The sequence below is a fragment of the Podarcis filfolensis genome (assembly GCF_964270895.1).
Source record: "Podarcis filfolensis genome assembly, chromosome: 7".
Taxonomy (NCBI): Eukaryota; Metazoa; Chordata; class Lepidosauria; order Squamata; family Lacertidae; genus Podarcis; species Podarcis filfolensis.
Window position 1 is genome coordinate 51,512,636 of NC_139603.1, and position 72,089 is coordinate 51,584,724.

The window sequence follows — 72,089 nt, forward strand, 5'->3', positions numbered from 1 at the left end:
CTATTGCATGGCCAATTAAAAGCACTCTGTTGGCCTTGTTTCATTATCTTGCTATTCTTCAAGCCCCTTTTCCATTGACCCTATTATTCAGTGCTGTGTTTTGAGAGGGCCCTGGGCAAGAAATTCTCACTGCCACCAGCTTTCAAGGAGCCAACACTGAAATCAAAGAATCATAGAATTGTAGAGTTGGAAGAGATCACCAGGGTCATCTAGTCCAACCCCCTGCAGTGCAGGAATCTTTTGTCCAATGTGGGGCTCAAACCCACGACCCTGAGATTAAGACAGTCATGCTCTGCTGACTGAGGTATCCCTGTGGCATAAAAACCTGGGAGCTCTTACTCTGTATTTTTTTCTGTTACTCAGTCAAATTTCAGTAAGGCCTGGAGTTTTAGTTTTAATTTTAAATTGACATGGAATATCAGATGGAAATGAGGTTTTGCTTTATGTCTGTTGATTGCCATGTGTGATGCCAGAATGGAATTTTGCCCAGGTGAGACAACTAGATCATTTGCTTCCTGTGCTGGTCCTGGGGGCTAACCGAGAGGCGAGGTCCGAGTCCAGTCCGAGGTCGAGGGTGCAGTATGGAGACAGTCCGTCAAAGCTGAAGCTGGGTCCAAGGCAGGGAGTCGGGTGAGTTTAGGAGCTCCGACAGAGAGGCAGGACAGGGTGCAGGCAGGAACAGGCTACCAACGATGTTGCTCCCACAACTTGGGACTGGGGCTGGCTGGCTTTTATCTGCTCCGAGGCATAGGGCGGCCTCGGTCCACAGGTGACTTGCCTCTCCTGGCCTGGAGGCGAGCACTCCTCCTGCAGGAACTTAGTTCCCTCCACCTCTCTGCCCTGAGTCTCTGCAGCTCAGGAGAGGCTGGAGAGTTACCAGACCCAGAGGCAACCTCAGCTTCCTCTGATGGGGCTGAGGGTGGAGCACCTGCAGGCAATGGGTCCTCCATCCCCTCAGGAGCCAGAGCAAACTCAGCTGGTGCCTGCACCTGAGGATCCAGCACAGGCGAGGACCCTTCAGGCTCATGCCCCAGCCCTGGCTCAGCTGTTTCTGGAGGCGGGGACTCCTGTGCAGGCTGGGATTCCTCAGGTTCAGCCTCTGAATCCGATTCCCAGGCCATCACACTTCCCCTTTAGCATAAAAACAGACATTGCTTGAATCTCTAGAAGGGGTGGGGAACATGTGGTATTCCAGATGTTGTTGGACTCCAACTCCCATCATCCCCAGCCAGCTTGTCTACTAGTTGGGGATGGTGGGAATTGTTGCAACTTCTGGAGAGACACAAGTTCCCCACCACTGACACTGGTACAAGTTAACATGGGTGTTCTGTACCAAATTTGCCTTATTAGTTGGGCTTTGTGATACTACTGTACTCTGGATTTTGTGGAGTTAACTTGGGAAGCAGGGGCTGATGTTTTGAGGAACCCCCTTTTTGGCAGGGAATCAGGCAGAATGTTCTCCAGTCCAACAATTCTAAAACTGTGCATCACAGTTTATGTATAATTATTAAAAGAGCTGCTGTGGAAGAGGGGCGTACATTTCAACAGCAAGTAAAATAAGTTAAGGGAAAAGACAGGAAAGGCTAAATGTGAATGCCCCTCAGTTAAATTAACATCAACAGCCAAACAGGCAACATGCTATAACAGGCTAAGAAATGTGGACTTTTTTTTACTCATTGTCTGAGAACCTCAAGAGACACACACATTGCCATTCTTATTTTTTTTAAAAAAAAGTCTGATCAGTGCTTTTGTTATTTTACCTACCAATCCAGTTTGGGGAGTGAGCCAGTGTCTTTCCATGAAATGAGAAAACAAGGATATTTCTGCCAAGTATGTTAATTTGTGCAGAGTTTGGTTATTGAGCAATACTTGTTGTAACAAAGAGCAGTCGCTTGACGGCTTCTGTGCCATAAGGACAGTTAAGATTTTCAAGATGCCTTTCCAGTGATTGGGATGATCATGCTGTTTTGAATTTCTTTCTTACACTGTTTTGATTGTCCTGTGTGTGGGAGGTGAGAATTACTAGAGTAAATCCCTGCACCACAGTTCCCTACAGGCAAATCAAGCCCATAAAATGCCACCTTGGATGGAAGGGACAAAAGTATATTAGATGTCCATGGGTATCAGCCATTCAGTAAAATCCTAGTTTTGTTTTATTAAATGTTTTGGTGAGAGATATTTTAATGAAAGGCAAGACATGCTGAATTTAAACTTTTGGTTTCAAAAATCTACTGCAAGGACTTAAGATTTGGAATTGACCAAATCTGTTACCACTTCATCAAATCCATCTTTAGCTATGCTAAAATGTGGCCTTCAAGAAATGGAAGTAGGCATATCAGCAAGTGTAGCCAAGAGGAACATCTGGTGGAACATCTGAGAGCAGGGCCTGCAGATCTCTTTCTTCCCATGCAGAATATTAAAAGGAAGTTTGTGTAATCAGAGTCAGTTTTACAATGAAGCAAAATGAAGCAGTTTTTTTCAAACAGCAGAATCCAGAAGCAATGCCAGTTTCCTGTATCTAGGCCCTGGTCCTGAGCAAACGGGCACCATTTTGACTGTGTGTTTAGGTGCAAAAGGGTCTAAGGCTAGCACTGAAAGTCAAAGGGCAAGTATCAAAGCAAGATGCTGAGATCTACTTTTAGAGGCAATTAAGAATATTAAGAGCTTTTGTTGGAGATTTTTCATTTGATGACAACTTAGTGTTAGCAACACAGAAAAGGTAAAGGTAAAGGGACCCGTCTTTATTTCTATATGCTTACAGCTTGGGTTCTGTCCAACTCTACTTTGCCTCTTTCCATTCACTATTGGGAAATGTAAAACATGCTATAATTTATTTTCTTTATGACAGAAGTAGGTAAAATTTGCAGACATAGTACCTCTCCAGAGTGGATAAAGCTTGCCAGATCATAGCTAAATCTGTTCAGGACCTTCTGAGTGGGGCACTTTTAAAATATGAGTGTTGGTGGCGGGTTTTTTTTTGTTTTTTAGAAAAAGAAACATCTATAACTTCTTAATTGTTGAGCAGAATTGGATGAAATTTTCAGGCAACGTTGATCCTTCTGAAGGCTCTGCCAAATGTCAGAAGCATAGATGCAATGGTTTCCCAGAAGGGCAGCTGTGTGTGTGTGTGTGTGTGTGTGTGTGTACTGTATGTGTGTGTATGTATGTATGTATGTATGTATGTATCTCATCAGACCATAATCCCTATGTGCTGCATTGCTAGTTCAGGATTTGGGATTTGTCAAAATTCAATGTACAATCCTAGTAAACTGCTTTGTTCCTTTGGCATGCACATCTAGAACATAGTACCATGGTATAACACAATTAATTTGTGCAACCTATGGGTTGATGATAAATATAGCTGATTCCATTCAGGTGAGTTGTAGCAATTCTGATATTAGAGCAGGTCTGCAGCTCTTCCTTATTGGCCTATTCTTCCTCTCTCCAAGGAACTCAGGATGGCGTACACTGTTTTTGATACCTCTTTATTCTCACAACAATTTGTTGATTTTTAAAATAGTGGTTTTTAATTGTTTTTACTGGTAATTTTATTGTTTTATTCTCTTTGTAAACCATGTTGAGGTTGTGTTTTTTTAAATATATAAACAAGCAGTGTATAAATTTTATGAAATAAACACATCAACAGGATCTCCATATGTAATTGCATATGATTAATTGCCCAACTCCTGTTTGAAAGCCTTTTGAAGGATGATATAACTACCTAATTAAAATGAAGCAAGCTGTGCTACGGCCACTGCTAATGGTGAGCTCCACTCATGAGAACCTTTTGAATAATTTCTCTCTCTGGAGAAATTTGGCAAAATGGTGCCTCTAATTTCTCTGCTTACAAATGGCATAGCAAATTTCATTTCCATTTATAAATTGCTTCCTACGAAACTTTTCAAAGTGATTAAGCAATTTAAAACATCAACAAAAAGGACACATATAAACATTTTCATATATATAAACAATTTCAAATCCAATACAGATACAGACTGATAAAAACCTCCACTTGTAAGGCTTGTTGGTGGCTCGCAGTTGCTTAGGTTACTCAGACAAATGTCTGCTATCAGCCTATGTATTTGACTGAGTAGTGGCTGAACTAAAAGGAGCAGAAACAGAGAACAAGGTAAGAAATGTACTATCTCCCATATTAATTTGTCATAAAGTTGCAGCTGCAATTTGCATGCATACACCCATTGATTTCAAGAGTAATTTTCCATGTCTTCTCCTGAGTGCAACATTTCATCCTGTGTGGCTAGACATCTCCTTTGCAGAAGCATTATATCAATTAATAGTTTATCTGGTTAAAGCAGCAACATAGCTTAACCATCAGCCAACCATCTGCGATTGTCTTTTGAAGTTTAAGAAAAAAACAGTTTGCAAAGAACAGGTGAAGCATGGGATTCAGTGGAAAGCCATGCCTATTCTTCAAGTCCCCATATAGGCAGCCAAACAGGATTAAGTCATTCAATATAAAACTAAATGCATTTATAGGATTTCCAAACTCTGTACCCACAGAGTCTGGGATTTTGCCAGTAAATGGGTGTCCTGATTCCCTCCCTGACCTGATTAAACTGATTACACAGCATTTCCCTTTAATACTCTGCATGTGAACAAAGAGATATGCAAACCCTAGTGTCAGATGTTCCACATTAAACAGAACCATGCATTTTAAGAACCCTGGATTAATTCATGAAAGGTGCAGCTCTCTGGCTCCCTTAAGAATTTGTATCTGAAAACTCAGTGTTTTTCTGCAGACTCAAAGAAGATGCTAGCGGAGAAGCAGGAAAGCTGGGAACCTCACTACCATTAGCCCCAATATGCCATGCTCTTGTAAAACAAGCTGCCACTCACTTCAGCACCTCGCAAACTGTGAGCACAAAATGTATACTTAGGACTAGAAGAACACACATCCCAGATTGGTTGCACCATTGACCTTTATTCTTTCCCCTGAACTGTAATTTGTGACTTTGTGAATAACAGGTTTTAAATGTGAGAATTGTTCAAACATCTGTCATTAATATTTACGACTTGCAGGCTCAGCCAAAGAAGTTGCGAATGACTTCAGATAAAGATGTAAAGTTCAGCCCCTCTTTCCTGCTTCTTTCTCCTCCTTGCCCTCTTGGCTGCCTGGAGAACAGTCCCCATGTTTCCCTATCTCCTCCACCTCCTGCCCAGCAGGACACCAGCTATCTTGTCCTGGGCCATGAATAACCTAAGAGAGCTGCTGCATTATAAGGGAGCCTCATATGTTCCAGTCCTTTCATGTGGATGAATTAGGTCAGCTTCATAAATGCAGCTCTCTATATGGATGGTTTGAGTAGGAGTAATTTGGCAAACCTGGATGGTTTCATTCTTTTCCCACAGAAGTATAGGTAGTATCTCAAGTATAGGAAGTGTTATTAGATTTGGTGATCTTAGAGGTAAAAGCAGAGGCATACCTAACGGATGGTTCAACAGCAAAATAAAACACACTTTTTACAGAATCAGAAAACTAGTTAGCTATTGTGAGGGGCAGGGAAGAGAAAGCGACATGTGCAGTAAAAAAAAAATCTTGCAATGTAGCTCACCACACTTTGGTCTTTTCTATATAACATGACACCACTGTATCCCATTTCTCTCTGAGCAGAACTGCAGCATCCAAGCCACTGTGATGAAACCTTGGTTGATGCTCTGCATTACTGAATTGTTCCATTTAGTAATGGAAGTGGGAAGGAAACACATCCTTAAGTACTTTTTGAAATGTACCTAAAGCTTAATGTGCTAATTTGCTAGTGTTGTTGTTGTTGTTATTTAAATTAGTATACTGCTCTTCATATGATGATCACAGACTGGTTCACAATGAGAACGCAAATTATATAATAAAACAATAGCAAAAACAGACCAATAACCCCACTCCCACAAACACATTTCAAAGGCCATAAAATGTTCAGGAGAAATGGAAGACAAATGTTTTGTTTTTTTTAAAGAAGATATTTATTAAGATTTTCCATTTTATACAAACCAAAAAGAAAAAGAAAAAAGAGAAGAAAAATTAAAAAGAAAAAATATTAAAAACACATAAATTTCATATCATATTTTCCAATAACATATTTCCCTGACCTCCTCATACCTCCCCTTCTTGTATTCCAGTTCAAATTGTTCATCCAGCAAATCCTTATCTCATAGCATTACAGCTATAAACCTTATTTTCAATCCATCTTCTTAAATTATTGTAACTTATACTTTTACTTATGTACAGAAAAGAACTATTTTTTCATATTCTTATATACCATTACAGCTGATAACCCCTTAATTCCAATCCAACATCACTCAGTATTCCTTAATATTACAATATTTTTGCAAATAGTCTTTGAATTTCTTCCATTCTTCCTCTGCCGATTCTTCTCCCTGGTCGCGGATTCTGCCAGTCAGTTCTGCCAGTCCCATAAAGTCAATCAATTTCGTCTGCCATTCTTCCAAGGAAGACAAATGTTTTCAACTGGTACCTAAAGATATGTAATGAAGGTGCCAGGCGAGCCTCCCTGGGGAACGCATTCCACAAACAGGGAGCCATCACAGAAAAGTCCTGTTCTCGTGTTGCCACCCTCTAGGCCTCTAGTGGAGGAGGCACATGAACAAGGGCCTCAGATGATGATAACAGCATGCAGGTTGGTTCATATGTGGAAAGGCAGTCCTTGAGGTGACTATGTTTTATATTTAAATATTTTCTTCCACTTTGGATCATAAAAGCCTGGAAGTCCATACATAGGACCATGTGCCTGCACATGAACATGAATACATAGATAAATAACAGGAACTACAAATATATGGAAAGCTAATGAAATGCGGGCAACGAGGTGCACTTACACATTTTCCAAAGCTGTTACATGTGAACTTAGACTAAGTAAGTTACATTTAATTACCATAGAAACCATCTGGGATAGTTACGTAGTCAGGACTTAATGGCCATTGATGTTAATGGAAGGTAAGTTCAAATAACATAAGTTTGGATCCAATCCAGTATGCTGTCCTTTTCTCCTCTTTAGCTCTACTCTCGACACAAAGGTCTCGGAATGAAAATAAAAACAATGCAACATTTCAAACCTGTACTTAGAGCAATTGTCTACGCCCTTTGTCAAGACATTTTGGGATGTAAAACTCTCCATGTCTTACTAGCTCTCCTCGGTGTTTCTGTTCATTAAATAAGACAAAGAACACAGCATGAATTGCTTGGGATAATCAGTAACATAGACTTAAGGACATCAATCTGCAGTGCTCTAGGAGAGCAGACTGTGCCCACAAATGAGTTTTAGAGGAAGTCTTTTCAGTCTGTCAATGGGAGCTGCTTCATATTGTCTTTATGGAAGGTCACATTGCTGGTCAGCCTCCCTCTGTGCTGAAGAAATTCCTCTACAGATCCTCTGAACAGTCCTCACATGATATATCAGGCCCTGGTGTGAGGGGTCAGGGCATTTACAAGATCTCCTGTGGTTTCAGAGAGGTGACCAGAATACAGATTCTTGGCCCTCTGGGCTGAAAAAAGAAAGGCAATGATTCTGAGGAGAATACAAACCAGAAAGCATATCTAATTGATTGAGAGGGCTTTGACTGCTCTGTGTAAACAGTGTTTTCCACAATGTAGATCTTTTACTAATTAAGCATCTTGAGGAATGAGTTAATCAACAAACAAGTGCCAAGAGCCATCAATGTTCAACGATCAATAAAAGCTGCAGATACCAAAAACCGCAGAGAAGTCTGAGATGGGTGAACTTTGGGTTCAGATTGTCAAAATAAAGGATCTAAAGCTGGCTTCCAAAGTCCACATTTAGCTGCAAAAATTAATGGCCTGGTTTTCTAAAGCATCTTACATCGTGAAACTATTGCCTGAGAACTACTGGATGCTAAATGTATGAAACATGAGATTGCTTGCCAAGTGCCTAAGTTAGGAATTCTAAGACTGTGGCTACAGAACATTGGATGTTCAGTCAGAATCAACAACACTGGGAGCTGAAGACCAACCTCTTAGCTGAATATTTTTAAGGGTGCGTTTGGAGTACCCTCCCCATTGTACATTAATATTTGCAGTCTTGTGTAGGATGGATTCAAATGCATGATGGATTCAAATCTTTACTGTGAAGAAGATTTTGATGCCAATTATTAAATAGATTTTCTATTCCATAATTTATTCAAGGAGTTCAGTATAGTGTATGTAGTTCTCCCTTCTCTCATTTTATCCTCACAACCCATGAGTTAGATTAGGCAGAGAGAGTGACTGATCCATGGCCAACCAGTGAGCTTCGAGGCAGAGTGGGGAATTGAACCTCCAGTCCAACTGTCTACTCATTATACTACACTGGCTCTTATTTCTGATTATCCTGGCAGATAGTCCAAATCCACATGTATTGCACTGCTTGGTGACTACTTGCTATCTAAATCACCCTAAACCATGCATCTGTAAAATCTAGTGCAGTATTGTCTACTTTGACTGGTAGTGACTCTCCATGGTTTCAGGCAAGATTCCCGCCCCCAGCCCTACCTGGAGATGCTGCCAGGGATTGAGACCTGGGACCTTCTGCATGCAAAGCCAATGTTCTGCCACTGGGCTATGGCCCTTCCCTCAAGCTTTTGCTCAAATGCTGGAAGGTACAGCAAACTCAGGTAAAACAGCAGGCTGGTTTGAAGCTTCACAAGGCATTGCATCTTAAAGAGATGAGAAGGCAAGGCTATCAGGAGCATAGGAAGAGTGACACAAGATGACTTGGTACTACAATGGTTCTTCCAACACAGTGCAGCTACCAACATAACCTTCAGTTCAGACTGCATGGACTGTATGCATACAACTGTCCAGATGTCTAGTGTAGATTGCCTGAGTCTACATCAGCAACATGTCTGATGTGTAAACAACCTAGTATGGAGTAAAAATGCAGCCTCAGCTCTAGGGAGTTAAAAAATCAGCATCCTCTTTCCTTTTTTTCAAATTTCCATTTATAGCTTTATAATGAACTCTGAGGTTTGAACAATGTGCTTTAACTGCAACTTGAATCTTGATTAATAACGTATTTCCTTGTCATGAAGAAATTCTCAGTGTTGATAAATTGGCTCAAATAATTTGTTTCCTTAACAGGGCTGATGTTGATGAGTTCACAATACTTTTACTTATTTTATTTATTTAATTAATTCTAAAAAACACTTACAGGGAAGCAGCTTTATAAATTGCACACCAGTAAATATAACCATCTAAGTCTGGCACATCATCAAGAGCCTATATTTTTAACTTCTTTTCGTAACATCAACAAAGAGCAAGACTGCAGAAGCTGGATGTTTTGTAACTCTGCTGTACTACCTAATAGTGTTGATGCAGTTTTTGTGCCACTTAGCTTTGCAGGTGTCAAGAGCATACCACTAATTGGACACTGGACAACGATTGGGAATGGTCTGGTTTTTATACGATGAACAGTCACTGACAGATTTTATGTTTAGGTCATTGAAATGCACTAACATCAGCAACAAAGGACAACAAAATTGAAGGGTCTCCTTGGATTCCTCCAAACAACCTGCTTATTGAGCTCTCACCCTGATCTGCTTACACAAAACTTGTATGGAGGTTAGCCTATGCCTCGTCTTTCTTGAACATTTGTTCCAATTTGTTTGTGGGGATGGCCTAACCTGGTGCCTGGACAATGAGAATTCATCCTGATTTGCTTGTGTGGTAGTTATACATCTTCCTGTTAATAATTTGTTCATTCCATACTTCTCAGTGCATTTCTCCTACACTTTTTTCCATTTTGGAAAAAAGTGAATTTGTTGCACCACGGCAGCAGAGCATATTAATTCATTTCAATTGCCAAACCTATCTTTCTTGTATGTGCCTGAATCCCTCCAGAAAAATACTGACAGTCCGGAGGTGACCTATTGGTCTTTGTAGAATCTTATCAGGAATATATAAGAGGCTGGATCAAACTGACTATTGTACTATAAAGCATGCTGTTGCTTTTTCTTGTGGTCTGGTACATGAAGGATATCCAGTGTCATACTTCCATGAGGCCTGCACTGTGGATTCTTTTTCCTGTTTAAATTATTTACTCAGGTGTGAGTATGTGTAAGAGAGCAGCGGGCATGGGGTGCACTAATTCCTCCCTTTGTATTAAACATATCCTAGAACCGTGACTTTGAACGATTTGTTTTGTTTAAAAATTGCCTATTTCAATTGTCAATACTGGGCAATATCATCTCAGCAAATTTGATTTACATTTGCAGAGTATAAAATCTGTGATCAGAAAACAGAACCAAATGTCCCTTAATTATGTCAGAAACCATGTTAATGAGTTCACTTTCCTAAAAGCATCATTTTACTGTGTAGGGAGGCAGCAAGGGGCCAGAAATAAAAGTGCATCTTACCGTATACTAAAAAAAATAACCTAGATACTTTGTCAGTCTCCAAAGTGACAGCAGATAAATGTCATGAGAAGAGAAATAGATTTGTGAACAGATCCAGAAATAAAGAGTTGAGACACAAGTGATGGGTTGAATTAGAGCCACAGTTTATTTATAGTATCTGCAAATGAGAAGAGTAGGAACCTAACAATTTCAACCTTGGGCGAGCCGAACCCTGCCCATTCCAAGAGGCAAAAAGCCTGGGCCCTACTTTATGGTGAATAGGGAGGCCTACCTGCCCCAACCAATCCTGGACCACACAACCTTGGGCAGGTGCAGCAGCTGAGCCTCAGGAACATTTCACATCCATGCTATGGACACCACAACCCTAAACAGCTGACCTCTGGAAACATTGTTAACTAAGGACGCTGACTTGTTACGTGATCTCCACCTTAACCTTACTTGCACCTTCGTGCCAACAATGTGACATATTTAACCATGCAACCAAATCAATCCATTTTACAGCACTGACTTCTAAACACCAATATTTCCCAAATTCAGTACAGAGCAGGTGAATAAAAGTACTTCAGAGCAGGCAAAAACATTCCTATTCAACCCCAACATGGCTGGTGATCCTATAGGGAAACAGAGGGCTGGCAAGAAGGGTGAGAAAATAAAGCCAAGGTATGTAAAGTCTGTGACCATACCAATGTGTGCGCACTGCATCCTGGGTCCACCACAGCAAGGTTCCCAAATGCAGGATGGCTGGTGTGAGCAGACATAAAGGATTAGGTTAGAATGATCACATTATAACTCGCGCAAATGACCACATTATCATTAGTACAAAGCACCTTGTTCCTGCCACTTTACTCCCACCATGTAAACGAAATGTGTTTCTATATATATATCTTATTATACACACCAAAACGCAAATGGTTTGGAGCCATTGCTTGCTCTCCCCTCTCTTTTTCACGATTTTACATTCTACAATGTAATGACTAATTGGCTGAGTTTCCCAAGCTATTTTATGTTTCTCTTGCTCTGGTTACAAGTCGTACTAAACCAGCGTCTCCACAGGGACCTATAGACGGCCAACAATTCCAAACGCTATATAGCATTCCCCTTTGCTTCTAATGCGTAAAACATTTACGAGTAATTTTGCAAATGCATTAAGGAGGACCACCTCCCCAGGAGCCCTCCCCGTCTTCTGTCGGGCACTAACCCCTCACCTCTCACACACTGCCGGCGACCCAGTCCTTCCTGCCTGCTCCTCTCCCTGCCGCCCCCCCCCCCGCTCCTTCACCAGTTAGCAGCACAACTTTCTGTTTGTGCCAGTGGGGCGGCCTGGCGAGACCACAATTGCTCTACTCCACAGATTGACGAGCCCTCAGATGCCGATTTACTGTACATGGCAGCCACTCTGGAGCCGAGGCACATCTGGAGTGGAGTAAGCTTACCGAGAAACAGGGGCCAGCTTTAACTGGAGCCAGTGGAACTGAGAGCAGCCGATGAAAGGCAGCTTTCCCGCCTTCCCCTTCCCCTCAGTCCCTGGGTAGATTTCCTAATGTAAACAGAGTCGATGGGGGGAAGAACACAGTAACTCTTTGCAGAATGTTTGTTGTTTAATGTGCTTTATCTACTTGAGGTCAAAATAGTGCCTTAGAAAAACAGAAGCTTTGCTTTTCACCTAAATAGCTAAAAGCCTGCGTATTACTATAGTGGTTTCTTTCTTTCTTTCTTTCTTTCTTTCTTTCTTTCTTTCTTTCTTTCTTTCTTTCTTTCCAAGAGGCTGGAGTGGGAAAAAGTGGCACTTTTGTGTTTATTTGTTCCTTTTTATTATCATTTTTATTATTATCATTCATTATCCCGAATCAAATGAAAAACAAACGGTTTGTCTCTGCTAAAGTTCTCAGTGCCTCTTTTTAATGTATAGGAAGATGCTTTAACCCACAAGAAGGGTACATATGTGTTTATTGTATGTACCATTTAAACAGTAAAAATCTAAAAGAACAAAAAGATCCGCCAAACTCATCTGTTCTGATTTAAAAAAAATAAATCCCTCCAACCCTCCATTTATATTATCTGAAAACAGAATAAAAAGGTTATAGATGGAAGCTTTGTTTTACTGAACGGCAAATAACTTGTGCATCCTGGTGCCAACTGGAACTCGGGGGATTCTTAATTTCTTTTCTACATCCAGAGGATATGGTTGTTTTAATCTGTATGGACCGATTTCCTAACTGAATCTTTGAGTTATTTATTTGCTAACAATATATGAGGTTTTTAATAGCAGAACAAGAAGTTTGCATGGAATGAGAAGCTGACATCTTATTTCATAGTTAATTAAAGGGGAAGGCATATAAATGAAACAGAGGAGCTGTGAGTTGAAGGGAGAAATTGTGATAGGGGTTTCATATTACACTTCATAATCACTAAAATGAAATGGGTCGAATTTTTAAAACACTCAGCGGGCCTTTCAATTTTAATCCTACTGTATTAAAGATAATGATACAACATAAGTTTAGTCGGAACATGATTAGGCTGGTGTTGAGAGCTGGAGGATATGGCATATTGACTGCAGGATGGAGCCCCACACAACAAATCTTGAGACCCACACAGGCATTCAGGAATCTTGTTTTTCCAATGTACCTGTTTCCTTTGCTCGCCTTTCAAATCCCATCTAAGGTTTCTCAAATGCAAAAGGATGCATTAAAAGTGTTATTTGGACCACAACTTGCTAAAGGTTTCTGAGCATTGCCGCCTGACTCTGGTGAAATGTCATTTTAAATCAGCAATCCTGTCTATACCCACTTACCAAGAAGTAGGCCTCAGTGAATTCACTGGGGCTTTTTCTGATTAGACGTGAACAGGATTCTGCTGTTAGTTTGCACACTGCTTTTTTGTACTCAGCATCACTTAATAGGTAAACTAAAAAAAGAGGAAGGGTTTGCATAAAAAGAACTCTATAGAAATTTTGTCTTTAAAAATAATGAATATAAACAACATAATTGAACCCCTTTTGAAAAAGGAATGCTTAAATAAAAGAAGACACTTCTAATTAATTTTTAATTAAATGATTTAATTTAATTGTATTAAATTAACAGTGATTCATTTATGTTGAACAGTGTCTCAGTATTGTGACAGGAGTCTCTGCAAGCAAGCTTCCATTTCCTATTGGATGCCTGGAAGAAGGGGATCAGCAACTCGGTTGTCTGGCTTCATGGAGTACAAGAGAGTTCCTGCTCCTCCATTCCTTCTAGGAACCTCTTCCCTAGTGGGTAGATGAGAACTTATCATAGAGGCCCTTGCACTATTGCAGGGGGTCTAAGAGACAAGGCTCATTGGGAGGGGCATTCAGAGGCCTTCAATCAGCAACTGTCTCAGGATTCTTGAAATGAGTGTTGCTATTCCACCTCTTACAGCTCTCAAACTGGGAGGTGGACATTTATCGCAGAGCTGAACTACAGATAACCACTCGTGACTTGGTGGGAGGACCATCTCGCAGTAAGTGGAGCAGTAGTTAGACTCTTGCACTTAGAAGAGCTGGTGGGGCTAACAGGGATGTGAGGAAAACATTGTTTTGTCCTCATCAAGAAAAGTACACTTGTTCCAGAGGGTCCTGCAATGCTGCGTGGAGGACACTGATGTGTAAAATGCTGAGTGTGGGTGTCTGAAGAGAAACATCTACATGCAACCAGGACCCCTATTTGCTCAGGCATCTTGATTGTGAGGAGCAGCAAAGTCTCCTCTTCAGAGGTCCATGATCACCACATGGATGTCGGGGTGGGGCTAAAGTGGTCATATGATGGCAAGGGCAGGGCCAGCAGCACAGCCTTGCTCCTTGGTCTACACATGAGTGCCTCCTACATGAAAAAGATGTGAATAAGACTTGTGTATATGAATTAATATGATGGGTGTGTGGCCTTTTAGCCCACATGGTTTAAGCACCTCTGTCTCTGAGGTACCTTCTCTTTTCAACAGCTGAAGACTTGTTCAGTTTGTGAGCACTTGTTCTAGCTCTTCTAGTCTCCGCATTTGTATTGTTTGTTGAATCTTGCTCAATGTTCCACAGCGTAACCATTTTATTGGATAGAACGATATACAGCACCCTAGTAGCATGCTAGAAAAGCGTTGCTGGTGCCCCGTTTCTCCACGGGCCAAACCAGAAGTGGCAACATTTACACAGTCATCTATTGTGTGATTTTCAAAGAGAAAGTAGCACCTGTGGATTAGGTCCCTGGGCCTCCTATTTGCCTTGTGACAAAAGGGTTAATGGGTGCTACCAGGGTCCCCTGCACCTGTTATTTACTCTAAGAAAATAATGGTATCCCATCTAGTCTGGCCCCTAGTTGGAGGGAGGTAAACGGTGGCTAGGTTTTTCTTAAAGGAGAGGTATGCAGTTAATTCACTATCCCTAGATACAAAACACAAGGCACTAACACAAATATTCTTATGAACCTGAAAAGGCTGCATACAGACCTGTGCTTGTATGCCCACTGAATAAACAGTATACAGCAGCGCAGACAGCTTTGACAGTACCAAACACCTTTTTGTGTGTTGAGTGTGTGCGCGCGCGCCCGCTGGATTTAAACTACCCGAAATGGGATTGGCTCTGTCAAAGCAGACAATGCCAAAAAAAGTAAAAGAATGCTTCGGTAAAATATTCACCCCTGCCAGATATCTACCTTCTACTGCATACAGAGCCAAAAAGAAAGAAAAGCTGAGCAGCAAGAAGATGAACGAGAAAAATGCTACAGATAAAAGCACAGATAATTAGGAAATATGTTAGATTTCCTGTTAGAGTCTGTAAAATTATTTAGAGCTAATCTGTGTATGTACCATTCAAACTGGCTGTTCATATGACAAGATGCTTTGAATGGATCATAGGATGAGATAATTACCTTAAAGGACAATGATATACTATATTTGCTTAAAAAATGGATTAGATAAGCATCTAAGCCTAATGATTTATCAGAACACATTCCTCTCTGGGAGTATCTTTAAAATTGTCATCAGTACTTTCCAGCCAATATGCTTTTCTAAGCAGAATGGTACCTCTGAAGCAACAACAACAAAAAAGTAATTATTTGACTCCTAATTTACATGTGGGATTACTTGAAGATTTACACAACTGAAACAACATAGTATGGATTGATTTACAGATGTAATTTTCCTTTCCTTTCTTTTTCTTGATAGGTTTTCTACTTTAGCCCACACAATCTTGGGGGTTTGAATATAGAGTAAGAATGCATTTTCCTCATAAATTGCAGACTATTTATTTCTGTGCAGTTAGATTAATAACATATATCCAAACTTAAACAGTAGGTTTATGCAAAACCACGCTTTAGCCACAAATTCTTGCCTTACCTGATTTCCCCCTCTCCAAATGGATTATACTTGCAGAAAATCTGGAAAAAAGCCATTTGCAGCCCCCTTTCCTTGAATAGGTATGCAACTCGAAATTGATATAATGCATGTAACATAAAATACCAAACAGGAAAACGGTAAGACAAGAATAGTAGAGAAACAGGCAATAGTGATTATTCCATAAAGACTTATATTAATAGAAGTGCAGGACTTCTGAAAAGGTTGTGTCAGCCGTTCAAGAACAGATATATAATTCCTCTTCCAGACACATGATATGGAAGTACTATGACATCGCAGACACCATGGAGCCATTGATTTGGAAACATATGAAACTACTATCAGAATTTGGTTTAAGACCTCCAGTCAGTTAAATGTTTAAACATGGGTTTCAGAGTGTACAAAAACGGGAAGCATTTGCATAAATTTTGTGGCTTACAGCCATGCAAATTGACTTTGCTGAAGGTAAGTCTCCAGTCCTGAAATGAGCCAATTTATTTTGGATTGAAAAACCTTATTTAGTTGCATGGTACAGGTGTTTATAAACTTTATAAACATAGTTATTATTTGGAAGAGATTCTGTACCATAAAGGTACACGTTCCTTTTTAACCAGGCCTTTGGTTGATTTGATTGATATCCTATGCCCTTTTAAAATGTGTTTTTTGCGGGGAGGGGGTGTCATTGGGTTGTTGCTTTTATTTTGATTATGTATTTTGTGGTTTTACGTTTTGATTTTATACTGTGAACCGCCCTGAGTCCTGCAGGTATAGGACGGTATATAAATTCAACCAACCAACCAACAAATAAATAAATAAATCACACCAGAATTGTGATGAAATGGTTGTGTGAACGTGTGCAGATATATTATAACTGCTCTGCATACAAATTCAGGTGCTTGAGAAGATTAAGAAATTGTGAAGATGGGCATATTTGAAGGACAAATGCATCCTATAAAAACTTGAAACAAATAATTTCTGCTTTAGAAAAAAACCTACATGTTCACTAGCCCAATTATGACCACCTGAGATTTTTGATGCAGCTATCAGGAATGGTGCTTACTTCTGAGTAGACATTCATAGGATTGAGCTGTAAGTCTCCATAACTATCATTGTTGGTGTTTTTTTTTTTGCCTGTTTAGCAGCAGAGTAATTGAATTACAGCTTGTCAACTGTAAACAGTATTTCGAAACAAAACAAAACAGACAGGGTAATATTTCTCCAACCAAAATATGTACTTATTGCATAAATTTTCAGACTATAATTCCGTTCCAAATATAAATATCCTAAAATAAACCACGGTACATTTTAGAATAAGCATGAACTAAAACAAAGAAATTGAGAGAACCACTAGAAGAAGAACAAAAACATAGGGAAAGGAAACCACAAAAATGGGGGGGGGGGAGAGAATTGGAATTGCAGGCATTAAGTAATATGCTGAGTAAGCAAAGAATGCTGTAAAGTACAACTAGGTGAGGAGAACGGAAGAAAAATACCACAAGTTTACTGTCGAATCAGAAAGTAATAAATCCCTTTAGCTGAGGCAGATTCTGTTTCCTTATTCCAGTGGATTCAGATGTGGAATTGTAAAGTGTGGTGTTATGATGCAACAGGAGTTTGATTTCTGGAAATACTGTAACTAGAGGTGGTGAGGTTGGAACTCTTATCGCTATATAAGGAAAGATCATCTGGATGAAAACCTCAGACACATTTGACCAGCGGCTGAAATGTGGACATTTTCTATGTTGTTGCGGTCAAAACCCATACATTTCAAATCCTCAGCTTAATATGGCTCTCTTTTTTTTACCATTTAGAGTTAAGATATCAGCCTCTTGCTACCACATTACTACAAAGAAAACCTAGCAGTGGCTTCTACTGAACTCTATAAATACTTGTAATATCTCCCCATTGATCTTGCTTGCAGAAATAGCTTTAATGGAAGAAATGGAACTCTATTAATACAGAGACTGATTTTAAATGAGAGTTTCTTTGATTTCAAGATGCCTCAGCCTTCTGCAGGTCTGCACCAAGACACCTATCAACACAAGCTCGGCTATTCATATTGTAGAGGGATATGAATAATAGGTTAAACACGCCACAACTTTATTGAGGGAACATGAAAGGCATGTATCAGTTAAGATAAGGAGACGGTTCTCGCCCCTTCTGAAGAGTTGCCTAGGAGGACTAGCATGGATGGATAGCCAACTCACTGTCTCCCTTGCGTCACTGAGCAGAACTCTGAGCTTCACTGATGAGCTGTAACCAGAGGCATAGCATGGGGGGCTTTCTATATTGTTGAGACTATATTGCATGGGACCCCCTACCGAAGATGCATACAAGGGGGCATGAAGATTGTCACTCATAATAGCTTATTTGCACCTGGAAAACTCGAGTCCCTGATATGGCACATTTGCTTATTGTGGCCTTGCACAGAAGCAAGTGAAGCCAGAAAGAATCAGGCAGGATACTAACAAATAGACCCCCCCAAGGGAATTGAAAAGGTCTAGACTTCAGTTTGCAGTGAAGCTCCTTGTCCCATGCATATATGGCTGATTTCTTCATTTACTAGGTATCCCTTTGTTTCTTTTTAAAAGTAAAGTTTGGATTTCAGCAGAAACAATGCTGTACTCTTATCATTTTGTGAATGTTGAAATACCATAACTGTGGGAAATCAATTCAAGAATGCACAACACAACCAAATGCAAATAATTACAAAGAAGCCTGTTTCTCTTTTTTGAGTGAAAGACTTTGCAGTACAGAACATTGACATAGAACGAGTTTTGCTTTCTAGTCGGTATTCAGAAACCATGATAACAGTGAGAACCAAGCAACATGTAGCTCCAATCTGGTAGTCTGTGGTTGGAAAAAAATATCACAGGTTATTGCACTGCATGATGTCTGTGGAACACAGAGAGTAATAATAATAGAATCAGAGAATTAGCGAATTGGAAGGGAACAAAAATGTCATCTAATTCAGCCCCCTGCAACGCAGGAATCATGTATAGTAACATTTTAAAAATGGCATTAAGAAATAAAAGTTATCAAATGACAATAATGTGGCGAAATTGAGAAATTCCTAGGTAGTATAATAAACCCTAGTGTTCTTACCACAGGGATGTGTAGCCTTTGCTATATCCTAGGAACAAAGCCTCAACCAATCCAATTGTGAAGTTAAGGTTTATATTTGCAAGAAGATTTGCAGTATCTATGCTTCAACTTCTTTATCATCAACTTTGTACAGCAATGGTTTTGAATGAGTGTAATAAATAATGTACTGTCGTTGACTTTGGGTTGTTACCACAGACAGTTTACTTGGCTTTTTCAGCATTTGGAAATGGTATTTCTCACCTCCTCCACACAAGTCTTTTCACCCTCCTGCCAAGATTTTGAAAGGGAAAAATAACTCCATTTTGGTTTGAGGTGTTTCAGAAGTTATTTGAGGAGAAGCATAGCTGGCTACTTGCAGGAACATTAGAAGTCAGCTATGTAGTTCATTTCTAAACACATTTTGGGATGAATTTGTACAAACCCTGGGAAAGGGATGCTATCAAAAATGGACACATTTTGAACTGTCTCCCCCCCCCCCGACTAACAATAACAGCAGCATTCCCAGGTGTCTTTGCAGCATATTAAATAAATATTTAGTGGATGGAAAAGAAACAAACATGTCAAGCAGACAGATGGATTACGAATCTATATGTTTAATGGTTTGGTTTCTTTTAACATTTAGTTTAGAAATCAAGTTGCCATTCATGTACTTCTAACATAGATACAGAATTACAGTGAATAGTCGATGTGCTTCATTGTTACTAGGGTGAAATTTAGCAGTTCTCTATTAGCTTTTAGATGATAGCTTGACAGGCAAAGGCTTGATGCTTTCGTATTATAGCTCTTTAGTCTGGAATTGTCATCTATTATTCACTCTTTTTAAATGAAGAATCCAGATGACACTATTCTAGTGTTTTTTTTGGAATATTTTTTTCAGGCTAGTTTTTTAAAATAATTGTTCACTTGCAATGCAATTGCAACGCCAGACTGCCCAGTGTGGATTGTAAAAGTACTATTTAAAGTTTTCAGGGCTACTGTACCATTAATTAGTAGCTTCCTCCTTGTGGCATATGTTTCAAACTGCTCCTGTTCAGCAAGAGAAAATAAGTGAAATGCTCCCAGTTTGAGTAAAACAGTACAGAGGCGGTCTTTCTCCAGTTTAGTAAAGTGAATTGCAGTGCACCACTGGTACACACAGGACTATAGGAAATGTCTGCAATTAGAAATTAGGAAATGGACGTAACATTCTCTCCCTGTCTGAACTTCTTTAAAGCTTGCAATGCTGGATTAGGATTTTTGCCACGGTAGCAGTGAAGGAGGAAGTTGCTTCAGTTACTTGAAGAGATTTATTTTTCTGTTTGTGTGGGACACCATCCCATTACGTTTTATGGTCTGAAAGTGGCACCATTTGTTGGGCTGCAATATGGTGCATAAAAAAAGCACATATTTATGTGGCTACACAGTCTGAAACAATAATGGGGTACAGAAAACATTTTTTAAATATATATTGCTTTAAAATCCATCTTATCTAACAACAGCTGGGAAACTAAAGAGTGGACTGTGGGGTCCTTGGTGGACAAAAAAAGAACTCATGCACCTGAGGTATGCAGTAAAAATAATGTTTTATACACACACACACACACACACACACACACACACACACACTTGTATGCCAGTTCTCATTTACTTTACCTTTAAGAGCCACCCCACCACCATTTTTGCAAAGCTGAGCAGGCAACTCTAATGAACAGCAGCAATAAGTAGCCTGTGGCAGTAAAATAAGGCAGACTTCACCCCATGCCCTTCTCTTTTCTTGAGATGAGGAAGTCACTTGTTTGCCTCTGGTGCGTTCCATCCCTTCCCTGGGCTGAAATATATTTGGGTCTGCTGGTGAGCCTGGTAATAACTGTGGTGGCTGCTGAATGGGGTGGGGTGGGGGGAGCAGGGAAGCAAAGGGAGTAAAATAAGTGTCAAGGAATTCATTGTCTGTCCTCCACCTGTTGTTATTCTGGTCCCAATCAACCTGCTAGCCAGGCTGGAGCCAGTGGCCATCTGGAAACACTGCTCTGTTTATAAACTTGGCATGAAGCAGCACTCCCGGGCCCTGACCTCCCACACAAATCTGGAAACAATTAGAGCAAGATGATAGGCAGGCAAGGAGAGCGAGAGTGAGAGCAGGACGGAGAGGAGACTGCAGGGGAGAGAAGAACAGAGAGTTCCTTTGCTCTTCGACTAAGAGGGGATTGTGGATCCCCTTCTGATCGAAAAATATATTCCTATCGTTCCTGCCCAAAGGTTACCCCATGATTTAAGGATAATGATGGCTCTTCTGCTGCTTTAATCTGGCTTTTCCAAATTGCCTCTTCTATTTATTAAGTTTCAAAATTTTCACCCGTACAACGAAGGAACGGAGAGAAGTAAGTTCAAACCGCAACCGCAACTCAAGGCAATCTTTCTGAAAACCAGATCATATGATACAGTTCCTACTCATTTTTACCAGCAGTAAAATCTGCCACCCAGAGAGCTCATATTTGTGCGCTTTCCATGGGGGGGGGGGATGGCTTCCTTATCCTGCCTTCTAATAAAATATGGGACACTTTGGGGGGTTCTCTTCATCACCAAGCCCTCCTGGCAGTGATTCCCTTGAAAACGTTTGTTGTGTTTGCTCCAATAAAGCCAGGCCTTCATGCATGCACCTAGTTCAGGTTCTGCCTAATGAAGAATTAGCCAGGCAGGTAGCTTGCCAAACATGAATCTGATTAAGTGGAGACTCAGAGAGAAGGAAGCTTTAAAAAGAACAAATCAGGCACTTCCCTTTCTAGAATAAATTGTACAAGCAACCTTGTTCTTCCTAGGTCTGAGTAATTTTACCATGGCAAGTACAGATGCCAGCATGTTGCTTCATTTCTCACAGTTTGTCCATTTAGTGGAAAAAAAGGCTGCCAGATGAGGCGATCTTACAGTAACTCCTGTATGAGTAAAGGGAAGTTAAGCAGAGCTCTTGCTTCTCTATCAGAACTTAAGGCAGTCTTTCTCAACTTAGGGTGCCCAGATGTGGTAGGACTACAACTCCCACCATCCTTAGCTAGCAGGACCAGTTGTTTGGGGTGATGAGAGTTGTAGTCCAACAACATTTGAAGACCCAAGGTTGAGAAAGGCTGACTTAAGAGTTCTTTTTCTGCTATAGTCTCTGGGGGGCTATACCACTTGCTTTTTCTGAATTTGAGGTTTTGCCCTCAGTTGCAAACAAGTAGTTTGGATTCACACTTGGATTCACACTGATATGAAATGTAGTAAACAGGTTGTTGTTTCATGTAGTTTTGTTTTAATGTGGGGTTAACCGTTAAATCAGTTTTGCTACTGGTAGTTGACATGGAAATTGTGATAATATGCACAGTATCACATAGCTTACATAAAACTTGTTATTTATAAAGTATGAGTACGAAATAGGGTGGACTCTCAAAAGCATTTTGCTATGCACTGAAATGCATTTTGCTGTTTAGAAAATATGCTAGGTTGCAACTCTTCTGTTTCTATCCCATCGTATGGGTATTATTCTTATGGAATTCCTATCTGATATTTGAAATGGTGTTGCTGTGTTGGTCCAAGAGAACACAACAGGCAGACTAAGTGAGGCTTGTCTTACTGACTGAACCCTTTGGGAGAGAAAGTGTGGATTTCAAAAACATGTGCTCCCTGCCCCCTTCAATACGAAGGGGCTTGAAAGGAGTGCAAATGGGAGAAGAGTTTAATTTGGCTTCTTTGAAGTAGCTTTATGACTAAACGTTTCTGTGGGAATGCAAGTTTCACAGAGCCTTGGCACTGGGGTGGATTTTGCCCATAAGAAAGAGGATATGAGGGAGCTTGATAACTGAGAACTGGATCCTGTGAAGTGCTGAGCACAATATTTCAATCGTGAAAGCCCATAATTTTAAGGAATGTGTGTAGTGCTCAGTGGGACGACTTCCAAGGTGCCAGTTAATCATGTGCTCTGTTGGCGCAGATTCCTTTACAGAATAAAGTTTCAACTGCAGGGACCTCTGTTGTGGGCAAATAAAAAAATAGAAGGCTCCATTGCTGTTGATCTGCTAGCCCTACCAATAGTTTGATATCTATAGAGTCTCCCTCCATTAGTAGAAATATGTTTCGTCAGTTCTCACTGGTGGTTTTGTTTTTTGGTTTGCCTGAAAAAGTATCATGTCAGGGTTGTTTGCTAGTGCTATTTGAAAATCTCACCATGGCATCCAACTCGGGACTGCCTGCATTCCCTCCTTCTTCCTCTTCTTCTTCCTCCTCCTCCTCTCTTCCTCCTCTTACAGAGCCTCTGCAATCTAAAAGAGCATAGAATGGAGTGTAGTGCAAAAACAGAGAGGGCTTCTTTAATGCGTGAAATGGCAAAGAGGCAAAAAGCAGTTCATCCACAAGGCTAAAGCAAACATCTTCTTCGTGAAGCTCTGGTTGTTTGGTAGCTGCAATTTTAAAATGATATGAGTAGTAACATTTGTTAAAAAGTGTTCAGTCTGGGAAATTAGTTCTGAAACTCTTACGCAGCATTGTTGAAATTGGATCAAATTGAACTGTAATATATAAAATATTGTGCTTACTTAACCCCTGTAAACTGATTTCATTTGTCTTTGTGAACTTGCTGGGCTATTAAGGACACACATTCCTTCCACAGTTAATAACATTTAATATTTTTCTCTGAATTCATAAATTTAATTAGACTTGGTTAATCAATCTCATATTTTTTAAAAAGTTGAAAGACTTTTGAGAAACCTTTTGATTTAAGAACAAGCAAGTATCAAGTTCATGCATTTCAACTGGTTAATAGTGTGCTTACATTATCTTCTAATGCATAATATAGGCCTGAACTGACTGGCTTCTAATTATACTGCAAAGAGTTTCCAAAGCAAGCCATTTTCATGACTGATAATAAGGCAGCCCAAACCACTCCCTTGGTAATCTCTCACAGTGTCACGGCTGTAAACTATATGGGGACAAGGAATCCCGTTCTCTCCTACCTACCAAGCAAAAGACGCGCCACTTTGTGGTAAAAGTAAACAAGAAGAAACTACTTTTAGGTGTAAAATATGTTGCGTGGAATGCCCAAGCCTTTGACCTTCTAGCTCTAAGGGTTAGGGAAGCATTTCCAGCCTGAGGGAGACATTTCCTCATGGACAACCTTCCAGAGGCAAGTGGTGGGTGGGGACAGAAGCAAGTGGGTGGGACAACAATTGTACCTTTGTATACTGAGCTGCATTCCAGCCACACAGAAGTCAGAGGTTTCCAACCCACTTCCTCCCGATGCTTCATCTAGGCAAGCAAGAGGCATCACCATAGTTAGGGACACATTTCAGCCTGGCTAAAACATTCAAGGAGGGCCTTCAAGAAGAATTGGACCCATTCCTTCCTGGCCACTGCCACATTTCTCCCCCCATATTTATCTCTTACTCTTTGGGATGCTGGATGGAACGATCTGTCAATTTCAGTTTTCTCAGTTTATTTTTCCAATCTTAAACCCAATTTTCCACATTTCTGTAGCAATTTTGTGTGATTTTTTTTTATCTTCATGAAATTTTTTTGGTGTTTTAATTTGAATTTCTGTATTTTTCTGTGTAGTTTTGACTAAGGTACACATTTTTGCAAATAATTTCTCCTAATATAGTGGATTTTTATATGTTATTTTCAAAAATACCTTCATTTTTATGCATATGTTCCCCTAATATATGCATTTTTCTAAACATTGTTTGCTTGGAGAACTGCATTACAAAATTTGCTACTCTGATGGGGGGACAGAAAAGGGGTAATGTCAGTTGCAGCCTTTTAGTTTATTGTGGAGGCACAGTAAGAAATTATTATGATCCTATATTGTGAGTTACCATTACCCCTAGATAACAGGATCTCCCGGTTACAGAATGTGACACTGGTTGAAAATTCAGAAACTACCTATCTACAGGGGACGTGCAGAGCCTAGGGCCTACAGGGGAGCACTGAGCCTAGGGCTTGCCGATCAGAAGGTCGGCGGTTCGAATCCCCGCGATGGGGTGAGCTCCTATTGTTCAGTCCCTGCTCCTGCCAACTTAGCAGTTTGAAAGCACATCAAGTGCAAGTAGATAAATAGGTACTGCTCTGGTGGGAAGGTAAACAGCATTTCTGTGCACTGCTCTGGTTCGTCAGAAGCGGCTTACTCATGCTGGCCACATGACCCGGGAGCTGTCTGTGGACAAATACCGGCTCCCTCAGCCAGTAAAGTGAGATGAGTGCCGCAACCCCAGAGTCATCCGTGACTGGACCTAACTGTCAGGGGTCCCTTTATTTTTACGTTTACCCATCTACAATAAACTAAAATAAGTTTTCAAAAGAGGAAAGCAGCACAATATGAAGATAAAATGCCATGCTTTGGTTTTTTAAAAAATTCCCTAACAATGCTCTTGTTGCTAAAAGGCTTAATATGTACAGATTCGGGCTGGATGTAGGCACCTCAAAGAAGCGTTTCAGTTGAAAGCGTTGTAAATTTAAACAGGGAAAAGAGGTAGAGAAAAACGGGACTCCACATCACCATTTGGTGGCACAATGTTATATCGCACATGCAACGCATATAAATTGCTGTTTCTTTACCAGTCTAGGTGAGTCCTAGTTTGCAATAATAATTCTTAGCAGTTCTTTCCTTCCATTTTTCAGCAATGTAATACGAGGCCAAGGCCGAGAGTTTATGTCAGGATCTGTCCAAAGCACTCCTTGAACGGGCCTGTTAGTTGATATTTTTGAAGTGGCAGAAAGGAAGCACCAGGGCAGTGTCCTTCCTGGCTCTGCCGGGCTTCCTGTACGCTTCCCTGATGGAATGTTAGTCAGAAGCCTTGTTACAATTCAGACTCAGTCTCTCATGCCATCACCCGCCTCCTGGCTTTGATTTTCTGAGCCTGTGTTCTCCGCCGGCACACTGTCTCTACCCTCTGACTAACACATGAGTGTACAGGTGGCAGAGGAAAGGGTGAACAGTGATGGAAATTACCAGTGATTCAGATTTGGAGAATGACATGGTTATTTCCAGCTGGAAATACACCTGCTTAATAATGCTGCAGCAGACATAGTTGTGTAACATGGCCAGATTACCGTCTGCAAGGTTTCTTCGATGTATACCCACCGTGGTTAAAAATCCAGAGGCAACTGCCTTTTCTGGCTTGTTGCCAGAAACATGTATCATATCCTTCATGAAGTCTTCCCAAACTTTGAAATTCCTGTTCCCTTTTGGCAAGGCTTGCCTGTTGTTGGTGTTCCTTTAATCACTGTTTCGTGGAAGGAATAAAGCTGAACCAATTGGGTTTCCCTGTGTGTGCATTTCTATAATATTCGCCAATGAATGGGGCTATTTTTTACCCAGACAATTCCCAATATATGGCAAGGAGGGTTGCTAGGCAAAGAAGCCTACAGCTTATGTAGGGGAGGGGGGATTCAAAATCTGAGAGAGAAAATTGAATGAAGGTAGCAATAGGCATGTATAAAATCAGAAAGTTATTAAGGCTGCAGTGTATACAGCCTTACTTGGGAGTAAGATTAATTGGACTCGGTGAGATTTGCTTCTGAGTAAACATGTATAGGATTCCAAAATCCACAGCTGGGCAACACCTTGACTGAAACGAACAAAAATGTCACAGTTTAGGACTGTGCTGTTAGCACATAAAATTTCTACATTTTTAATATTAGATGTTTTTGTGCATGTAGACTGATAATTCAGTCCGGATAGGGCATTGATAAGTCTCCTGTGGTGAAAGAACTATCTTAATTAAGTTGGATTCTTATTCCTTGTACGTCAGCACCCAACAGCACGGAGGCCTCTTTCTCCGCTTCAAAGGAGCAAGAGGGGGGAATCATGTGAATCCTGCTTCTGTGCTATTGGGTTCTTATTCAGAGGGCGCAGTTTGCACGAGAGATCACCTGAACTGTGGAATGGAGAGGATTAGGCCGGTTCTTCATCACGCTGCCACAGACCAACTATATGAAGTGTGGGTCATATGAATCTCCTAACTATTGGGGGGGTGTATTTGCTATAATGTATAACAGAGGCTTATATTGGAGCTGGAATGCAGTCAGAATAACTGTGACGATGATGGCAACAACAACAATAACAGGTGATAAATTGGCAAGGCTGAGTTAACTGATATCTGTAGGTGAAAAGGAAGCCATTGTCTTTCTACAGGTCCAAATGGATACATTTGAACTTCCAGATGAAGTTCCATTTTTCAGCTTCATGCTGAGGTCTCCCTTTGTTGAAGTATGCTCACCTTCAGATCATTGGCAGAGTGTCCCAGAAGATGGAAAATTATCTTACTAGTTTATGAATATTGCCCTTTCTGATGTCAGATTTGTATAAATTGTTTCTTTTGTATAGAGACCGGGTGTTGCTGGCATATTGTTTTGTATTTATATGGTACATTTTCAAAGTGGCCATACCCACTTTGTACACGTTTGTCTCAGTTCTGCAAGGTCATCCAGTATTACCCTCATGTCATAGATGGGAGGCTAAGAAAAAGTGGCATACTCCAGGTCATGGGTAAATTCCTAGCGGAGGCAAGATTTCAAGTGAGGATTTCCTGGCTTAAAGCCTATTCCCTTATCTACCATGCCAGACTAGCGCTCTTTTCTTTACTAGAGTTGCATTAAGTAATACTGTACAGATTTTACAGTCAGGTTCCCAACTTTTTATTCCAAAACTGATGACCCATGGAATGAGTCAGGGTTGCAGACTCTTGTTAGGCCAGGAGTTGAAGATAACAGCAAATATTTTCTGCTGAATTCCTGGAGATTATGCTGGCTGGCATGGTGGGCTGAGCTTTGGTCCTAACAAGGAAGTACACTAGGAACAATCCCATAGCTGCTGCCGCTATGTTTGGCTGACAGCACCTCTTGTCCTTCACTTCATGGGCTACCAGAAGTTAGCATTTGTAGAAAATGGGTTGAAGCAGGCTAAAAAAAACAACCCCTCTGCAAATGATGGCAGTTACATACAGCCTTTCCTTCCTGCTGAACAGAAGTTTGGACCTAATATATTTCTAATATATTATATACCCTAGGAGACAGCAAAAAATTGGCATTTCTCAAAGCAGGGCTACCCTGGCTTCTATTAATAGTTTATGTTCCATTTTATTCAGCACAGACACAACTTGTATGATACTCAATGTTTTAAAAAGCTTATTCAATTTCATTGCTGGAGTGTGTTTCTATAATCAAGTCACGTGTACCCTAGCATTACAGGGACAACTTCTGCCTGCCATACCCAGTTTTGTGTTCTTGGAATATCTTTCAGGAATGGCTCTATGCAATTGTTTCAGCTTTCATTACACCAATAAAGCATTTTAATGATTTTTGAATATCCACCAAAATTGGTTGGGGTTTAAAAGAAAGTGGAGTCTTGACTCTGAAAAGTATTTGGAAGGAGAGAAGTGGAATGTGTATAGAGTTTGCTTCATTGCCATTTCAAATTCCAGTTGCTCACGAAGCACTTGTTCAGTGTCTGGTTAACAATCACCAGAATAATAGAATCATTTTTTGGTTGCTGGCATCCATCTGTCTCAAGAGACAATGGAGTGCTCTTCCAGGGGCAAAGTCAAACCACTGGAGAATCACAGCACCTACTTAGAAAATTTCAGCTGCAATTAACACATATGAGGTTAGCAACTGTGGTAGAATTTGATTTTTTATTTATTTTAAAGAATCATTTCTCAGTTTTTGTTGTCCTTCCATATTACTTCTCTAAATGTTGGTGCCTGCCTGTGCCCCCTTCTAGTAGCTCAGCTTCAGAGTAGAATATATTTCCCAAAGTTAATGTTCTATCACACATGCCTTAAGAGTCTCCTGTGTATTACCAGCCCCTGTGCTAATATATTACTGATTGTCTGCTTGGGGAAAAAAATAAAAGCACAAATGTCAGGCTGGCATATGAGAAAAATAAATCATGAAGAATTTCTGGTGGGCTTTTCTTTTTTCTTTTTTGCATGAATGTTGCATTCCTGGTTCAGGAGACAGAGCATGTTTCCTGACCACTAAAGCACCTTTTCCGCTTCATGTAAGTCAACACTTCAGCTGTGTGTGCAATGCCAAAAAGACTGAAATCAGCCCCTCAGGAAAGAAAAAAAAATCAGTTTCAGTACTTCACAGGGACTCTGGAGTATAGATAACCTATGCATCATCAAGTTACATAGGATTTTGTTTTCAGTGCTACCCAACTTATTGCCTTGGGCACTTAATTTTTTTTAAATTTCCCATGGCAGCCCCTGTATTGGCATTCCATGTCATAGAGCAGATGTGGGGAGTCTGTTGCCCTTCGGGTGTCCTTGGACTCCATCTCCCATCAGCCCCAGACAGCACGCCTAGTGGTCAGGGATGGTGGGAACTGATGACCTGGAGGGCTGCAGGTTCCCTGTTCCTTTTTGGAAAACACCCCACAAGTTAAAATTGTGTCCCAAGAGAAGGACTAGAAGGGAAGAAATTCAAATTTATGAAGCCACAAGTTACCTATATTCTGGTTACGAACATGGAATATAATAGTGTCTGAAGAAGAACTTGCTCTTTCATAACCCAACTTCTTGGCTTGAACTTATAGTGAAGTCATGTAGTATTTATGACACAGAAGATGTTTCCAGAAAAAAAAATGTTATCACAAATCCACTGGGGTCAGGGGAAAGTACTTTAACTAAAATAGAAACCACAGTGAACTTCTGCCTAAATAGTAAGCTCTTTTGAAAGCAAATGCACCGTCTTAAATTCAATATACATATACCTCCTTTCTCGTGATGGTGGTCTTATTTAACTATCCTGCCCCAAATCCCCCCAGTCACTTGTTTTGCTTCCAAAACAATTTAGTTTCTAAGATTGAAACCTTTAGGCATTAAGAGATGCCTTAGACAAGAGAAGGTCTGAAAGCAGTTTGAGTGGTTTGATATTAATGACAAATAATGCAAATAATTAACAATGCTAATGAAATTGAAATCAGGGACACACTGGGGAGTTTAAGGGTGGTGACTTCTCTGAGAATGGAAGTTTCTCTGTGAGCTTTGCGCACACCCTACAGTGTAGGCGTGTGGGAAAGGTTACACTGAACTTGCCCTTTCGTAAGAATCACTTTAGAGCAAATAGCAGTTCCAACATGAGAAAACAATTCTGTGGCACAAGAAGCCGAAGTCTGATTCAAGGGCTCATTAAATCTGTTCTTTGCATTTCTTTCTCCATATATTATGGCTTTGATAATATTTATGGTTTTAAGAACTTTATTGGCTGTGGTGTTCACTTTAATCAAACTATCACACATTGTATCATGAAGCAATGGCTCTGCTTTGTATCCTACACCAAGGTATTAGGCTTTTGTAGCACAATCTACCCTGCTCCTCAGAAATTGCACTTGCTCTTTAATCACCCTTTCGCCTTCCCCTGGTATTAATTGCAGGCCAAATGTGAAGAAGCAGATTTGCTCCCTATTTAAAAAAAGTCTGTACATCATTACATCAATCTCTTGTCTGAAAATGCTGTGACCTGAAAATGTGGACAGGCTAATCAGCGCTTCAGAATGGTTGGCACTTATTGATAAAAAACCAGGTTGTGCCCTTAAATGTTTTTCACCTTTCTTAGGGGGACACTGAATGCATCTTATGAATGCATTTGTGCTTTCCCATGTACCACAACATCAGGGCAAAGCACCTTGCCTGCTTCCACTGAAGAGAAGGGTGGCAGCCATGGCTTTGCCTATTCATGTGTCAGAGTCTGATCAGTGATCTCTTCCATAGCCTATTCAAGGATAGGTTGGCTGAGTTTGTCCAGGCTGTGTGATGAGACTGTTTTGAAAGACTACGTTATTCAAGACTGATGCTCTGCTTCTCCACTGCTGTAGGAACTTAGCATGACATCCCAATAGCCAGTGTGAGACTAGTTGAGTGCCAGTTCTGGGGTCAAACAGGGATCATTTTTCCCCTTGATCCATATTAAACGGAAGATAATAGTCTTCTGCCTACTGCCTCTGCAGCTTCTACAGGTTCTAGAACCAGATGGTTGACTGGACTTAGGTAGAGGTAAGGCTTTGGGATATTTGGCAGAGTTGCAAATATAAATAGTTGCCAATACAGGTTTGGGTTAGGGCACAGTTTAAAAGGCTACAAGGATGAGCAGCTCAAGACATTGTGCTGGTGAGGGAACTTTCTCATCACCTCCAAAGAGCTTGTGGGAAGATGGGCTGGTAATTCCTCATGAGGTTACTGTCACAGCGACTCACAGCATTCCAGTTTATGGATAGTGGTATTTGCTGGTCTCCCTCAGAATACCTTCTATGTATGTAAACTGGGAATAGTGGAGATATCAAGTCTGGATGAGGGTCACCGAGAGAGGTTATTGGAAAAGGCCAACACATACTTTCCTCCTTGAATTAAGAAGGTATAGCTGCTAATCCTGAAAGGCTGAAGGTTGCAGGCAAATACATAGGAACTGTTAGGCATGTTGCATATCCTTTGTATGCAATAAAGTTTACTTTATTCCACCCACTCTTCATATAGGGACAGTGGTTGGAATTCCTTTTGACCAAAATGAGCACTGGATGCTATAATGAGGTGGGTGATTTGCCCACAAGCTCCTGTTTCACTATGGTAGACCAAGCAGCTATGCCAAGAATCTGACTCATACTTTCCAAAACTGATGAAAAGGAAAGATAACATATATGTAACTGAGGCAATATTGACACCACTATTTCTTTAGTAAACACCTTATGAAAGATTCAAAAAGGAGAAACATCCTTTGAGCTTTATGAATGAAATGTGGTCATGGGATCCCACTAAGCAGGAAACTGTGGCACGATTTCTTTATTTTTTTAAAAAAATACTGCCATTTTGGAAATTTTCTTTATAAGTTTCAGTTACTTGCATATTGTTTGAATGGAGATCAATAGTATTCCCCCATCTCCCTGAAGCCTACTGTCATTCATTTTCTTTTTAGAGTACAGACGGCGACGAGTTTAGGTGTGTCCAATTGGTGTATGACCACTGACATGTGAGTCCTTTTGAACCTGGAAGAGGGAAGAGTGGGGTGGGATGGGGTGTAACGGGGCAGGGCAAGCTTATGCCTGCTCTGCCAACGCATGCTTTGACCCAGAATGGAACCCCCATGGAAACAGGGAGTTGCCTGTACTGCACATGACCCTGGTCAGTGGTTCTTATTCTTTGATTCTATCTTGATGATCAGACTTTTCATGCTGTGCACAGGTGCTCAACATTTATAGGTGGCCAAGCTGTTCTGCTATTCCTGGTAATTTTTTATGATGAGTGCTGGCTCAGAGTATTTACCGAGACTTCATGTGCTAGTCCAGAGACTGCTAGCCATATTCATGTGAGCTATTTATGTCTCCTAGAATAAATTGACCTGAACTGTTTTGTAGAGTTAGTTGAATAGCAATTACTATGGGCGACTTTATATGTCTAGCCTCCTATGGCTGCAGTTCAAAGGCACTTACCTGGGAGTAGTTCCCACTGAGCACAATGGGATTTAGTTCTAAGTAGACATGTATTGGATTGTACTGTTAAAGGCTCATAAGACCTTTCCTTATTTGTCTTCTCAATATTTTTTGATTAATTTGCTTTCAAAACTTTCTGTTCTCTTATCTCTTCTGAAGTTAGCATGCCCCCAGAGGGTCTGCTTTTGGATTTGAATTGAGGAGACCAGATTGGAAATGTCAGTTGACTTTTGAATTAAATGAATGATCACAGGCAAATCACACCCCATCCCAATTGTGGAACATGATTCCTCTGATCTTTCTTAGTGATGCTACATATATTGTCACAGTGGGAATAGAAATAATATCTTTCCTAACAAGAGTGTTCTGAGATAAAAGTTGCAAAGAACATTGTCTGCTAAAATGACTATATGGAAAATAATTAATAACATTCTTGTGGATTGCTTTGAGGCTGATATTGTGCCTTAGGTTCTTTTTCTAGGGATTTCAATTCCCTATTAATTATTTTTCTTTGTCACTTTGATTTTCTGACCCCATAGCACTTTAGCATTGCAAATTTTATCTCTGTTTCCTAAGCTACAGTGTTCTTTTTTCACTTCACATATAACACCCCTACCTCTCATTACAGAAACTGTATACTGGGATGGGGAACCTGTGGCCCTCCAGATGTTTGAGTCCCATCATTTCCATTTGGTTATTTGGTTCTGAGAAATGTATCATTTTTAAAAAATAAAATCTCATCCCTTACCCCAAATGCTTGAAGTTGTGAAAAAAAAGAGAAGGATGTTGGTTTAGGTTTAAATTAAACCAGGTTCAATTATGCCTGTTGAAAAGTAGTGGGATGGTTTTAATTCTACCTAAAAAGAAGTATGGTAAAGTCCCACTCAACTATTAGCACAGGTGTAGTAAAACAAGGTGGAAGTACTGATGGTAGGAGGGAGGGTTCAACTGGGAAGAAGTTTTGAATATGTTCTGTGGGCAGGGGTAGACTTTGGTCTTTCAAATTTCAGCAGCGCCTTGTAGAAAGCCAAAATTAAGTGCCCCTTGCCTCTTTTCCTCTGTTGTACTCAATTCACTATGTCATAGTTGCAACACACCCTAGACTTGGCACCCAGTGTGATGGAACCACTTGTGCTGCCCCAAATCCACATCTGTTGTGGGCACAGGTATAGTTTGGGGTGGTCCTGAACCCCATCCAGTGTTGTCTTTGACATATTGGAGAAGGTTATAACCAGAAGTGTTTTTGACCAGCTTTACCTGGTCCACTAGCTATGGCCTTTCCTGAGGAAGGCTGATTTTGTGATAATTACACGTGCCCTGGTCACAGATGGACTACTGTAATGCGCTTTACATGAGGCTGCCCTTGAAATGTTCAGTTGGTGCAAAACGCAGCATCAAGGTTTGCTGACCTGAGCTTGTTTCTTTGACCATATTTTATCATTACGATAGCGGTTGGAACAGTTCCTAGGCTGTGTCTAATTGAAGGTGCTGGTTCTTTGTTTTAAAGTCCCCAACCAGTTGGGGCCCTCACCTTCCACATGACCTGCATGCATACTGTGAACATCAGGAGTTATATGCTCCTCTAACTTGTGAGGCACAGAGACCATGAACATGAGCTTGAGTCTTCTTGTCTGTGGAAGCCAGGTTATGGAATACACTCTCCCAGCAGATCTGGATCTTTTGTTTATTAAACAAGTTGTAGGAAATCACAGTTTTGAATATGTTAAAACTGTCCTGCAAGTCAAAAAGCAGCACAGGAGGCAAAGGATTGGGTTACCACAAATTCCCCTGATACGCTAGTTAGCTATTTACAGCTAGCCATTTTCTTTTTGCATGGGGAGCTATACAAAAGTGATACACCTGCAGTCTGGAATGGCACAGTTCATTCAATTAACTCATTTCCTTCTTAGTTTGCTGCATGTGTAGATCAAGTTTCAGTTAAGAGTGACAAACATCTTGTGTTCCACAGTGAACCTGATGGCAGGTCTGCAGACTTTTCTGGTTAGGAATGTTGTCCGACTCTACTGTTTTCCTATACTTGAACCAATGGTATATAATTCTAGTCTCACTGATCACCAGGGTAAACAAAAGCTAACAGAAGAAATACCCTGCTAGCGCCACAGGCATGGATATTGACTATTGTAAAAAGATAGCCTTTGCAATCTGTGCTGACAAGTGACAATACACATGTAGATCAGATGGATAAGGAACACACAATTCTTGTTTTCTGGCAGTATGGAACTAAGACAGCCCTCCTGGCTGGCTTGTCAAGAGTTACGGCATTCCACACACTGGTTGACTAATCGTTGTCAGGTTTTCAAATCAGTGTCAGGATTTGATGCTAAAAGGGAAAAAAGCATCTCATTTCAAGAAACTGTCATTGTGTTTCATGGGATTCAGACTCGGAGACATTTTATTTCTTATGCTTACTTGATTACCACCAATTTGCTGAGGTTTTCTCAGCATGTCTTTGAAACCACTTAAGTATTTATGTGTCAAGAAGGATGATAAATGATCTAGGTTATAGAGTACTGGTGTTCTGGATCCCATCCTTCCTTCAGCTGAACCTGATGCTTGGGGAAAAACATGGCATAGTAATAATATATAGAAGTACAAGTTCCACAGTTGCTGGTGATAATGGAAAAAGCTTTAGCCATGTGTTGGGTTTCCATAGCTGGAAAAAGAAACACTCTTAGAATTCACAAGATGAATCACAAGAATGGCTTAGCAACATCCGGAAGAAAAAGATATTCTTTATTTGGATTTATTGAATATGTAAAAATTGATTCCAGAGACATTTAGATGATAAAATACAAGATCTTAGTAGATCTAAGATGGAAGTAGACATAAAATGTAAAAGTATGACACACATCATTTTTACATGACATGGAACTGATGTTCTAAATCTTGTAACCCTACTTCTGTTAGTCTACAATAATGCTTTCAAGATGGCTTTTCATAGTGAGAACATTATAGAGTTTTGCAGCACCTTGAAGACCAAAATATCTATTATGACATAAGCTACTTCATCCACTGCAGCATTCTGACTAGGGAGGTTCAAATTCAAATGGAACTTGGTAGTTCAATAAAGAGGCATTTTTAAAAATAACACTCTTTGAATAATTGTAAAGAATCAAGTGGTAAAATCATGTTTTGCTGATCTCTGAAGATGCTGTTGAAGTTAATTTTGAGATTAGATATCAGTAATGGTGTTTGAAACATAATCCTATATTTTAATTCCCCCCCCCCAAAAAAAAGCCAAATGTGACTAATTGGGAAATAATACATTTCTCAGAGCTCCCTGTGCATGCTGCTGTAAGAACACATTTCAGGGAAAATGAGAGAGTGGGAGATGGAGGGAAGATGAGAAACCTTCTTTCTAGCCATCCTCACTACTGCTTGTTTGTATCCAAAGTTGAAATTTATGAGTGTCAGCACCATCTCTAAATATTTAATAAGCCCCTAAGAACTTCAGAACTTCAGCTAGCATAAGCTGATGGATTTGAATTATTTTGCTGAACAATATTCAGAAATAAACAGATACTAATAGGCTTTTTACGTTATTCACTGAATGACGTAAATAACTTCACTGAGTTGAAGTTGCTTTCAGTTACCTCTTCTCTCTTCCCAGTTTTCTTCTGTAAGCTGCTCCATAAGTTCTGAGGATCAGTCTTAAGAGCAGGCCAGCACAGCGCTTTCTCTGCAATTCAGCCAATTCCTGAAGTTCCTATATAGGGCAGATTTCATCCACCACTGATTCCCTACTCATCCATATGGCTGATAGAAATGACTGCAGCCACATCATGTTTTCAGCTGTGAGGGCCAAACTACACATTACACATAAACATGTATAATTGTAACTGGAAAATCCACTTCAGGATGGAGCAATGCTGCGTACACGCTATGAAGCACATTTGAAATGCATTTTTCACCTCAAAGAATTCTGGGTGCTGTAGTTAGTTAAGGGTTGCTGGGAATTGTAACACTGTGAGGGGTAAACCACAATCCCCAGAATTCTTTGAGGAAAATAATGTGCTTTGAATGTGCTTTAAAGGTATACTGTGTATGCTTCCTCAGTGGAAGTAACAATGAGGTGTCTTATCTGTTCTTCACCTTCTACTTCGCTAGTTCAAATGGTCTCCTCAAATGGCATTTCCTCTGTGGTATTCCAAACATGGGCTTGTTTAAAAGAACAAAAGAAAACCCACTTTCTGGGGAAACAGAGGCTGGGAAAAAGAATTTCCCTTCTACCAGCTGCTTCTTCAACCCCAATTACGCCCCCCCCCCCAAGTGTTGTGTTTATTTAAAGTATAAAAATACAGCAAAGGACTTAGGTTGCTGTATATAGCATTACAGGCAGAACAAAGTTGAAGAGGGAGTCGCATTGTGTGTCCACTAATTCAGTTTGGTTGCTGGTGGCATCTTGCCAGCTATGTCCTGCCACCACATCTTCTCCTCCACAGACAGAAGAACAGATGAGACGTGTTCTGCATGAAGCAACACAATAAACCTGCCAATTTGGCATGGCGCTTCTTACGTTATTATATTTGACTTGCGGTTGGGAATGGAAGAAACTAAACTCCTGTAATTTAAACCTGAGTAGGACATTGTGCGCTCTTTCAAATGTTGCATAGCTCTTAGAAGATTGCAGCGGCTGCACACCATTATGGAAAGCGATGTAAGGCAAAAAGAGAAGAATGCTTTGAGTACTGCCTTTAAGTCACGATCAGAATCCTTGGGAGCATCTCTGAAATGTCACCACCAGCAGAATACTGAGACCTATAGTTTCATACAGATAAGAAAGGGAACAGGGGTAGCAGCAAACGGCTTAAACAGAACAGACGGAGGTAAAACTGTAACAAAAATGTTTTTGCACTGCTGTAATGATAAAGCATTTTTGACTTAGGAAAAAATGTAAAAGAGGTCCTCAGAGTGATTTGAATTGTGCACTCCTGACCTAGGACTCCAAGAGGGAAAGGCACCTTTACCCATTTCCCATTTGCCAATACAGTGCCTGTAAAACATCAGGCAGGAATTGAGCTGAGACTGGCTAAGGGCAGTGGGTTGAATCTGACCAAGTGTTGTAACAAAAGCAAATGTTTCCTCTAACTGTGAGGTCAGATTTTAGCACAATTGCAATGATTAAGTGATACTTTGGGGGTCGTTAAGGTTGATAAAAAAGAAAGGGAAAAAAGATAAACCATGCCCCAAAAGCTAATAAAAAGAACAGAATTCTGAAAGAACTCAACCTGGGGAATCATAATTACTTGACATTTTCACTGAAAACCAAGCAGCATATTAACAACTGGGAGCATGTTTACTGAGAACCAAATGCATTGTGAAATATTCTCAAATAGCAATCTATCCCAGGTATTTTTGCTGGATGAAACCATTTTTAGAGGTCTCCAGTGCACCAATGTTAATAGAGTTTTGTTGTACTTCTGGTTTAATCTGTTCTGGACTTTATTAGCTTCCCCTTAACACATATGCTGTATTAATCTCTACTTATAAATGACACTCAGGGCATTTATAGTGGACATTCTAGATATACTGGGAAAAGGCACAGGGAGCAGGATAAATAACATATAAAACAAATTCCAAAAGCTTGTCTACTTTCAAGCTATAATTCCACAAAAACAAACTTTGTCAAAGAAAGTACAAGTATCTCACATGTGGTTATGGCTTGGGGATGCTGCTATGTAACAGTATATCAGGATATTATTAAATATGCCTGTCTAGAAGATCTGGAACCCTCTCTATCACTCAGACCTCCCAAATTGTACCGAAAACCCAGAGATAATGCAAAGCAAAAACTACAAATCTTTTGGCTTTAAAATTGCACTAGTCTCTTAATAGGTAAAATATTTTCTGCACATCTTCCTTGGCCTTGATACTCTGTCCCTGGGAGACAGATGTCAGCTTTACTGATAGCAGATATATTTTCTTATTTTGCTCATTAATTACCTTTTTTGCTGTGTACCAAGGTTACAGAATGATGTAGTGCAGAGATTTGCTACTGCTATCAGCTTCTGGAAAATAGGGTTACCTGTACCCAGGTGTACCTATTGTTGACACTGTTGCACCATCTGTGATTTTTTTTAAGCCTATGTCACAGAGACGATCTGACATCTGTCACTTATTTAGATAAGAGATATATAATCCATGTAGCTCATTGATCCAACAGGAATATGAATCCCCAGGGCTCCTCCTTTGTACAATTGCACAGTAGTGGAAAACAGCAGCTCTTTCTTGACCAATGACGGACCCCTATGGCACCATGGTATGGCAGTAGTCTGTTCCTCCCCAACAAGTCCGCAGCTGCATAAAGTTCTTTTAGTGTCAACAAACAGCCTCATTGTGTTACTTTTCTTTTCTTATCCTCTCTCATACAAAACCACAAGATGGTGTAGAGCATTCAACTAAAGGACATCCCCCCCTCAAAAAACACACCCTGGTAGGATACTAACAAGATTACTGTCCAGCTTTAAACACACTCGGTACCAGCTTATCATCAGCCATTAAAATATTTGCCAAGTTGGATAAGAAGCTCTTGCTTTTTGGAAAATGTTTGACCATGGCAGAAGTCCAAGGGCGAAAAGTTCCACTGTTAGTTGCCCTCTTGTGCAGATAAGATAGTCAAGCTGTCTTGGTTCATTGTAATGATCCCTATCTAACACAGTCATAGAAGCAGTCTCATTGACAAGTAGGGTATGATATATGCCTGCTTATTTACACTACATGTAATTTAGATCCCACTGAAATCAGTTGGGCAAGTTAGTCATTCTTTAACTTAATTCTACTAAGTTCTACTAACTTAGTCTCGACCTAACCCTCTGTTCTGAAATTCTTTTTGATGTAAGCCACCATATCTCACGTAGGAGATTCTGCCTGCCTCTCCTCAAGGAGATCTAAGGTACCTTGCACAATTATATGCCCAAGGAATAAATAATATATTTTATGCTATGAAATCACTCCCCACTGCACATGTTTGACTTGTGAGATTGATTTTCCTCATTTTAAATTTTCTTCACCTCCACACTTTGGAACCTTTGGTTCCAGACCATTAAATAGAAAGTTCATGCTTTGTAGAAATCCAAAAGAAAGAAAATGGCTGGGGAGGCAATTTCCGCTATCCTTTGTTATCCGTCAAGAAAAAGAAAAAAGAAAGAAAGGCCTCACACAGGGAAACATTCTGCCTTATACCCCAGTGTATTTTGTAACCACTTCTACAGAGAACACAGTTTTTAAACAAAAGAAAGTGCAAAGCAAATGCTTATTAGGCTGGTGTGGTTGTGCAGTTTATTAAAGGCTAAACCAAAAATAACATTGAGCCACCTCACAGAAAGGTAATGAGATCCAATTGAAACTGTTACTTTTGGCATTTCATTTAATCACTTATGCATAAGTCTGATGTCAATGTTTCTGGCATATTTGATTTTCTTTATTTTTGGAGTCTTAAAAAAAGAAGAAAAGAACATGAATTATGTACTGGAACTCAAGCTAGTAGTTTGCCCCTGAGTGAGGGGCTGCAGGAACATTGGCCAAATATGGCACATTGGGCTTCCCTAACCAGCACACAACCTCCTCATCTTCCTTATATGTGTTATTTAGGTTTAGAAACAGCATTCAGTTAACACCAATAGACAACTATTTGCAAGTCTAATTCCATTGTGGAGGGGGTGGTGCAGCTGAAAAGGGAAGAGGGTACTCCTTCCCTCACTGCCCCCCCAACTCATTCTGCCCCTGCCCCAAGACTCTCCACCTGTGCTGGAATGGGGCTTAAAATTACACTGGAGTTAGGCTACTGGTGTCAATAGAAGGCTGTTTTCAATGGGGAGAGAGTGCAGTCTTCATGTACATGGCAGCTGGGGAGAGAAATGTCAGTTTGGCTCATCCCATTTCACTGCTGAAGTGGGGGGTTGTGCAGCTACAGTGTTGGCTTCTAGGTTCTGGTGATGGCAGCGCCCTCTACCTCATGGGAGAAGCAGTAGTGGCCTCTGGTTTCCAGCAACATCTCACCAGAACCCGGAAGCCGCTGTCACTTCTCCTTGCTTCTCGGAGATGCTGGGGGGGGGAGGTGCCCACAGTGGTGCCAGGGAACTTATCCAGTGGCACCCCAAGTGCCCCCCCACTGCAGGAGAAGTGAGGGGAAGCACCACCACCACTTCTTGTTTTTCTGGTGGCGGCAGCAGCAGGTGGGTCACTCATGGGGTTCCACTGCCTGAGGCAGCTGCCTCCATTTGCCTTAGGGGTAGACTGGCCCTGAGTTTAGGGCCTAATGTCTTTTAATTTTCCTCTGAACTTACTGTTCAGAAACACCCCAGCATCCGATAACACATCTGATGAAGTGCACTAAAGTCCCCAAAAGGTGATGCCATAATGAATTTGTATGATTTTGAAGTTTCACAAGACTCTTTTTAAATTTTTGCTGCAACAGTCCAGCACAGCTACCTGTTTTGGAAGTATTCTGGTTAGTTTTGTTTTTTTTTGTTTTTAAAGGAGAAAAGCCAGACACAGTTCTCACTTGCACCTGTCCACTCCCAGTGCAAGGATTCATTTTGTACTGGATACATTAATGTGTGTTGACACTTTGCATCAACCATCGTTTCCCAAACTGATGCACCCCCTGCAATGAGGGGATTAGGTAATGGCCAGCTGTAAATATCTGGGCACCTGGTTTTGGATTTGGATATGATGTGTTGGCCTATAGATAGTGTGGGTTCCTTTTCTCTTAGGGTAGTACCTGTGTCCATTATCCTATATATTTTTATTACAACCCAGTGTGTTATTAGGCTGAGAAGTGGAACCTGACTCAGGATCACCACAGTCACCTAAGCAGGGATATGAAGCCAGCTTTCTGCAGTCTAAGGTCATCACTATGCTCACTGCACCTCACTGGATGGAGCTCTGTCTCTTTTTCTTTGTCTGTCTCCCTCCTACATGCTAGCTAGTCCACCTTTTATCTACATGCTGCTGGAACTGTCTGCTTAATTGGCATACCTAAAGGGCCATCAGAAGTGTATCTTTCCCTTCAGTGGCCTGACCCTAGACAAGTAAGCCTTATGGTGATGGCCTGGGCAGAACTGCAACTTTCTCGGCCCTTTTGCAGCTTTGCAAATGGTGCAAGTTCATATAAATGCCCCTGTCCCCTGAGATAAAATTCATATACATCTATAGGAAATGCAATGTAAATATTTAGTAGTTGTATTTTAAGGCACCACCATAAATCCAATAGGAAACTAATTACACAGTATATCTCTCTCTTTGTGGTTGCTACATATGCTAATTGATTTTTATTTATTATATTTATTTATTACCGTAATTTTGCTATTTTTGTCAGCTAGAGGGAGGTTTTCCTTAGTATCTACAAGGAAAGGAACATGATAACAGGAACAGCTGCTTAATTTGGAGGTATCATCCAGCATTTTCTCCCCAGATTGTTTGGATCTTCCTTGCTATGCATGGACTAACTGACCAATGTGATTGGCAGTGTGTAAGGCTGGGAGGTCTGCACAAAGGACGGGTGTTTCCTGATACGACATACCTGATATGTATAGACTCTGGGTATGTTAAGATCTTGCAAGTGTACAAAAGTTAAAACTAGCTCCCCCGCACTCTGCACTTTATTAGGAGAAGGTATGAATAGCGTCTGCTGCTGAAGGGGAAAATTTGTATGGAGTGATGGCAGGAAGCTGTTCTGGTTTTTGATTAGTTTGTATCTCTTGCTGCATGTTGTGACCTCCCTGTTTGATATCTTTATTGATTGCTGATAGGTTGCACTGTGCTATGTTATGAGTGGATTGTGTTTTAAGTGTGAAAGGTTCTGAGGTTTTGTTGATATTTCTGTGTTGCTTTTATGCTGTAAACTGCTCTGAACTGTCTCTTGGGAGGAAGGGCAAGGTTTAAATTTGACAAATAGAACAATAATAATTTTTTTTTTAAAGAAAGCAGCCTGGGTCACCCCTCTCTCTGATTTGTAGGGAAGATCCAGGCTCTGTGCTGGAGTGCATTCCGCCAGCTGCAGACCAAATTCCCCAAGGAAGCCCAAGCAGGTGGTTTGAATTCCACTGACAGGTGTTGCTAGTTCCTGTGTTAAGGATAGCTGGCTTTCTACCTCTTGCTCAAATTCTGGAAGGCACATTTCAAAGCTAAGCAAATTTGTGTCTGTCACTGTCAACATTCTTATTCCCACCGTGGTGCTCATAATGGTTGTAACGACACTGTGGTGTTTTTGGTATCTTTTTTTTAAATGCTAGTTCAGCAGCTCACATTGTACTTGTGGGATAATTAGATTTGTTTTGGCTTCCTTGCACTCGCTTGCTCAATAGTTCAAAAGTTGGCACTGAAAAGTGAGTTTGAGTTCAAACACATATCAGTTGGAGTTCACTATTCAAGCACATATGGAAGGCTTGCATCTGTGCAATATTTTTGAGGTTGCTATTAAAGAATGTTGTTAAAATAGCCCTGGCTAGAAATAGCTTTGCCTTTAATTTTAACTTCATTAAAATGGGATTGAAGAAAGAGGGGCAATAAATTATAAAGCTGTACAATGCTTTCTGGGAAGATGTACAGAATGCAGCTCATTTTTTTGTTTTCCATTTATATAATAAGGACATTTTCACGCCCTTGGCAGCAGCAACTAAATGCATCGCTGTAGCCCAAACTACATTTTATGGGATTATGTGTGGGAGCTGCTGGCTCACATCTCCTTGGTAATGTTGAGTTGAAAAAAATGCACAACGTGATGTCATTGCGTTAGTTTTCACCCACCCATTCCCCTGCTCTGGTTCATTGGCTGCCACACTTCTTTTATTCTACAAGTTACCAGGGAGATATGGCAGTTGTTTTGGCTGAAGTAAGTGTGGTCACGTAGAATTAGGGCAGAACTGCGTTTTATGAGCAATGCTGGGATGCTGATGAAATGGCATCTCTGTTTTGAGCTGCCTTCTTTCCCATGTAATGTTTGGAAATGCCAACCTATGTTGTGGCACTGCCACACTGTGCCTTTTGCTATCCCTGCTCAGTATCATTCCCCCCTGCCTTTAGACAGACTAAAGGATTCCGCCCAAGGCCTAAAACCGCCAAAGTTGCGACAATTGCTACGGGGAAGGCAAAGCCTGCGCGGCAAGGAAAATTCCTTCCCGGTTCTTTAACAGCAACCATCATAAGACTGTAGCAATGCCCTCTGACCCGGAAGGAAAAAAGGTTAACCTGTAATCAAAGCATTAAACAGAGAGAGGGTTGGGTGGGTGAAGCTCCGAAGCCAACTGCACGCTCCCAGGTTGGCTCCACCCCTCTCTTTATACCCCTAAAGCGGACTGGAGTGAAGCCTGCTCACTCTCGGTCCGCTTGGTTGGCCCTGCCTCCGCCATCACCATGGGTTGGCTCATTTGAACTGGGGTTTAGCGGGAACCCCAACGGTCGTGATGCGGGAAGGCGGGCCAGCGTGACCATCCAGCGAGTCTCCAGCGGATCGGGGGTTCTGCGTGTGGCCCCACAAAGGGCGCCCATCCACGGATGGGTGAGCGATCATTATTGGTGGAGTGGGGTGAAAGGCTCAGGATGATGATGTCACAAGTGGGGTAAGTGCATACCTTTCAAGTGTCCCGATTTGCCCAGGACATCCCTGGAATTACAAAAGTCATCTCAGCTTCTTATTTGACCCTGGAACGTCCCATTTCCCCTCTTTACCACCGCCGCCACTGAGCTCAAGAGAGGAGGATGAGCCAGTGTTTGTGCCTGCAGTGGAACCATCATGAAGTGGAACCCTTGTGTGGGGGGGAGGCAGTTTCCCACTGAAGCGGAGGTGGAGAACGGGTGCAGCACTCTTGCCAGTCCCTCTCTGCCACTGCCAAAGCTGCTACTGCTGTCGTGGTGGCATGGGGTGCAGTGTGGGCGAAGGAAGCAAGTGAGGAGGGAAGGGAGTGGGCAGCTGCCAGGCAGAGACTGTGGCAGAAGAGACAGCCAGCTGATTTGCACAGCACAGAAAGACCTGATTTTCAGCTGAAGAATGTTGGAGGGTATGTAAGTGTTATTACACATTATACAGAGGAGAGAGAGAGAGCTCAGCCCAGGGGTTTATCATTTTCGGCAGCATCCCCATGACAATGCATTATCAAAACTTCTGCATTGTCTTTACCAAGCAAAGCACTCAGTACCGCTGCTTTGAATTACAATTCCCCTACAAACTAGACCTGAAAGAAGTGGGATAGCACTATCATACATAGACTGAGCATTATATCATATGATATCATACATATATTGAACAGCTGAGCAGTCTTAATAAATGCCGCTTTTATTAATATTGCTTGTGTAATATATTTCTGATCCAGTTTACTATTGAGTGCTGCAGCTTCACAGCCAAGTTGAAAGTGTGTGGTAATATATGGTGATCTTACTCTTTAAAAATGCGAAAAGGATTTGTCACACTTTCCATCTCAAATAGGATTATATGAATTAAACCCTGTCCAGCATTTCCTCTTCCAGACTATATGCATTGCGTAAGTAATTCAGAATTGCCTTTATCTCATATTTTGTTTGTAAAAGTCTGAAAGAAATAAAGATATTATCTTAAATCTTCCCCTGATGGACTATTTTCCAGTGTAAAGTTCTTTAGAGCTGCTGGAAATGTAAAATGAAAATGATGAGAAATTGTAATAAATCTCAGAAATACAATATCTCCATGGGAATAATAAAAAAGCAGAGACATGATTACACCAAATATCAGTCAACGAGAGTTCAAGTAAATCTCATATATGTTTGCCATAATGTTCCTTTCTTTTCATGTGGTAGTTAGTATGGCTGAATGTGTGGTGGCATCTATGAATATCTGTGAGTCTGATGAAGCCCAGTGAATGTCCTTGGGTCAATCATTATCTCTCAGCCTATGCTACATCACAGGGTTGTTGTGAGGAAAAATAGAGGGGGCAGAAGCACGTTCAGGGAATGTGATGATCACTGTTCTTATTCTCTTCTGATTATCATGTAAAGTCTCATATTGTGGACAATGCACCCCATGAACTGAACTTCAGGGAAGAAATGAAATTCTCCCTTTCATACAAGACCTAGAAGCATGGGAGGAAAATGTTTGACTCCCTTTAGAAAAGACGACAACGCTATCTTGATGAAAACCACCAAGCTGCTGTAAGAGATTTTAATAATGATTTTAAAGCAGTACATACACTTACACATTGAGAGGTCACCTTTGCTTGTTTAAACATGCCTTTTTGCTATCATTAGCATAATATACATTAACAAAACCTGAGAAACCACTGCGAATATCATTCAAATTACTGCCAACTTTCCTTTTGCCAGAGAAAGTGATCTTGGAGAAAGGTGACTTTGAGAAGTGAACTGGGGGGTACAGGGCAGTGAGGTAAAGTTTCACCCCATTACTCCTGAAGGAGGGACGAGAACCTTCAGATGATGGACATCCATCATGCCTGACCACTGGCTGGGGCTGATGGGAGTTGTAGTTTAACAACAACTGAAGGGCCACTGGTTCCCCATCCCTGAACTAAAGGGTCTGTTGACAAGTTGTGTCACCATGGGTACATGGGACCAGATATCCCTTCTGCTTCTTAGTAAATATGAAGAGCCAAACCTAATAATAATAATAATAATAATAATAATAATAATAATAATAATATCCCGCTTTTCCCGCTGACGGGACTCAAGGTAACACAGATAAAAACAATAAATGCTGAAAACATAGAGCAATAATTCAAATGCAATTAACCATTGATAAAATAAGAACTGTATACATATATAAAAAAACGTTTAAAACGTACTGATAATGAGAAAAGAATAGAAACAGCACGGCAAGACACTTTTCTGCTTTTAAAATGTGGAAGACAGCAGCATGTACCAGCCCTACTTGGTCCTTTTTAGGAGTGCATGAATATATTCTTATAAATATATAAATTCACTGGATTCCCGAAGAGTTTCTCCTAAACATTTCCAATGAGGCAATGAATAGCCGTGTGAGGTTGAGTAGACTGCAAGTTTGCAGATCTAGACCTGGGGTTCCATTTGGTCACCAGAAGGTTATCCCATAGACCTCACCAAGATTATCACGTTAAACAGATGCCTACTTAATATATGCTGAAACACAGTTTACCAGGTAACTAGATGTCTTTTAATTCTTTGTAATGTGCATATATTGATCCAAGAGGAAACATGGATTTATTTTTTAAAAATACTGTTATATGGTTTCCCATTCTACAGTGGTACCTCGGGTTAAGTACTTAATTCGTTCCGGAGGTCCGTTCTTAGCCTGAAACTGTTCTTAACCTGAAGCACCACTTTAGCTAATGGGGCCTCCTGCTGCCGCTGCGCCGCTGCACAATTTCTGTTCTCATCCTGAAGCAAAGTTCTTAACCCGAGGTAATATTTCTGGGTTAGCGGAGTCTGTAACCTGAAGCGTCTGTAACCTGAAGTGTATGTAACCCGAGGTACCACTGTATTATTTCAGGTCTACATAAACACATTTTTATAAATAAATAACCTTCCTGAAATCATTTTTTTCTTGTTACTGTTTCTCTTAAAATAGCCCTACTATTCAAGCATCCTGAAATCACAGACATAAAACTCCATTGAATTAATGTAACACTGACAGAACCTGACACACAGCCTGGAAATTCAGAGCTGTGGTTGGCATCCCCTTCTGAACTCAAGCCACTGTGCCTTTTATTTTCCACAGGAGCATTATTGCAGCTTTAAGTGTGGATTTCCTGGTTATTATTATTTTTATTTTCATCTGCATGTGTTTTCTGCCTTTATATTATTTAAAACTGGGCTTCTGTTCTGGACATCTACCACAAAAGAGAATGCATCGAAGTCTGACTCAGTGTTTGTATTGATAAAGCCGGTGTATAGATCAAGAAGCAAGACTAATATTGATCCAAACTAGGCCAAATCTTTCTAGATGGAAGGAAATCAAGGTAATTTGTTGTGCCGACATATAACACCAGTCAAAACCTTGAACACTATGTTCTGAGAAGCACAAAAAAGACATTTCCCACATCATTATTTAGTATGGACTTCTACAAATGCAGACAATTTGGAAAGTTCAGTTAGGCATACCTTGGGTTCCATTCCAATATGCCCAGGTTATTGTTGTTGTTTTTTAGCTCTGAATTCTACATTGAATCTACCACCAAATCTCAGTAAACACAAGGCAAAATTAAGACCATTGTTCCCAATATGAATGCCGTTAGCTTTCATCGCCGCTATACAAAACTACCATGCTTCTTAGCAGCTAACAGATGAAGTACCAATATGATTCTTGTATTGAGCAGGTTGAGTCAAGGCCTCTTCCAGCTCAGAAAATCTGACTGTTCTGAAGTCTGATAGCCACAATTATTCCATAGTTATTCTTTTGAATACGCCTCACTGTCTCAAATTGAGACTTTTCTAATGATTAATCGGGTCCTCCCTTAAAGAGGGCACATATTGTGGTGAGACCTGGACAACCGACACCCTGTGTTGTGGGTGGGTTCAATTGGTTAGCCACAACACCCGATTGGTAGGTCCCTCAAAGCTGGGTACAATCTGGCCAATGGGACGCAGTCTAAACGGTTCGAGGGACCTATTTATGCCCATGCACGTGACCCAGAGCTTCCTCTTTCGGTGCGTGCATTCGGAACACCCACCCACCTCTCCCTACTTTTAGGGCTTGTTGCGCTTGACCTTGCTATGCCGTCGTGTGTCGTCTGTCGTTGGGACAGGGGCACGGCAGGAATTTTACCCACTTGGCTGATAGGCTGTTGCCTTTTGGGTTTCGCCTGCCGCGTAGCAAATTGTCACAACTTGTAAGGTTGCAGATAGGCTCTGATTCAGGTGATAGGGATGGGAGAACGCTTTCACCATCCCTATGTGAAGGGTATTCTGTTAAAGGAATCCAGGGACTCGATGGTTTGGTCAATCCCTGAGAGGGGGTTGTGCCCGTGCCAGAGTCCAGGGGGACATTTGGGTGGCGGAGTTAGCCTGTGCCCGGCTTTCTGCTTATCCAGGTGTTCACCCTTGGCTGACCTATGCTGGTGCCCTGGGTCAGCGCTACCTGCATGCCAGGGAGCTAGTCAAACCAGAACCTATGCAACCAGTCACTTTCTGTAATCAATAAAGTTGTGGCCTAAATTCTGCCAAAAACCAAACCAAAATTTTGAGTCAAGTGTGAATTTATTTAGGGGGGAGGTTTCTGGGTCTGAACACGCAATAATGGAAATACCTGAGTGCACAAGTGAGTATTTTACAACAGCTCTGTGTAATCATGGAAATCTGGCCACCATGAATTCCAGAATTAGTGAATGAGATGAATCCATTTGCTGGGAGGCAACTCACCCTCATATCACACAATCATGCCCATATCATACTTCAGAATTGTTTGAATATTTATAAATCAATATTTATAAATAGTTACCCAATGCTTAACAAACTTCCTGATCCTCATAAATATACATTTCAGCTTTCCTTTAACTTACCCTTCCATTTTGAGTGAAATTTCTCCTTTTGAGATTAAATATGATTATGTTGAGTTTAATTGAGCAATTCCCTACTCACAGATATTGAATTTCGTAAGGCTGAGGCCACAAACAAGAACCTGGACACTATTTAAAACCAAGATTCTTCTATTTGTTTATATGGTTACTCAGGGCATATTATTTACACCACCTTGGTGGAGATGATAAAATCAGTGATACTTCCACTTCTAGAGGAACAGAGGAACTGAATGAACTGGTGAAGGCTGCTGGAACACGTCGTGTCTCTGAAGGCTATTTGCATCTTGAATTTTATATTTGTGCAAGTGTCTTTATATGTGACCTGTGTCTTTTACGTGATGGCTTCCCATTTCCCATCCTTACCGTATCGGGTTGTATCTCACTGCTCAGCGGGAATTGTGTCAAGCTCAGAAATGCCTTAGGTTACGGGTTTTCTAGTCTCACTGATGACAATAAAATAAACTGTTGAGCTCGGAGCGCTGTGCATCCTGTCTGCTGAAGCCTTCTTCCTGTCTGTAGGAAGGCATTGTCTATCCCATGGGGAAAGTGTTTCTTGCCAGACAATGCAAAGCAGCTTCTCACCTTCCCCTTAGAACGAAAGAAAGGAAACCAGAGTGCTGCCAGCCAGAGATGAAGAGGAAAAACATGCCACATCATTTAGTGCTAATAATGACCAGAAATTCTTGATAGCTGCAAGGTATTCAGGGTATTCTCAGTTTTAAAAGAAGAAGGCGAAGACTATAGTCAGATGGCTGCAAGTTTTAACACCCCTTTCCACTAGTGCTAACGTGGGACTTTTGATAGAAATTAGAATTCATAATAAATGCTTTGGGGAAGTAGAACACTTCCGGAGCAAAGAAATGAAGCTAGGGAGATGTAAAAATAATAGGATTGCTTTCAGAAAACTTCTTTCTGTAGGATACAAAAAATGTCTCCACTGCATCAGACTAGCTTATTAGTTGTCTGCCATTGGGTCCATTTACTATGTCTTAGAGAAGAAAACAAAGAAAAGAGCAGATAATATTAGGATTTCAGATACCGTAGTATGCTGCTAATGTGAACATATCCTAAGACCATTCATCATTATACGCCACCATTCAGTGGAAATGGGATAGATACAATACTGAATGGGCTGATACCCAGGAAGACCATTGGTGATTTTATAACGGTGGATGATCTTGGTTGCAAAGGCCAAATAGATCACAAGACCATCAGTCTAAATAAATGCATGTTCTTCTTTGTCTTTTCTCTGGCTAATAACTCTACAGAATTGGGATATGGTTAGAAAGACTAAACTCTGCTAAGTGTTCTGATTGGTTATTCTTAGTGTCATACGGATGCCAGTGAAGTCCGGTAAATCCACGGGCCTGTTTTCATTATTATGTAGAAATTCCATTTCATGACAGAAATAATATATTCCAGACAGAGAATTTCAGGGTGATAATTATACTTCTTGGGTGGTTAAAGTAACTCCACCTTAGTTGAGTGAGTAGATTTGCCTGCTGGCAAAAATGGCAAACCTTTTTTTGGTTTCAGCTGATTTTTTCTTTTAAGGAGAAAGAGAGGTAATTTTGGTAATATATTTCAATATTATTGGCCAGATATGAATAAAGTGATATTAGACCCGAGTATAAAAAATACATTTTTACTGACAATGTCAGCCTGCCCTTTACTTATAGAAATATCAGTCTGCCATTTACATAAAGGAGTTATACCTCCATAATGTCTGAACAATGGCTTGTGATGTAATCCAAAGTGGAAGACAGCACTTTGGATGCAAAGTAAGCACTATAAATTATTGAGCTGCCATAAAAACAACACCACCAAAACAGTTGGAGAAAATTTCCAAATCTCATTAATTTCCTATGCAATAAGAGGCATCATTTTGTATTTGTATTTAGGAGAAACAGGGGAAAGTGTGAAAAATATATGAATTTAGTTTTAGGACGGCATTTCTGATAAACTTTCTTAAGAATGCAAGAAGACCCAGCTGGATCAGTGGCGTAGTGTGGGTTGTCAGCACCCGGGGCAAGGCAAGTAATTTGCGCCCCCTAACCCGTGGATTTGCGCCCCCTAACCCGTGGATTTGCCCTAACCCCCAGATGTTGCGCCCGGTGCGGCCGGCCCCCCCTGCACCCCCCACGCTACGCCACTGAGCTGGATGAGGCCATCTGGTCCTGCATCCTGTTCTCACAGTGGCCAATCAGAAGCCTGAAGGAAACCCACAAGCAGGACCCAAGCACAAGAGCCCTCGGTCCTCCTGCAGTTTCCAGCAACTTGTATCCAGAAGCATTATTACATCTGACCAGGCAGGAAGAGCATAGCCAGCATGGCTAGTACCTGTTGATAGCCTCCTCTTCCATGAGTTTCTCTAATTCTCTTTTCAAGTCATCTAACTTTTGCATTTAATGTTGCACAATATGCTGCCTTAACATGGACTCCACATAGCTGTGCATATGCATGTAAGGATAAGAATTAGGATACAGATAATCTCTGTCATGCAAAACGGTATCCATTCCTCACCCCTTTTAAGTTAATAGGGGAACTCACATGGATTTAAATGAAGGAATCAAGATTGCATCCAAGGCCTCACATATCCTGGGCTGGCTTGGGGGCATATAAATTGCCCCTTCCTCTGAGTTCTCTTCACATGGTCCCAAACCTGATGTAGCACAACTTCCCACCCCATCCACTGCATGGATGTGCACTGGGCAATGATATCTCTATGCATGAGCAGGCTTTCATGTGTTCTGGAACCCCAGTTGTGCAGGCTTCCACCAGAAAGGCTCTATGCCTAAGCTTTAGGTATGCAGGTTTCCCTTATGCAGAGGAAAATAGAACAGTGGTTTCCATACAATGGTTGATCTAACTTTTGCCAACCATCTGCACCCTCAAACCCATTGCAGCTCTCTATATCATATCCTATATTATTTCAGAGGGTCCCTCTGTGTGGATGTCACAGAGGGGCCAGGAAACTGCACAACACCAGGAGTGGGGCCAACAGCACAAGCCTACTGATGCTTATCTGTGTGGATCCCCCTACACATGAATAAAATGTGAAAGGACTTCAGGCTGGATGGAAAAGTGGATTTCAGCACTTCAGAATACTTCTAATCAAGAGTTAATTTCCCTCCCTTGTCCTCAAACACTCTTTGTTTCTCCTTTTCAGTGTTTCCTTCTTCAGGTTTTTAAGTCCAATGTTGAGAGTGATTAATGAGGGCAAAGATTACAATGAATGTAAAGTTCAAGAGTAAGGATGCTTATATCTTTAAGATGGTTGTTTTTGAAGTGTTTCTCTATATATTCAGCCCCATGGTTGGACTGAAATACTACAGCACAGTCACTGGCCTATATGAATATTGTTTTGACAGGAAAGAATGCTTACAAACTGCAGAGCCAACTAATCAAAAGGTTCATGTTCTCAAAAGTAATTCCACATTTAGATAAACCATGCTCATAGTCCCGACTGCGGGGAGGGTGGTGGGGTGTGTACAGTTTTGTAGCCAGATTTAGATAGCAATGGGTGAGAAGCCCCAGAGGAATTTGCTTTGATTGCTGCTTTTAAATGTTTAGCAAAGGGACCAAGATGCTCTTCGTGTTCTGCATATTTTCCAGCCTTTTTGTGATACGTATTTCTTTCAAAAGTCACATGCTTTGTGATTTGCTAATTAGATTCGCCTTTAAATGTGAACTGAAACAAAATTCTTCCCCATCCCTAACTACAGAACACAAGTTTTAAGAATAATGTAATATAGCATACACTGAGGAAATATATTTGGGAACCTTAGATCCGGTAAATAAAATTCCCTTAAAGTAGTGATGAGTGGGACCGGCAACAAAATGTTGCAGTGTGAAGTGCTCCTTGTTAGTGTTTCAGTCATCCAGTTATACCCTCCGCCATGATATGTTAATCCGTTCCCCTTTCCACTGAGTTTTGCTTTCTTTGTTCCTAATGGTCAATTAGTGTTTCATGGCCACTGTATGTGCACGGTCCTCATTGTGCTATTTTGGGGGTTTCCACCCATTAGGCTTCTTTTCCTAAAGATCTTTTCTACTTTTGCAAACCTTGAGCTTCCCTGCCCCAAGACCACTGAAACCTCCTTCTTGGAAACAGATACTGTCATTTTGGCTACATAGTACTCACCTCTGAAAATTGGAAATAGAGGGAATGATATGATATGTGGTGCACCTCTGGCTCACCTTGCCCCGCTCCCATGAAGCTCAAAGGTGTTTTTTTGGTTTTTTTTTTAGCATTCTTGTTGGTTGAGGTTGGTTGAAACATGCTCCCACTTTCTGCCCCACCCCCCTTGTCTTCCTTGAGCAAAATTGGCCTTACCTTGAGGAAGGGGTAGTAAATAGTGTGTGGGGGGGCACAGATAGGATGGTGATAGAAGGTAGGGTATGAGTACCATTTTGAGTTGGGCCTAGCTCAAAGTGGACTGAGACCAAGTCAGATTGAGGCTGGCTTATTTTGTGCCACGAGGAGATCAGTTTCCAAGCTTCTACTAACCAAGGGCTCACACCATCACTGTGATTAGTAACAGAGTCTTAAGCTACATTTCGTTGCATTCAGCTGCCCCCTGCCCAAATAGTCGCCTTGTAATTCTGCAGCAATCCTTCTAGAAATGAATATAAAGTGATTCTTCACTTTCTTTTCTAGCAGCTCAGTTCTCCACAGCAAATGCATTTACTTTGTGCAAATAATTGTTTAGACATAATGGTGTTGTTCTGTTTTCTTTCACTGGAAAACAGTTGTAATTGAAAATAAATTGTTATTCATCATTTCTGTATCCCCTCACATAATATATTGTTTCCTCTATTCTTTTCCAAACAGGCTAATTTAAATCAGGTTCCCTTCCCCATTTCAGTGCTTATTCAAATCACTGTCAGTGATTAGCTAAGGAATGCTTCCAAATATAACTCTTTCTTCTTCTTCTTCTTTTTTAAAAAGTTAGAATTCTTGTTCTTTTAATGGGTTGGTTGCCAGATTTCTTCAAAATTATAGCAGTTGCTTCCTGTTTTCAAAGGCTATCCCAAACCAGACGTGGAGACAGGCTAGCAAAACAAGATGCCTACATTAGGCTAAGCAATAATAGTTTTGTCCAACTGCAGGTGTCACAATGATTAGACACCCACCCACAGACAGCAAAGCAGGAGGCAGTTTCATTCAACCCTAAAGGGAGCTTATTGACCAGAGTTCATGCATCTGAGCTCATAAGGTCAGATTATACAAAAGAAGCCAAAGCTGCACTATTGAAGGCTGATAAACACCTTCCTTGCTTGATATTGTTCACTGTAACCATAAGAAAAGCAAAATGCAAGTTGTTTTTTGTTTTGTTTTAATGAGAGCTTTAATTTAAAAGTGGTTGGGTTGTACCAGGTCAGTGCACATGTGCTTTTACAAAATAGGCACCCAATTTTTGCTCCCCTCCCTTGCAAGCTGCCCATAAGAGCCGAGGGACCCTCTGAAATAATATAGTATATTATATAGAGGGCTGCAATGGGTTTGAGGGTGCAGAGGGTTGGCAAAAGTTAGATCAACCATTGTATGCAAGCCACTGTTCTATTTTCCTCAACATGCTCGTGTGTGCGCACACACAGCTTTTCTGTGTCTTTCTTGCATAATATGATTGGATAGCCAATGTAGTGCTTTCCTGATTTCATTGGACTATAATGCCCATCAGCCCTAGTCAACATGGCCAACACTCAGTGCTGATAGGAGTTGTAGTCTAATAACATGGACTTTTGTACTTTTTAAATGTTCTGATGCAGTTCTCAGCTCAATGTATACACAAATACACAGTGAAGTGCATTTAAAAGTGAGTAATATTTTGAGAAGAAAATATATATATAGACATGCCCATTTTGGCAGAAAATATGTTTTAAAATACACATTTAAATGTGAATTTTCATATTTCTTTTTAAAAGGTAGGTTAAAGCAGAAATGAGACAGAATGTCCTTATGTGTGCACACATGCCAAAATAACCTGTCGGGGAACAAATTAATATGCCTATCCCTAGATCCAGACTGATATAGTCAGTCATAGTCATATAGTCAATACTGAAATAATTGTACAGAAATCATAAACAATGGTTTTAGCAAATGCAGCTTGAGGAGGGGGCTAGATGGACCAACTTCTCAAAGGACCATCTGCTGTTTGTCAGGTGCACTGTAGAGAGGATGTGTGGCTTTGAGAGAATCATGCCAAGCTTCAGCAATGATTTTTCTTCTTCTTTTTTTACAATCAACTCCTAAATATAAAGGTTGGTAATGAAGTTTTCACAGGATTCTTAATTCCAATGATGTCTTGATAATATTTATACTTATATTGTGCTCTTTATAAATGTATATGAATATTTCTTACTTGTCTTTTTCTGTTTCTGTTCTAATGGGGCCCTTGATATTCACAAAAATATGGGTTTTCTTCTGGCTACCAAATCTGATCAATCTGTTACCATTCTGTTAAAACAGCTCTTAAGCCTTCTCTTCCCCTCACATCCAAAATAGCCCTCACTGCATTTGATGCAGTACAAGTTCTTTACAATGCAAAAAACTGTTCTTTTTTCATTTTCTTGAAATTAGCAACATTGTGTACTTACTGTTTTTAGGGGGGGTGTAAACCCTTTAAAAAGCAAATTTAAGCCTTAAAGGCAGCTGGTGGCAGCTGCCCTTACAGGTTTTGACAATTTAGTCCACTCCAAATAAACAGAGGAAAAGAAGAAACGTGTTTATTTAAGAACACTTGCTACACCAACAGCTTGTGTCAACCTGCTGATGAAAGTTCCCAAGGAAAGTGATTGCATAATTGTGATGGGGATTGACAGGGACTTCCTAGCCTTCCATTAAAGTCTCAAAGCATGGTGGCTCTACTAGCAGAACATGCTTACACTCATGCAAGATGGTCTCAAACATGCCTGGGACCATTTATCATTTTGACAGATATTGTCAATATCCTGTGCAGGCCACTTGAAGGCATATGGAGTGAAACTTGGGTTTTTTATGTGATATGATGGATTGGGCACATAATGTCCTCATTGTCTGAAATATTTACCATGAAGGATTTTTTTTTCTTTTTCTTTGCAGTGAAGCCTCAAAGTTCAAGGCAGGTTGGCGCTGTGAACTTTCTTATACATATAGGCAGTGGTCATTTTTGGAGTGTCTGATATGTGCATGACCACATCTTTGCAGGGTTTTTCAATGGGTGTTCCTAGGGCACTGTATTTATTGGCTTTACTGTGGTTCGGTAATGGTTGCTGTTTTCGGAGTCAGGAAGGATTTTGCCTGAAAACAGATTGGCCCTGTTTGCAGGTTTTGCTTTCCCCATAGCAATAGTCACAACTCTGGCGAATTGGGTGGAATACTTCTACTTTAACATCAGGCAGCAGGGGGTGGGGTGGGTGTGGGTGAAGTGGTTCATCCCCCCACCTCTGAACAGTGTGCTAATAGGGTACACCATTAGAGGGGTCTCACTGGAATTCTCTGCCCCAAAGCCAAGGTGTATGGCAGATGGGCCATAGAGCTTCCTTCAGAGGCTTGGATGGGTCATCTGTGTAGACCTGTGTCTTGCAGAGGAGCCATTAATCCTGGGGTTAACCCTGTCATGTGAGAGTGCTCCACCAGCAGGGCTGTGAGAGAGATATACCCAATGCCTAAGCCAAGTCCAACCAACATCTGGAATCAATAAAGTTGTGGCCAATTTTAATCCCAGAACATTGTCCTGTCCAGTTTGTTCTCCTTCACAAGCGGGGGCCTTGCTTCTGAGGGAGGGGACACTGAGAATGGGTCTGCAATGGGCCCAAGTCCCTCACCCACTATAAAATACTACCCCCCCACCTCTCAACCCTGGAAGGCTCCAGTTACTGAAGGTACTGTATGCTTTCACTGGGTGGGGTGGAGTTATAAAACTACTTCAGTAACTCCCAACCACAGATTCTGAAGGCACTTGAGATGTTAGCTTCCTCCTCTAGAGACACACTGGAACTTGATTTCTTGGCTTGCTTTTGTGTTTTTGTGTGCACACAAAGTGTGTGTGCATGTGTGCACCTTAGCATGTTTAGGACACAAAAGCATTTCCAGATGAATGGATAATGTCCAAATGTTTGCTTTTTGACAGTTAGCATTGAAAACAAGGAGGGATTTTTTTTTTTTGGTCACGGTCAGTCTCCTTTAATTATTTGCACCAAAAAGCTACAACAGGATTTACTTTCCAACAAATCACAACCTTGTGATAACCAGTGGAGCCTGAGGATACCAAGGTTCATCATTCTAGCACCTTTGTGAAATGTATATGGTGAATCTTTGCATATTCCCCACCCTTTCAGGATTGCTGTACAGCTGTTTTTATCATATGCCTACCCTGCTATTTTGTTTTTGTTAAGAAAGAGAAAATCCAAATGGCTCACAAATTAAAAGAAAACATTAAAAACAATAACATGCAATAAAACAATATTAAAATATACAAGCTAAACAGCATGGGGACTACAAAATGGAAGAACCCAATAGGGGGATGCAAAGCACCAACCCTCTCTCTGCAAAGCCTTTTCAAGCAAAAGTGTCTTAATATAATTCCATAAAGGCAGGTGTGAAGGGGCCACATAGACATCCCAGGGGAGGCACAGGTGAGATAACAATTGCAATACATTCTCTGCTCAGAAAAAAATCAGTAGAAAGGAATAAAAATGGTAATAAGACCAAGTGTTTTAATACAGTACCTTTACTAATAGTTTCAAAATTCCAGATGGCCATTATAGCCAATTACCTGTTGATAGGCTAAGGAAGCAAATCTCATCATGAGCTCACTTCCTTCCATGGGCATTGTTTTGTACAAAAATAAATCTGCATGTGCCCATACAAATGTTCTTGCAATGTCTGGCAAGTAAGTGTTAACAGGATAACTTTTGGAATGTCTCCTAACTTAAAAAAACAAAGTGCAATAATTTGTGAGTAGTGGCCAACAGAACAACTAGTTCTTACTGCACAAAGGCAAACTATTGGAACCAGCATGGGCTGTGGAATATGAATGGCTATATATCTGGTGTTGGTGGGAAGAAAAGAGAGGGCTTACTTTATGGTCACCAGTGGCAGGCTTCTGAAAGTGACCCATGCTTGGCTCATAATCGTTGGGAGTACTCGTGTGACCCTCCCCATGATATTTTGAGTCTGTATGGACTCCCCCAGATGATCTGATTATGGGGCATTCATCTTTATTTTGCTTGCACAAAACTTATGCGGCTATTGTACAATACTGGCTCTTTATTGAGAATTCGTTTGGGTTTGTTCACAGGGAAGTTAGAGAACAATGACCATCCATCTTGATTTGCATGGGAGGAGATTGTCAAAGAGGAGGAACTTGTGTCAAGGTGGTGACCAAGGGATCCAGGGCCTTCAGGGGAAATGGCAATCTAGCCTTCCCTGGACAAAACAGGCAGTTGCTTCTTAGACCGTGGGGCAGATGCTACCAAGGCTGAAATGTTCCATATTGGTTGGGATGAACTCAGACTCGCCTCCTAATGTGGAGCGCTCATAAAAATATGAAACTCAGCAATAATTCCCCAAAAGAATTGGTTTGTTGACATTTTCTAATGTTTTCAATGAACTTCTTTCTGTAGCATCTTATGCTGTTTTAATAGAGCTAATATAAAAAGAGGGGGGTGCACTACATTTAATATGTAATGCACACATACTGAAGAAATAGAAGCAGATGGCCAACAATTGCAATCAAAAAGAAATTAAGATGGTTGTCAAAACATTGTGCAAATGAGTGATCTTTTCTGGGCAAGCATACAAGAGGAAAATCTATTTAGACAAGCAATGCTTCTTAAAAATGGCTATAACATGAGGCCCTAAAAGCCAACCACTTTATAGCGTTCTAATTTTGCACCTTTTTTCTGTCCTTTTTTCTTCTTACACTTGGCATAATCTGCACCATACACCACATGATTTTTCTCACCCCATTTAAATCTCAGTTTAACACAAATAGCCCCAAAATGAAGCCACTCCCTACAACCATAGCACATGCATGCCAAGGCCTACCTATTTTCATGTGGATAAACAGGATTCAGTACAGAGTTTTGTTTTAAATCAACACCTTCAGACATGGTATAATGTAAGAATCAGCAACCATAGAGCATCATGTCCCATAAATGCCTTATTTATTGTGCAGGGATTTCTTGCAGATTTACAGGAGGTCACCTTTTTTCTGATGGGAGCTGCATTTCCTCAGGGACATTCTGTTGGGGACTGCATATTGGAAGTGAGCAGCACAGGAGCCCCAAGTGGGTGGGGCCCGAACCCAATATGGGTGGCGCCATTCCCTTTTATTTATTTCTGCCACTCCTTTGTTTTCCACTCTTTCTCTTTCTGCTAGCCACTTTCCCCTTCCTCCTCCTTGCCAGACCTATGGCTCACTAAAACTGTGATAAGGGTTATGTGTTGTCTACCTGTCACCTACAGCATCAATCAAAGTGCCCTCTAAGTTCAGTGGATCTTATTCCACTCCTAAGCAAGTTTCCACAGGATTTCATGAACACAGGAAGTAGCCTTGTACTAAGTCAGACCATTGGCCCATCTCACTTAGTACTGTCTACATTGACTGGTAGTGGCTTTCCAGGTTTCAGACAAGAGCCTACTGGGAGAGGCTGTATAATTGATAGATGAGAAATGCTTGAGAGGAGCACAGTTGCTCTTGGAATCGTAGCTCCAGGTTCTCGAAAGGTCCATTACCAAACTGGATATGGAACATAAACCAGTTTCCATAGTAGTAGTTAGCAGTGTTTCAGCCAACAAGTCAAGGAGAGAAGAGATCAAATAAGCACCACATCTAGCATAAGGCTTACATATTGGTCCTAGGAACCAGGCAAACAAAATCAAGTGGCATTTGTTTTTCAAAAATACAAAATGCCAACGGACAAAAGCAATCCCACAAGTCTAGGAATTAAGGAACAGCTTGTCCTCTATGCAACGCCTGTATTTTGCTTCCAGACATTTGTGAACATCTTTGAGGAAGTGCCAAATATTCCGGAAGTGGAGGAGTTATAGTCATCTCTGAAATATTGTGGGGAAAATAGGGGGGAGGGGAGGAGACTCTGGCTCAGATGAACAGGGAAAAACAGCTTTGTGGCAGGTCACTCTGGCTCTCGTTGACCTTGGCCCAGTTGCAAGAGTCATATTTCAGATACATTAGCTGCCCTTGAACAATTTATCTAGTGTCTTATAGGTACAAACATCTTTTCTTCTGCATGAAATGTGCTGGTCTGTTTCTTCTTTCCTTCTCTACCTCTCCATCCTCTGCCAAGATAATCCAGAGAATAATTCATGCTCCACTCACTGGATTTTCATTTCTGAGGACTCAGGAGAATTTAGAAAGGATTTTACTCTCTCTTGTAGGAAAGTAAATGAAACATAAGACAATGGGTTGATGTTTATACCTTCTATCTGAGTTCTGAGGAAGATGGCTGTCATTAACACACAATAATAGCTCAGTGGTCAAACATCTGCTTTGCATGCAGAAGGTCCCTGGCCCACTACCATATCCAGGTAGGGCTGGGAATGTTCCCTGGCTGAAACCCTGTAGACAATACTGAGATAGATGGACCAATGCAGTTTTACTGACCTTCTCTGACAGGAGTGTTCTGTGAGTAGAATTCCACTTACAGGACATCTGGATTCAACACAAACACACTTTAAAGATTTATGTCCCACAAAAAGTTCTGTGCCTCCCTTACCAGGCTTTGAGGTGGTGCCCCTTCAGCTCAGCACCCAGGGTGTGACTTTTGAGCCAAAGAGTGGTGTATACATAAATAAAAGCAATAACACCAACAACAATGTAATGAACAAATTTCAAGAAAAAATATAGTTACTGATGGAAAAAAGAAAACGCACATGAAATCTGCATGGCCAAGTCAACTTTATTTGCAGAATTCTAATTTGGGTCCAGTAGGTAGCTAATTTTAACCTGCCGGAGGTTAGTTATTTTGATTTCTCCCCCCTCCTAAAATACCAAAAAGGATTAAGCTGTAACATGGATTAAGCACTTGTCAAGAATAATTTTGTTAAGTGAAACAGTATGTATGAGGACTAGATGGCTCAGTGCTCTGGTGATGGGATAGCTTTCTAGGTCAGCGGTTCACAAATGTCCTAGTTCAACTGCAAATCAAGTTAATCAGTACATTTTAAAAAGTCCCCTGCCCAGTGGTGTAAGTTGAATGAATTAGTGACCACAGTAATGTTGCTAGCAGAATCCCCACATAAATGTATATCTGCCAAATGACCAGTTTCTTTTTTCTAGAGAGATAGTAGAGATCAGACAGAACTTTTTTGCTTTTTAATAAGTCTTTATGTGCCCCTATCTGGCATTCATTAAAAGTGCATTATGGGAAAATCTCCTCTGCTGCTAGATATGCCATGTGGTTCTGTGGCTGGGATCCTAAGAACTGTGCATGTACACTGCTATAAGTTTGCCTCCTCATTTTCCTGCGGCTGCTTCCACTGCAGAAGAGGCAAGGGGTTTTTCAAACGGAAAAGTGGCTTGTCGCTTTGGCAATGGTAACTGCTGCAGAAAAACCAGAAAGCAGATTTTTAGTTGTGCCTGTGGTTCTCTTCCAGGCACACACACCCTTCCAATGGATAATGTACATTTGGTATTGATATCATTCTAATTCCGAGATGAGAAATCTTTCTCAATGCAATTTAACATCAAGAGGAAAAGTGAAGCTGGATTTAAGGAAGCAAATTCAGATTCAAAGAAAAGCTGAACCTCTAGCCTTAACAAAAGCCTGCTGGGCAGTATCATGTTTCCTATGCTGAATCTCAACCAAAGATTATACACTGTTGGATAAAATGTGAGTTTTGTTTTGCTGTTGCTGATTTTTTTTAATTTTAAAAAAACAACAACATTTGCGCTATTCTGGGTACATGGAAATCCTCTGGCCAAAACAGCTTTCCACCCATATCAGTGGAGGTAGCCAATATATATGTGCATTCTTCTGTGAAGGCAGATGGACTTCTTCTGTTGACATGAACCAGGTTTTCTGCACACATAATATTAGTGCACTATGTGCATGTAAGTTTACTTATAAGTTTATATGCATATGCCGTATTGACCCAAATATAAACCGCACCTTTAAAATTGGAGGGGAGGGGGGGGGGAGAAAAAAACCTGAAAATAAGCCGCTCCATTCCTCGCTGCTCCTGGCTGCATACTGGCGGCGGGGGGAGGGAGCAGTGCTGCGTTGCCAGCGGCCTTTCCTATTCCTTGCTCTCTCCCTTCCTGGCCTTGGGGGAGAGGATGGGGGAACTATGTGTGGGGCAGGCACCGCTTTGCTGCGCTTCTGGCGCCAGCCGTAAGGTCACAAATATAAGCTGCACTTTAACTTTTCACAGTCAGAATTTGGGGGAAAAGTAAGGCTTCTATTCAGACCAATACGGTAAGTGCGTATAAGTTTACATGGCTTTTGGGATTGGGAACTCTGATTCCTACATCCAAAAAGAAAGGATGGTGGGGGGGGGGGGAGAGAAACCACATCAGTTTCCTGCAACTGAGAAAAAGAAACAGAAATACAATTTAGCCGTTTGGTCTACAAATCTAACTAGCTGGGAATTGCAAGGCTTAGCACAGCTTCTCCTTTAGAGCCATCTTCTGCTAGTAAAGCATGGGCATTAGAAGTCAGGGTCTGTTTTCTTGAAGAATTATTCATATCTCATTACATTTAATAGACAACATGCTTGCAAAATCCTAGCCTTACTAAAAAAGGTGTACATCAGATGTTCCTTCTCCATTCACATCGCTGCTGCATTACAGTGAGGCATAAAAAGGCAGACACTGTTTCAATATCAGGAATTGGGAAAGTGGTCCATGGATTTTAAGGAACAGGGCTACACACACACACAAAGAGAGAGAGTCCCTGGATCTGGCTGAACTTCTCCTGGCACTGCAATTATTTAAAACAGGCAGTTGCTCTCAAAGGCCAGGTGTTGGCAACTCTATACAGGCGGGAATATTGTACTGGAATCAATGCATTCCTTGAAAGTGGAACTAGCGATGAGATGCAACCTCAGCTGAACTTGAACTAAGCAGGGAGAAGCCAGATTAATTCGGGTATTGTCATTTTATATACGAAGCTCACACACCTCAAAGCCCTCGCGAGACAATACTAACAGTAAACAAACCATAATGAATTCATTGGCAAGTGGCTAAACCCAGCTTTTAATAGCATTGTTAAAGCTCCAGTCTCAGACACTGTGAAGAGCTTTGTTGCTTCGTTCCCATGTTTCCAGGGGGATTTCCAGCTTTACTTTACCAAGAGTGATCCTGACAGCTTACTGTAATTGCTCTGAATGTATGGCACAGTGAAGCTACTTGCTACAAAACCTGATGCTTCTTGCAGAAACAGGTTATTTGCGTGAGTGCAACAAGTGTCTCCTTTCCTCCCTGAAAGAAGATTGAAGAGTGCCACAGGGGGGCACTCTTATGAACAGATGTAGGGCATCTTTCAGGTGTGCTCCTTACCTGCAAACCAATCACATAGCACTTCAATGCATTTAGGTAGCAAAAGGGATGTACTGCCTGTACTATATGCCTTAATTCGGTGATTGGATTTTGGATAGGCTTTTTTTTTTTTTAAGGAAAATTAAAAAGATTAGGGTTTGACTCTGGCAGAGCTGCAGAAAATGCGTCATTGGAAAGGCAAAGCTCTTTCGGCTGTTCATCCCAAAGGGCAATGTCTGAGCTGTCCCCTGAGTCTGAGGCTGCCCCAGAGGTTTGATAGAACTCATCAAGGCTGAACAGTCAGTGCTTTGCAAAAGTTTATCTGTCATGTGATTCCAAATAATCCTTGTGTCTTGAGGGCTAATTGCAGGAAATGGTTTTTTGGCAGAGTTTTGGAATTCTTCCCTCACCCCCCAAACTACTAATCTAAGCTTTAGCTGGAAGTTTTTCCTTCCACCCCCTTAACACACTTTGCATTATTAAATGTGGTAGGTAATATATCAAGGAGGAAAGAAATAGAGTAGAAACCGGGATCTGCAGCCAGGTTCTAATTAGATGGATTTTATGTGTTTGCATTGTGCAGATTTGAAAAGAGCATTTGTCTAACAGGAACTTATGGACCTACTTAAACTGCAATGGTGAAAAATAGAGGTGTGTGCCAATGCTGTTGAAATGTAGTTCTGTTTCCGAAAAGTGGGCAGAGCTAGGTTGGTTGACTTGCTTGAGCCACTCTGATAGAAAGTTTAATCCCTTCCCTTATGATTAGGAATGATCATGTTCATAGTCCACTGACTGCCCTGCCCTGATGTCATAGTGGGGCTAGGCAGGGAGAAATCATTGGCTCATCAGCTCTGATCTCACAACTGGGCTAGGCAGCTAAGTGCTGAGGCATCATTTCATTGCTTAAGCACATGAACTACTTAAAAATAACAACAGTCTATGTATTTGGGGAGGGGGCATAGCCTAGTGACATGCTTTGCATGTTGAGGGACCCAGGTTCAATCCTTGACATCTTCACATAAAAGGGTTAGCAGGTACTTTGTGAGTCAGAGTAGACAACACTGGGCTAAATGGACAAGTAGTCTGCCATGGCTCAAAGCAATTTCCTATGTATTGTCCTCAGGCTGTGGGCTTCTTGAACTATTGGTTAAAATTGTTCAAGCATTGGTGCAAATTGTTCAAGCAGGTCTGGCACTCTATAATGAACAGCTATTAGCCATATATACAAGCAGCAAGCGATGTCTGTCTGTGATTGCCAGTGTAGGTTTCTCAGGGATCCATCTTGTATGATCCACACACAAAATCACAGTTGCAAAGATGAGTATCATTTGAAAATAACCAATCCCTTATTCAACACCATGTTATAATGTGGTTGCAGATATTTGATGCTGAAATTAAAATAGTAGTGACCAGCTAAGTTTCCACTATTTTTAATGTAATACATTTATATACCCGTTTTCTATTTTCAGAGCACTCTGATTGGCTTATGTTAGTAAAAATGGCAATGCAACAATGGTCACAGTAAATGTATTTATGTACTATATTTTGTACAAATATATCTGTGCTCAAAGTGGTTCACAAAAAAATTAAAACTCTAAATACAGTACTGCAGTTACAATATGTAATAGAAAGTATAATATCATTGCTATTAACCCTGCAACAATTAACAGTTCATTTAACATACATCCATATTTAAGTGAGCATAAAGATTGCCAATAAATCAAGTAATATATAGATATATTCACATTCAAAAGTACCCCCAAAGCTAATGTCATTAGTTCCCAGCACACATACAGACACCTTCATCATTTATCTTCAACCCCGAAGGCAAGAATGCTCCTTCAGAGCTCGTCTGGAACTAGCTCCCTTACAAAGGCTTCAGAGTGGAGCAAGGCAGGTGGACTCAGAAATGTTGTAACTTCAGTTTAAAAGAGAGCATTGATGGAGTCAACTAGATTTAATTCAGGAGGCTGCTCCAGAGTAGTAGCACCACCACTGAGGAGTCCCTGTTGTTCACGTAAAATGAGCACTGTCTCCAAGTAGAATAATAGAATTCTAGAGTTGTAAGGAATGCTGAGGGTCATTTTGTCCAATACTCTGCAATGCATGACAGGAGACCATCTAACCTCTGGTTCAAAGCCTTCCTGATGTTTAGTTGGCATCTCCTTTCTTGTTACTTGAATTCATTGGTTCAGGCCCTACATTCTGGAGCAGGAGAAAACAAGCTTGCTCCATCTTCCACGTGACAGCCCTTTAGATATTTGAATGTATTTTAATATTCTGTTGGAAGCTGCCCAGAGTGGCTGGGGAAACCCTATCAGATGGGCGGGCTATAAATATGATGATGATGGCTATCATATCTCCTAGTAAGAGCCTAAAGTCCAGGCATATCCTTCTCCTACATTGCATTGCCGGGGATTGGACTAGATTATCCTTGAGATCCCTTCCAGCTCTATGGCTGCTAAAATCTGGTTGTTGGATGTTTGAAAAATGCTGCACAAGGGAATCTGACAGGTGTCAATCACATGTTGTCATCAGAAGATTGGCAGATATGTTATGTCTCAACTACCTGTCAAAATTGGCCCATTGGGGTGGAAGATATAAAGATCTCCACTCCTGCACTATAAAGATGTTATGATCAAATTAAAACTCACTGCTGATTTTAGGAGATAATAGTTGGAATGGACCCCCCCTCCCCCGCAATATTACATAAACTTTGATAAAAAGATTATCTCTGCCTGGTTCATCTAGGGAGGCATGAAGATCCTATGGGTGTGTTTGAGAAATGGAATAGATTGGGTACCAAAAGAGTACTGGAATTGATTCAAGAATTCGGACAAGTAGCGGGATTTAAGTTGAATAAGATGAAAACTAAAGTCTTAGAGAAAAATCTAACAGTGATGGAGAGAGAAAGGTTTCAGAAGGAGACAGGGTTAACACTGGTTAAGAAAGTGAAATACCTAGGGGTTAACATGACTGCCAAGAATGTGAATCTGTTTAAGGATAATTATGAAAAATGTTGGATGGAAGTGAAAAAGGATCTAGAAATATGGTCAAACCTGAAGTTATCATTGCTAGGCCGAATTGCTGCGATAAAGATGAATGTATTACCAAGGATGTTGTTTTTGTTTCAAACATTGCAAATATTAGATAAAATGGAGTGTTTCAAGAAGTGGCAGAGAGATATCTCTAGATTTGTCTGGCAGGGCAAGAAACCTCGAATAAAATTTAAGATATTAACCGACGCTAAGGAAAGAGGTGGATTTGCCCTGCCAGACTTAAAACTTTATTATGAATCAGCCGCTTTTTGCTGGCTGAGAGAATGGATGCTTCTTGAGAACACTGATGTGTTGGATTTAGAAGGTTTTAACGACGTTTCTGGGTGGCATGCATATTTGTGGTATGATAAGGTCAAAGCACATAAAGCGTTTAAAAACCATATTGTCAGAAAAGCACTGTTTAATGTTTGGATAAGATACACGGATTTGCTTGAAAATAAAGCCCCAAGGTGGCTGTCACCAATGGAAGCGAAGGCTCAGAAAAAGCTCAATATGGAGGCCAAATGGCCGAAATATTGGGAAATTTTGGAACAAGAGGGAGACAGATTAAAACTGCAGAGTTTTGAAAAATTAAAAAATAGAGTGCGAGATTGGCTTCACTATTATCAAATAATGGAGGCATATAATTTGGATAAAAAAATTGGCTTCCAGGTGGAAAAATCAAAATTGGAAACAGAACTGTTAGACTCCAAAACTAAGAATTTGTCAAGAATGTATAACTTGCTGTTGAAATGGAACAGTCAGGATGAAACGGTGAAATCTGTTATGATTAAATGGGCACAAGATGTTGGACACAACATTATGATGGCTGACTGGGAACAGTTATGGACCACAGGTATGAAGTTCACGGCATGTAATGCCCTAAGAGAGAATATAATGAAAATGATATACAGGTGGTACATGACACCAGTCAAGCTTGTGAAAATCTATCATTTGCCCGATAATAAATGTTGGAAATGTAAAGAGACTAAAGGTACATTCTTTCACCTTTGGTGGACATGCCCAAGGATCAAGGCTTTCTGGGAGATGATCTATAACGAAATGAAAAAGGTATTTAAATATACCTTTCTGAAGAAACCAGAGGCCTTTCTCCTGAGCATGGTCGGCCAATTGGTGCTAAAGAAGGACAGAACTTTCTTTATGTATGCTACAACAGCAGCAAGAATACTTATTGCAAAGCATTGGAAGACACAAGATTTACCCACTCTGGAAGAATGGCAGATGAAGGTGATGAACTATATGGAATTGGCGGAAATGACTGGCAGAATCCGAGACCAGGGAGAAGAGTCAGTGGAGGAAGATTGGAAGAAATTTAAAGATTATCTACAGAAGCATTGTAAGATTAATGAATGTTAGAATGATGTTGGAATGAATTCATGTGATTTTAGCAGAAATGTTACAAAGATTTAGAAAAAACAGACTGTTAATTGGTGAAAGGAGGGAAAGTAAATTTATACTAATATCAAGATAAATTTACAGGACAAAAATTTGAAAAGAGGGAAAGGATTTGCTGAAATGCATAACTGACTTAGAATACAAAAAAGGGAGGTGTGAGGAGGTCAGGGAAATAAGCTAATGAAAGAAAACAAATGGGAAGATTTGCTGTATTTTTTCTTGATTTTTCTTTTTGTTTAGTGGATTCTAATTTTTTGTTCTTTCTTTCTGATCTTTCTTTTTTCTTTTTTGTATTTCATCTTTTTTTGTTTAAAATGATGTTTTTCTTGATTTTTCTTTTTGTACCTTTAAAAACTTTAATAAATATTTTATTTAAAAAAAAGAGAAATGGAATAGATTGGGATAATGCAGTTGCTTTCAGATCCTTGATCAGTACAAACCTTGCTGAAAGTACACAGTGCCAGCTCTTGTTTAGATGGGTAGAGTGCATTGCTGGGTATCAGAAACTGGGCTTCCCGTCCATAAATTTGTAAGAAATTAGGAATTGCACAGGATTTCTGAAGTGGGGAATATGAAAAAATGAAAAGTGTAGAACACTCTACTATAAAGAGCTTGGGATCACATCTTTAGCTGACATATATGAAGATAGAGCTTTGCAGCACATTACTTGCACTTGCAGAAAAGAGTGATCTCAGAGTATGCCAGTGTGCCGTCAAGACTTCAAATGACCAGGCAACATCATGTGATCTTTGCATGGTTTTGAAAAACATAGTTCACTTTACTGTGGCGGGTAAGGGCTGCAGCTCAGGGGCAGAGTATTCACTTTCTATGCAAAAGGTCCTAGCTTCAATCCCTGGCATCTCCTTAGAGAGTTGCTGCCAGTCAGTGAATGCAATACTGAACTGGATGGACATATCAGGTAGTTTCCCCATGTTCCTGTTAGCTCTGAATCATGGTGCATCTGAAGACAAGACGTTTTCAAAAAAAGTCAGTGGAGTCCTAATGTGGTTTCCTATTTTGTCTACTTTTCCTTTAAGTCATCTTGTTTGCTTAGTCATTTCACTTGTCTATGTGTGTGAGCGCAAGTACTTCTTCTTGACTCGCTTTGTCTGTCTCCCTGATTCCTGGAGTCAGCCAGCAACACGACAGGACTTGCTTGTTTACATAGCTCGGAGGGCTATGACAACATATCAGAATGTACAGGTGCCATGCAGTGATGCAGGATCCAATTATGATCAGCCAAACAGACAGTTTAATAGGGAATTTCTTAGCATTCAAACTCTTGCATCTCTCATTATGCTCAGTGTAATAACCTGCTTACTTTGTGCCTTTTGTCTCTTCCAAATGAGTACTTTTTTTGCCTATTTTGTTGAAAAAAACAAACAAATGCGAAACAGTTGTGTTAATTGAGGGGAGAGAGAGAGAGAGAGAGAAATAAAATTCATAAAACATGTGGTTAAGTGCAATTTCCTCATAATTGCAGCAAATGTGCTGCCAAGGCAATTGCAAAACACGTTTGTTTTGGTTTGGCCCATTCAGGGGCATTTCAGCCCAGCCTTGTTAACATCAGAAGTGGCCCTGGAAGGTATTGTTCAAATTCAGACGTGATTGAAGAATCCAGTAACATTTGTGACATAGACCCATTGTGAAAATTTCTGTCTGCGCAGTATGTGCAGCTTCTAAGTAAGAATCAAAACAATTTTTCAGCTGGCAGCTTTATATGAAACAGGTGCAAGCAGATGGGATGGAGGAGGTGAACTGCTTATATAATAAGGAGATTAAGAATAAGAGTACAAGTGTTTTGATTTGGTAGGGAACAAAATGTGCTTTTTATTGGTATAACTATAGCATGTTTAAGTATCAAATGGCATTTTATTCTTACAGCAATTGATTCTCACAAAAGATAGGTTCAGCTGAGCTATAGAAAGCAGTCTGAATTGCTATCAGCCTGAACTGGCAAGTGGGGGGGGGCGGGGTTAGGGTGCCAGGGCTATGTCTGCTGGCACCACCCCCTCCAAAACCTATTATGTTTAGCACAAATATCTGAAACAGGCTTCTAAACACATTGGGCTGAAGCCTTCCAGCTGTAGGGAACCCTGTGCTATTACAACACTGGAAGTGGTATGTGTGCCCCCAGCCCCCTTCCCACTCTTTGCCCTAGTGAGCTCAGGGTTCACCCGTGAGCTTCAGTGTCAAAGAGGGTTTTGAAGCTGGGAATGGCATCTAAGGGCTTCTTCAGACTGGCAGATTTCTGTGACTGTATTCTGCAACATGTTATAGATGCTAGGGTTGCTATATGTCTGGTAATTCCTGGACATGTCCTCTTTTGGGGGTCCTACATGCCCATCCAGGGGAAATTTTACATTTGAAAGCAAATGTCCTGGATTTCGGTTTTATTTTTATTTTTCTGTGTTTGCGTGCGGACAGTTCTGGTTCAGGCTCTGGGTCTGGCACAGGTGACCTGGCTCTGACATGGGTGGCTCAGGTCTGGCGGCGGTGGCGGAGGGGCTATCGGGTGATTGATGCAATAATTGTGTGTTAGTAGCAGCTTTGCACTGCACCGTCCACACATCATTCCACTTCATTAGTTCTGTAAAGCTTTCCCAACATTACCCCATCACTGACATCTGGAGGGACACTTTTGTGAAATAGCTTGACAAAAGCGTGACAAAACAACAAGACTCAGGACATTGGTGGGATTAAATGCTGCAGGATTTAGCAGGAAGCTACAGGACATGCACCAATTGGAAACAAAGCAGCCTCAAAACTTTTGCAGGAGTAAACAGTATTAAAAACACAACAGCGTCTAACTGCCACACAAATGATCATGAATGCACAATACAAGGGATGTCTAGGGGCAGGGGCAAAGGAAGACTAACTGTCCCCTGGTGTGGGGTGTCGGGGGCGGGTCAAACCGTCTGGCGCCACATGCGTGTACGGCTCATGCTCACGCGCCGTATGTAGCGGTGCCGTGCATGTGCCGCTGGATGGTTTGCTGACAGCGCTGGGATCTTCTGTTCGTGGCTGCAGCGGCGGCAGAGGGATCGTCTGCATAGCTGTCAACTGTCTCCCTTTTTTAAAAGGGAAATTCCCTTATTTCGAATAGGTTTCCTCGCAAGAAAAGGGAAAAGTTGACAGCTATGATCCTCTGCACGTAGCTGCGGCGGCGCATTGGTGGCTGCTTGTGCCACCACACCTGGGGTCAGCAGGACAATCCTCCCACGGGATGCCTACTTGTCACCCCCCTCAGAGATGGCATCTGGGGCGAAGCGCCCCCCCGCCCCTTCCTCCACCACTGTTTAGGGGGCCCCTTAGTGCAGCATCCTAACTACTTTGCTACTGAGAGGCTGTCTTATGGCCAAGGAGAGGAAAAGTAAAGATGGATTAAAATGTGTAAGTGTCTTACTCCACATTGCTTAATTTTGTCCCACCCTGTTTTTGCCTGACTTCTGGTTGTGCATGTTTGATGTGAGATTCTTAACCACTTCATATCAGCTGTTGGAAGGAGCTAAATTTTATTCCTGGAATAGATTAAATACACAGACACTGAAGAATAGCTTCAGTGACAGAACGGTCTCTCTCTCTCTCTCTCTCTCTCTCTCTCTCTCTCTCTCTCTCTCTCTCTCTCTCACACACACACACACCAGTATTTGCAGCAGCAGGTTCCAGGTTCCAAAAGTGTGTGTGAAAGAAAAACAAGTGTCTTCATAGGAAGTGCAAAAAGAAGGGGTGGGGGAAGAGGCTGAACAAACTGTAACATCACAAGGGGATTTTTACTCCAGGAAAGCACATGAAGAAGTTGCGTTGGGTGACATGCATGACCTCAATCTCCTCCCAGCTTGCTAAGACGTTTTATCAGGACATAGCATTCTAAACATTCAGCAGCTTTCAGATAGTAACGACTCAGCCGCATTTCAAATCATCTGACCCTTTTATTGAAATAAAATATAAAATAAAAAGCCTGACTGTTACTCATACCAGCAAGGGCAGGTACTGAAAAAATGTGTGCAGGTCAGTGCCTGTCTCAAGGTGCTGCTGAGCTTGAGCAATAATACGCAAGACGAATTTGGCTACTTCAGTCTTTTTTTCAGGTAGGTGGTGGCAAACTTGTTCCTGGGTACACTCAGTGCTGAGCAAAAAAATAAAAGAAAGAAAGAAATGAACGAGTCTCTTGCAAGCTGGATTTCTCCTCCTGATCCACTCTGTCTTCTATGTTTGTGTATGTATATTTGCGTGCATATGTGTGTATCTGCTACAGTAATTTATATAGCTGCCGCCTTTGAACCCCATTGGACATCGTTGCAAGATCTGTCACCACTCTGAATCAGGTAGCTAACAGGGAACAGTTTATTACTTTGCTGATAGGTGTCATTAATAAAACTGCACTTGTTAGTCT

At 40.9% G+C, this 72,089-nt stretch overlaps 1 long non-coding RNA gene across 2 annotated transcripts; it reads left to right on the plus strand.

Moving 5' to 3' along the window:
* Positions 1–11,687: 11,687 nt before the first annotated feature.
* Positions 11,688–58,295, plus strand: LOC310766670. 2 transcript variants are annotated; one of them, XR_014550336.1, is made up of 4 exons: positions 11,688–11,806; positions 13,485–13,863; positions 15,556–15,599; positions 17,721–17,779. It is a non-coding gene; the product is annotated as an uncharacterized lncRNA (long non-coding RNA). The 2 variants fall into 2 exon arrangements; XR_014550335.1 differs by lacking the exons at positions 15,556–15,599; positions 17,721–17,779 and adding an exon at positions 58,038–58,295.
* Positions 58,296–72,089: the final 13,794 nt, after the last annotated feature.